The sequence below is a fragment of the Plectrocnemia conspersa genome, unplaced genomic scaffold (assembly GCF_051122295.1).
Source record: "Plectrocnemia conspersa isolate PC_06_02 unplaced genomic scaffold, ASM5112229v1 ptg000006l, whole genome shotgun sequence".
NCBI lineage: Eukaryota > Metazoa > Arthropoda > Insecta > Trichoptera > Polycentropodidae > Plectrocnemia > Plectrocnemia conspersa.
In genome coordinates, this window is record NW_028277170.1 from 9,016,827 (window position 1) to 9,073,178 (window position 56,352).

General features: G+C 29.6%; 5 protein-coding genes and 1 long non-coding RNA gene across 11 annotated transcripts; 4 read left to right on the forward strand and 2 right to left on the reverse strand.

Annotated features, from left to right (window-relative positions):
- The first annotated feature begins 1,554 nt into the window (after positions 1 to 1,554).
- LOC148234166 (uncharacterized) lies at positions 1,555 to 3,210 on the forward strand. The gene is made up of 3 exons (XM_088187385.1): positions 1,555 to 1,677; positions 2,281 to 2,455; positions 2,529 to 3,210. Exons 1-3 carry the CDS (start codon positions 1,575 to 1,577, stop codon positions 3,052 to 3,054), a joined length of 804 nt encoding a protein of 267 aa, XP_088043511.1. The 5' UTR covers positions 1,555 to 1,574; the 3' UTR covers positions 3,055 to 3,210.
- Positions 3,211 to 5,450: 2,240 nt separating this feature from the next.
- Positions 5,451 to 14,293, forward strand: LOC148234167 (sodium/potassium/calcium exchanger 5-like). The gene is made up of 10 exons (XM_088188481.1): positions 5,451 to 5,558; positions 6,799 to 6,969; positions 11,196 to 11,402; positions 11,743 to 11,879; positions 12,031 to 12,201; positions 12,273 to 12,501; positions 12,619 to 12,753; positions 13,282 to 13,497; positions 13,568 to 13,669; positions 13,730 to 14,293. Exons 2-10 carry the CDS (start codon positions 6,888 to 6,890, stop codon positions 14,056 to 14,058), a joined length of 1,608 nt encoding a protein of 535 aa, XP_088044607.1. The 5' UTR covers positions 5,451 to 5,558; positions 6,799 to 6,887; the 3' UTR covers positions 14,059 to 14,293.
- Positions 14,294 to 14,329: 36 nt separating this feature from the next.
- On the reverse strand, positions 14,330 to 31,831 carry LOC148234168 (sodium channel protein Nach-like). Its single transcript, XM_088188482.1, has 11 exons — positions 31,693 to 31,831; positions 26,376 to 26,667; positions 26,074 to 26,170; positions 25,809 to 25,918; positions 23,955 to 24,275; positions 23,753 to 23,885; positions 21,612 to 21,888; positions 18,599 to 18,652; positions 18,386 to 18,527; positions 16,680 to 16,786; positions 14,330 to 15,573 (listed from the first exon to the last, which is right to left on the reverse strand). The coding sequence occupies exons 2-11, from the start codon at positions 26,597 to 26,599 to the stop codon at positions 15,338 to 15,340; spliced, it is 1,701 nt and encodes a 566-aa protein (XP_088044608.1). The 5' UTR covers positions 26,600 to 26,667; positions 31,693 to 31,831; the 3' UTR covers positions 14,330 to 15,337.
- Positions 28,304 to 31,579, forward strand: LOC148234169 (uncharacterized). Its single transcript, XM_088188486.1, has 6 exons — positions 28,304 to 28,493; positions 29,112 to 29,279; positions 29,350 to 29,480; positions 29,643 to 29,898; positions 30,936 to 31,316; positions 31,382 to 31,579. The coding sequence occupies exons 1-6, from the start codon at positions 28,376 to 28,378 to the stop codon at positions 31,507 to 31,509; spliced, it is 1,182 nt and encodes a 393-aa protein (XP_088044612.1). The 5' UTR covers positions 28,304 to 28,375; the 3' UTR covers positions 31,510 to 31,579.
- Positions 31,832 to 32,720: 889 nt separating the features above from the next.
- Positions 32,721 to 40,561, reverse strand: Mcad (Medium-chain acyl-CoA dehydrogenase). Of its 5 annotated transcripts, XR_015810194.1 has the most exons (11): positions 40,519 to 40,561; positions 39,191 to 39,272; positions 38,957 to 39,124; positions 37,043 to 37,143; positions 36,834 to 36,914; positions 34,958 to 34,993; positions 34,781 to 34,850; positions 34,413 to 34,652; positions 34,207 to 34,347; positions 33,174 to 33,363; positions 32,721 to 33,098 (listed from the first exon to the last, which is right to left on the reverse strand). XR_015810194.1 is itself a non-coding variant. In XM_088188483.1 (9 exons), the coding sequence occupies exons 1-9, from the start codon at positions 40,534 to 40,536 to the stop codon at positions 32,866 to 32,868; spliced, it is 1,254 nt and encodes a 417-aa protein (XP_088044609.1). In that variant the 5' UTR covers positions 40,537 to 40,561; the 3' UTR covers positions 32,721 to 32,865. The 5 variants fall into 5 exon arrangements, 3 of the variants coding, with proteins under 3 accessions (XP_088044609.1, XP_088044611.1, XP_088044610.1); XR_015810193.1 differs by having other exon boundaries at positions 34,781 to 34,993; XM_088188483.1 differs by lacking the exons at positions 34,781 to 34,850; positions 34,958 to 34,993.
- A 2,692-nt stretch (positions 40,562 to 43,253) lies between these two features.
- Positions 43,254 to 44,509, forward strand: LOC148234171 (uncharacterized). 2 transcript variants are annotated; one of them, XR_015809942.1, is made up of 2 exons: positions 43,254 to 43,374; positions 44,063 to 44,509. It is a non-coding gene; the product is annotated as an uncharacterized LOC148234171 (long non-coding RNA). The 2 variants fall into 2 exon arrangements; XR_015809943.1 differs by having other exon boundaries at positions 43,272 to 43,374; positions 44,094 to 44,509.
- The last annotated feature ends 11,843 nt before the right edge of the window (positions 44,510 to 56,352 follow it).

Genomic DNA, 56,352 nt, shown 5'->3' on the forward strand with positions numbered 1-56,352 from the left:
TTGGATGCCTTTAAAAAAATTAAAAAAAAGCGAATTGCACGTTCTAAAAATTTTACAATATGATAATCATATAGTGCAAAATCAGGTGAAGAACTTCAAAATCAAGCTCCCTGATTTTTTTATGTGATACTTTCCGAGTCTGGTTTTGCATTGCATGCTGTAAAATCCGTCTTTGTTGGTCACCAAAAGCAACTCTGACTTTAATCTAGATAATTGAGCACAATTTAGGATTCCAATAATACCGGTATTGACATTTTTTTTTTAATTAATTGCTATTTGTGATATGTTTAGTGTCTTAAGTCGGCTTATCTGATAGATGGATCTGCGAATTAATAGTTGAAACATTTTCTTATAAGATATTGAATGAAGATGTAGTAACTACTGTCGTTATCGTTTTTTTGGAAAATATAATATAATATTGTATAAAGCAAGGCAAATTTTGAGTTGCCGACATGTATGTTCCGTCTGACTATTTATGATTATTTCGTTTCTTCTTCCTTACATTCAGGTACTTCTAAAAATATTTGATACGCTAATCCTTTATTGTATTATCTATGACTACCAATAAAAATCAATAAGACTAATGTGTATAAAAAGTTTTTATCCTTTTTATTTCTTTACATTAATCTATTTATTAAATTATTGAAAAATATTTTTTTAAGAATGCGGTCGCAAATCTTTCATTTTTAATAAAAAAAAATCGTCTATCATCAACTGCTTCTGGATGCTTCCTAAGTTTTTATACCAGGCTCCAGAGCATCACTAGCCAATTTATTGAATTAAATATATTCCTATATTACTCATCATTTTTTGTCAGTTACAATTATCCGTGAGAATGATTGATGATTGTGATATTTATATGATTAAGGTGTGATTTTTTTATACATTTTTATTTTAATTATTGAACATTTAATATTTATTTTAAAATATCCCAAAAATATTAATTCTTAAAAGATTTATCTCTCATATATTTATTCACTTCTACTCATGTTAAATGCTAATTAAATTTAAGTTATAAATATTATAAAATAAAAAATACGTAAATACTGCATAATATTATTCTAACACTACTTGGGAAAATCCATATTTTTACGCTATTTTAAATTTTGAGTACTATATCTTAAAAGTTTTTTATGGCATTTCCAACTTCTTTTTTAGTATAATCAGGTTTTAGTAGTGTAATTTACTTACTCAGCTAAACGCAGATTTGCCTTTAAATAATGAATTGAGATGATCTTCAGTTATTTCTCACATTAATGTATCAGCATATAATAAAGCTAGTTTATGGTTATCAAGCACAAAAGTAAAATTGTTTGAGATTTTTATAACATAATGTTTAAGAATTAAAGATTATTTTTGAAATGTATATTTAATATATGTATGTATGTAGTTAATTAGGTATTAAGAATCCTGAGAAACTATTATGTAAAATAACAATACTTTAACAACAATTTAAAGCGTTACAGAACATTTTAATTTCATTTTAATTTCAACACACATAACCTGTCGTATCCTTATTTCTAGCGCTTCGTTGTAGTTATTCATAAATGGAGAAGTACCCACCAAAACAAGTCATGGAAAATGCAGATATGTTTAATCCTGGATCGCAAGATAATCGCGATCAATATACTCGCCAAGCAGTATGGAAGGAAACTGGAAAGGAGCCACAAATACCAAGTAATTATAATATTGTTAAGATTAATGATAGTTAGGTATAAGAAAATGAGTACGGCTGAGGGAATTATGTACGGAGTAAATATGTTATTATATAAATATCTATGTTTAGTAAAAATTTGTTTGATGTAAGAATTAATATATAATAATAATAAAATTAATATATAATTAATAAAATAAATATATAATAATTCATATACATTTAAGGACTGTATGGTAAAGTTAAGATTAAGACGCAATTCACCTGCCTTTTACATATTGTTTATAGAAATATTCTTTAGATTATTTCACGCGTCAAAAATCACGACGAAAAATAAACTACAAATTCTTAAATACAAATTCATAAATATAACATTAGATTACTTTAATTTGAATTATATTTTTGAGCTCATGAGTTATTAAAGTATTAATAGGAGGGGGCAAATTTAGTTTTTGCCTGGGGCGCCAAAAAACCATCTAAACTTTTATATATGACAACAAAAACTATTACAATTTCTCTAGCAGAACTTAATCCCAATCAATACTTCTTAATACTTATATGCCGCCAAAAATCTAAAACAAGAAGAACAGTTCAATAATCACCAATGCTAAATGTTTTATTTTCAGAGAATAAAATCAAGGAGCATTGGGACAAACTTAAAAGTCGTTTTTGCAATGCAAGAAATATTTCAAAGGTTGACCAAAAAAGTGGTATGACTGGCAAAATAAAAATCCCTTTCGAAAAGCAGCATACTACAGATCGACAAAATGAATCTATTTCATTTCTTCCAGAAAGTATAAAGTAAGCATAAAAAGCTTAAAATTATGTTTCTTATAGTGTTTTCATGTTTTAATGTACGTTTTTTCTATTAAAGATTGCAGAGCAATTTGATAACTGTAATAGACCTGTCAGAAGATTCTGAAGAAAAAGAATATACAATTCTTCAGTCGAAGCGAGAATATTCAGATTTTGAAAAAAAACGAGATGCTCAAGGCAGTAAAGCTAAATATGAGGCGGCTACTGAAGATGCTGAACCTTTTGAAAATCCTTTTAAAGCCGTGAAACTTATCCAAAACAATAATAAACAAAACCAATTTGATACTCCGGCGTACCACATGATTCAAATTAGGAAGGAACATACTGCTTTAAGAAAGCGCAAATATGAAGAAATGCTTCTGCCCCCACAAACTTCTAGAGCAAGTAGTCTTGCAGAAGCTCTTGATGATGCGGACATGTTCTTTCTAAACATGTCAAGAATAATAAAGCGCTTGCCGAAAACTGATCAGGCACAAATTAAACTTGCATTGAATAATTTGGTTATTTCGGCAGAAATGAAGTATAATCAACGATCGGTTTCTGCAACTCCCACTCCACAGCACCAATTTCACAAACAAAAATAATATGTTTTTATCTCCATCAATACCAAGGAACATACAACTGATGACGTCATTTTCAGATTATTCCAGCCAAGGAAAAAATATTAAATTATTTCAGCATCGAATCAAAAACTAATTTTGAAATTATGTCTGTTCCTCAAACACAATAGCATTAAATAAATAAAATATGTCCGATTTTATTATAAATTGTTTAATTGTAGTAGTTTCTAGAAATCTGTATTGTTTATAAATGGAAATATAAATGTTAAATATATATATATATATCCTAAAAGTATTTGATTATTTACTCAATCAAACAAACAGTTAATACTTCTTCATTACTGACAAATATTTTGATTTTATACATATAAAAATAAATCATTTTCTAATTTGGTCATACGAAGACACATGTTAAACAGTTAAGATCTATTCCCAATCTAATCGTTAAAATTTGTTCAATTATTCACTTTTTGTATTCATGTCATGGCCCAATTCTCAATTTTTATTTTCTATATTTGACAGTAACAGTTTAAATTTCCTGTTCCTAATCCAAACTGTGCTAAAATTTTAATAATACAAATATTTGATGTAACAAAAACAAACAACCACCCGAATGATAATTTAAAATACTGTGGCACCTGCGATAATTAATGCTTAATCTGCGATGAAAATGTAGTACCAGATGCGCTTATATTATATAACGTAATAATTGTCTGTTTCCACCTAATGCATTTATAAATATCAGTTTAAAATACTAAACTATAATATTTCGTTCATTCAATCCATATTTCTTTAACTTTTGTACAACAACTCTAATGTAATAATATTAACAAGCAAACAATTACTATCGTTTTATTATATTTTTCACTGACATCTATGGTTTATAATAAAAAATAATAGGAAGTAAATATTTTGTGGGTTAGGTCTTAGCTAAAATTTAATTTAATAAAATAAATGTATAGTTACATATTAAAATTATATATTTTTAACTTAAAATGTAAAAAAATAAATAATGTTAATCGATGAAAATTAAGTGATAGCATTTTTATATGTAAACAAATACACGATTATGTGTCATGAATAGAACATTTTTTAGATCAAGAAGATATTTCAATTAACGTCCTTTTCGCTATTAATCTCTTATTATCTATAAATCGTTTTGAAAACAATATTCCATAAAATTCGAAGACGTGGTTAGCCACAAAAAAAATTAAAATGAATAAAATTAGAAATGAGCTTTTACGTACTACGTTCTTATGCATTTTTAATTATGTTTTTATATAATTAAATTCATATTTTAACATTTATTAAACCGAACTGGTTTCATAAATGTTAAAATAGAGCAATAAGACTAATTTTATATTTTCTTTTAAAATATTTTTTTAATGTTAATCGTATGCTAATTATAGCACAAAAATTATTAAAAAAGTTATATTACATCTAGTCAATTAAAAACATCAAATTATATGCAATAGTTTGGTTACGTGCTTTTAATACTATATCAATTTTGTTTGTTTCCATGCCACTGGTTATTATCTCGATTACTTTCTACTTTGGTTTTATACCAGTCAAGCTTCAATAATTACATAGCATTGTTTAACATCAAAGAAAGACATGTCCCAAACTAAAAAAAATTCTAATAGTAGTAACTACAAATATATACGACGCATATCTATTTATGATTAGTCTAAATTTGCAATTGGAATGTTATATATCAGCCATTATTGCAAACTTATTTGTTGTCGACATAAACGCTAACATAAAAATAATGGCTTTAGGGGAATCAAATTGAGTTCATAGTAAAATCGGAAACCCTTTATTATGGAAAACACTATTGTTGAACGAATTTTTTTTTTTGCTAATTGTAATCTGTTCATCGATTATGTTGCTAATTTGACGGTGAACTTTGTTGTCGTAGCTAAACCCTTCTAGTAGTCGTCTGTATTTGTCTCGAAGATGGTTGCTTAGACAGGAGGCAAGGAGTAAAACCGAGTTCGAAGGACACCGTTTATCGAAGATGTAATCCGAGCGTCGAAGTCAAATAAATTGAAGTATTGCGCAATAATTTTCAATCAAATTTTAATATTATTAAACACTACATGGTAAAAATATTTATTAATCAAGGTAATATATTCTTATAAATATTGCAATTTAAATTAATTAATTACAGTGACGCACAGTGCATTATCTCGTCGGTAAATTTATATAAAAATCTTTTGCGGGAAATCCTATGCGAAAATCCCACTATTACATTAGATTGTGCTGGTGTGTTAATCAGAGGTTAATCTATTATCAGTTTCGAAATAAAAAATACTTTATATGTATTGTACATATCGCTTTGCATATCTTTTAAACTGATGAACAATTCCTTATCTGTTTCTTTATAGTACAGATACAATAAAATCGTAGGGCAGTTAACTTAAGATACGTCCTACGAATGTATATTGTCAGTGACTTAAAAAAAAAGGTACCATAAACCATATAAAAAATAGTTAATACCACGAACACATAAAAATGGAGAAATGCAGGTAAACATATGCACACATACGTATATTTTTGTGAGTGATAATTAAAAGGAGATTAGCCCAAAGCCCAAAGTTTAAAAAGGGCATTTTTCTTAAAATATATTTACATTTATAATAAAAAATCATGTTATTATCAATATATTACATTAAAATAATTTAACAATTATTAATATTATTTTTGAATACGTACCAAAAAAAATCTTGTTCATGAATTAGAAAACTAATTAATTAAATGTTAAATTAACAAAAAAGTTTTTCTTAATTGCTAATTTAACTTATCAAAATATAACTCTTATTTTTAATTACAGATAAAATTTATTAATCAATTTAAATATTAAGTAGTCCTATTAAAAATATAATATTTAACTTCCCAGATATTTTTAACTTCAGTGCAATGGTAACGCTTTTTATTCACAAAAAATATACTTATAGTAAATTTTATTTTATTGTTTCTACATAAAAAAATAAAATATAGAGTCTAAAACCTAGATTTAAATATATTAAATATGTAATTTTCATCCCAATTCAAGTAAATCAACACAAAAAAAATTTGAGTATTTTTTAAAATGTTGAAAAAGATTATTTTCGCCGAAAATTTATAAAGATAATCTTATATGATAATCAATAACAAATATTTTTTTAATCAGCGTGCAATTTTGATATTACATCGAGTTATCTTATACATGTGAAAAAATATAAATTCCTGTATAAATTCTAGTACATACATATATGCAGTACATACACATGTTATCATTATATTGAAAAATATAGAATACAATTTCATATATTATGGATGTTAAAATAATGGTTATATAAATATATATATAATGATATTTTGCACTTATATATTTTTTATTAAAAAAATTAAATATATATATTAAGACAAATAGGACATATCTCCTTTTAATTCTTAGCCTAAGATGCATATACATACATACATCTGATCTAGAATCAATATCAGACATGTTATATTCAAGTAATTAATTAAACGAATGTTAATGTAAATGGTTAATATTTAAGATATATCTTAATTTGATTTAAGCCATTGTAATGAATTTATTTTATTTTGTCGGTGTTTGATATAACTTCTTGGAAATAATATATAATCAACGCTAATATATTATTTGTTTAATGTGTGATTTTATTTAATAAGCTGATTCAAGAAAACACATTTATGACATTGTTTCTAGACATCATATATACATACACATGGTAATGATACATTTATTAAATTTAATTACAGAAATAGTACATAGCAATCTACAGTACAAAAAAACAAAAATAATACAAGAGTGATATTGTTTTTAAATATTAGTGAATTTTATAAGTATAATGGCAATTTTAATAAGAAGTGTGCTACTTACAATATGCATCCTAATAAGTGCTTCAAATGGATCTATACTGAAAAATGATGGTGAATATTAAATTTATTTATTATATCGGCTTAATCTTAAGACAACCTTCCTTCTTAATAAATGTAATTTCATTGATTCCATAAAATCCAATTAACTGATTTTCATACAATTTATAGAATTAAAGAATATTTAATATTAAATCATAAAAGTATAATAAGTGACAATTTAAGACATATTTTATTTGTAAAACAAAGAAGAACTATGGGAAATTCCTACATAAAACGAATATTAAATTGAACATTTGTCTGCAAAGAATTTAATGTAAATTTTTAATAGTCGGCCGAAAACAACACTTAGATTACGTTTGTCGGAGCTTTTTTGTTCTTGTTGTTCAGTTCAGACTCGCAGAAGTCGATTGATATTCAAAGCGAGACTCATAACACAAGACAAAAGTCAATTGTAGGTAATTTTGTATAACGGTTACAATCTGCATAATTTTTAAAAGCCGCTTCTTCTTATTTTCGAAGTAAAAATCTTTTGTCAAAAAAATAGGGAAATACAAAGATTATCGTTAACAAATTTTGGGAAGCTCGAGTGTTAGTATTGACTTGGTTGTATACAGTTCAGCTACGACTTGTGTGATGTGTGTATAATATATTAACCTAGTGAAGTGAATGTACGTTAAAAAGTAACACTCCAAAATTATTATATAAAGTAGGTGATCAATGCGTTATATAATATTCTTGTTAAACGCTAAATATATTTGTCTACTAAATTCTAATAACGTATAAACAACATACGCTGCAAACAAATTATTAGCATAAAAACGCTTTTAAACCATTGCCAGTCGCTTTAAAAAAATATAGTATTAGAATGTTTTTTTTAACTGGTTAAATGATGACTAATTAAATTCTTTCAACTAATGTTTTTCTTTTAAAATTCGCAATAAAGTCTTAAACATATTATATCATATGTATTATCTATATGTTTAATGAGAAAATATTTTTAACCAAAAGCAGTATTATAGTCATTTATTTCACTAGCCAAAAATACAATTGAACTCTTGAAAATATTTTTAAAGCAATTTATTTTTTTAAAAACATAGTTATACAAATATTTACTATATGCATATACATATATTACTTGTTTATTATTAATATAAAGTCCATAATATTTTATTTTTATTTTTAATTAGATACAAAATAAAATGATATTATTCTTCAAATACACTGTATATATTATATATATATTGATAAATTGATTAATTTACAAAATTTTATATTAGTTAGATTTTATAACAAAATAGATATTGCCAATATTATTTTCAAAACAAATACTAATTTTTATAAAAACGAGAACTGTATGAAACATAAAATTATTTTTGTAGAATAGTAAATTTACTTTATTAAAATTAATCCCAAATTAATTTTATAAAAATTATTTGGTGCTTACATTTATATATGTTTAAGAAGGAAATAATAATATTTCAGCAATTTCAAAGAAAGAACAATCTTAGTATTAACTAGTGTCATGGATCAAATGGACCAAACTCCGACATTATTTTCGACAGTGTCAGTTGCACATAATATTAAAAGTGCCATTTTTTAATATGTCAAGTTAATAATTTGACATTCATTAAGGAGAGATTGCATTACTATTTAATCGTATATTTTTTAAAAGTTAAAATTATGTTTTCGCTCTGTGGTCACCATTCAGTTTTCACCACTCAACTTTTAAGTCTTGAATGTGTGAATTTAATAAATAATTATATTACTACAAAAAAATACCACAAAGTGGTACATTTTAATTTTTGTAAATTTAAATAAAGGTATAGTGACGTAGTATATTAATACAATATTATGAATTGATAATATATAAAGAGGAGTGACACTAAATAGGTTAGTGACGGTCCTGCTGGAATATTAACATGAACGTAAATTTCACCCTTTCATACATTGAATGATATTCATATCAATAATCCGCATTTATGCCGTATTTTTATTTTTAATCTACAAATTTTTAATGCAAGCTATCTTATAAATAAAAAGATACTAATCAATATTTTTTTAATTATAATTGAAATCAAATATCTCGTGTGACATTTTTTTTTACAAAATCGATCAAATCAGCTTTGATAAGAGTGACATTTTAGATTTTGCTCTGAATATGAAGAAATCAAATTAGGAACACAATCATTTTTCATTTTTTTTACTAAAGGATTTTTTTATTAAATCTTAGATTCATTGTATGATATATTTATGTATACGTACATACTTCATTTGCAATAAGTGATTACAAATTCTTTGAACTGTGTGATTACATCTGGATATTTGATACAGATATCAATCCGTTGAATATTTTATTTACAACAATGTAATTTAGTAGTCGTATCAAGGCTAATTAGAAAATACTTTCAAAAGCTTATTTAAGCAGATATATTTTTATTTATTGATGTATTACTTAAATTTTACGCATAAAAATCTCGTTCTCTTCTGGAAATCTACCTTCTTTAATTTAACAAACTGTAATATGCAGTGACATTTTTTGTATTTATTTATTAATACTAAGATAGAGGTCATTGTAAAAAAGACACAATAAGGCTAGAAGTTGCAAAATTATTTATTAAAATCAATCACAAACATTTTATGATACGAATAGTTAAGCTCTACTTTAATCAGAATTATTCTAAATTCACCGCAATTACCTATTTTTGTCTGGTTATTTTTTATTAGCTAGAAGACTTTTGACCACACTGAACCCACGTTCCACTAGATATATTGAAAAAAATGCAATCGAACAGATGTTATTTTTGGAAGATGTTGCTGTTTTTACACGTTCGCATAAATATTAATTTAATTAACAATCTATTAGTCATTATTTTTTTTACTATATAAGATTTTAATAAATTATTTAATTTACAGTACCGTCATAATAACTGGTCAAATTTACTATAACAAAATATAATATACGAGCTATTTATACAAAATTACATATTCACAATAAAAATATATAGTATATACATAAGAATGGTGTTATTTTAATTACTTTATAGAAACATATAAGTATAGATAAAAATCGAAATAAAATATAGTACATATTGTTTATTAAAACCTTTACTTTCTTATGTTGCTACTGACATTTATAACATTACAAATAATAGTAACTTAATTTTTCACATATCAGTTAAATCAAACAGTACATCAAATAAATTATATACATGAGACATAAGCCCAATGAGTGAAAGCTAGATGAACACAATTACTAAATAAGTAGTGAGTCTGAAATCAATGCCTGTAAATTAATACCATCTAATTTATTAATTATAAACTATTATTACAGCTTGCAATCAATATATGTCAATTTGCACAACATTTATCCGTGAGTTTATGATAATCCAGGAAAACCTAATCTGTCATGGTCTACCGGAATTATAAATATATAATAATCACTAATTCTGATTTTCCAGACACAATAGAAATTTGATTATACTTTATATCTATATTGAATTTCAACTCAGGTTTTTTAGGGTATTAGTTGTCGATTTAAGCCACTGGTCTATCGTTCTGACAACATATCAATTTACAATGATTAAATTAATAGGCCGTAATATGTGTAGTCCGTAAGCAGCTGGACTGATTGATGTAGATGTTACTGATTTCCAGTACTATTCTTAAAGTATTTTCCTGTAGATTTTTTTTAACCCTTGATATTTTTAAATTTTAAAGCGTAAACATGAAATGGTAATCTTTTTACAGCTATTCAAATATGATAGAGGAGGGAAAATACTGCATAAAAAACATACTTATCATATATTACAGTTACTACTCGCTGCACTGGAGCAAGATCGTATTGATTATTACAAAACCAAAAATGTTTAATATTTATTTAATTATTTTAAAAATAAAATAGAAAGAGCAGGGTCTCTACGGCATACACCGTTACTGGTACGTGTGTGCAATTTATGAAGTTAATATGACTCTAACCAGCACATTTTTTTTGAATTGTTATCGTCTGCCCAATAGTCTCGCCTGGCATATTTACATTTATGGCACTTTACGACTGTAATACACACAGACCGCCATTAAAGCATTAGATTAAACGATAATCACAGCGGATTGCCTCATGTCGTTGAGGCAATTCAAATAATTTTCAAACAACATTCATAAATAATGCTAAACGATAAAGCTGGCGCTTATCTCAAGACTATTAGGTTTACTTCGGATTTCGCCCAGGAAACAGTCTCTTTCTGAGCTGAATTTGTATTGTGTTTATATGTTCGATACAGAGCACGGAAATCTTTCGAAAACATCTTCAGACCTTAGTCAAGGTCTAAACGAGTACCCAATCAGCTCGAAACTGGCCGATACTAAAACGCAAGACTTCCAATGGTTTGTTCTACCATGGCATCACGTTAGGACCTATTTACAAAATAACTATGATGGAACAGGGTGCAATGATTCACCGGAGAATTTTCCAGACGACATCTTTACAGGTACTATGTTTGAGTTTTATTGTTTTTGTTGCTGTTATATTATGTAAAAAAACTATTGATGTGAATGATTTCAATATCATATGACTACGTGGCTATTTAAAATATTTCACTTAAACTTGATTGGCTTTTTTCTGATTCAATTATAATCTTATCTACAGAATATAAATATCGCCTATGATTTTTATGTTTAAAATTTAAAATTAATATTTGATTTCTACAGCATATTTTGAGGTGTTCCAAAAGCGATTGTTAAAAAAAATATTATACCAAATGACAAATACCCGTGCAGCAATGAAGATGATTTAATAACCATTATTAACACATTTTTTCTATTTAACAGATGAACAGTTGCGACAAGGAGCTATAATCCTTCACTTCATAGCAGTCATCTATAGCTTCAGCTTTTTGGCTGTTGTATGCAACGATTATTTCATACCAGCTGTAGAATGCATTTGTGAAGATTTGCATCTGAGCAAGGTACATATGATAGCGCTTTAAACAATGGCTTAGTGGCGATTTATTACTTTCAACAGCGTTTTTTATGTAGTTATTGTATTGTTTGTAATAGCAAGCGTTAGAAGTACTATTTTAGATTTGTATCTATTTTGGGCGTCTTGATTTGTTTCAGGACGTAGCTGCTGCCACTTTTATGGCTTCAGCCACTTCTTGCCCAGAGCTGTTCGCTAACGTCATGGGTACATTTGTCACAAAATCAGATTTGGGCATTGGCACTATCGTCGGTTCAGCTCTTTTCAACGCATTGGGAGTATCTGCCATAGGAGGGCTCGCGGCTGCAAAGGTTGTTAAAAAATACTCACATCATCACCCCAATAATATGCATATATTTATATACTTTTTATCATATCACAGCCTATTTTAATCGAGAAATGGCCAGTGAGAAGAGACAGTCTCATATACATATTTAACGTCATCATTTTGGTCATCATCGTCTGGGACGACAAGATAATGTGGTACGAATCGACAGTGCTCGTGTGCATGTACTTCTTGTACTTCTTCCTGATGTTCAATAATAACAGGATCATAGCATTATTTAAAAGATGCACCGGACGGAATAAAAAAGACCCAACGATAGATAGCGGTAAACATTAGTTATTATGTTCAACACTTTACACATAAGATAACGACAGAGATAACATCAAAACATGATGTAATTAATCTAATAAAGTATTATATGAATTATATTTTATATTACCAGGAGCTTACATTGCCAAGTTGGACTCTTTTGAACACGATTTATCAGAAAAGACGATTTCTACAATTACTCTGGGTACTGTTGAAAATGCGATGAAAGAGGATTTAGACGATCAATCTGATAGCAACATTGAAAACAGTAAGACTAATACTATGATAGTGCAAACAAAAAGCAAAGAGGCAGATTTTTTAATTTCGTCGCAAAGATTATGTGTGAAAATATATTATAAATTTATTTAAAAAACGCTTTGTCGCGCAATATGTGTAAAAACATCGCACGGCAGTTGAATGTGATGACTCAACGTGTGTGTCAGAGCGTGTGCAAATAATATACACTTACATGTATATGATTCTAGGCTCAGTGAAATTACAAATTAAACAAGATTTTTGCTACAAGTATAACTTTCTTAATATCATATGTATGATTTACATTTTTCGAAACAAACTTATTCTTTAGATATTGATATTTATATAAGTATATATTACTAAAATAGCTTTTAATTTTTTTTACAAATATAGAAAATTTTGTTATTTTAATATAAAATCTAAATCCAAGCAATAGACCAATATAATGTATCAAATAATATAGCTAAGATCAGTAGATAATTTAACATATGAATTAATCTATTTGATATTTGTGTATTTACCTAAATTTATGTTTTCACAGCGCAAAAAATCAGAAAAAGCCTCTGCCACTATCCCTTGGAAAAGACAATGATTTTGAGAATTTGGTTCATCTACACTTGGCCAATAAAACTAATTCTAACCTGCAGTATTCCTTCACCAAAGACGATACGTTTTCTGTACCCGTTGAGTTTCATTATCTGCATTGTCTGGATCGGAGTTATTTCATATTTTGTGTCATGGATGCTAACAATCATAGGTAAATTTATTTAACACCTATTATATCTAAATATATATTCTTCAATCAATGCAACATGATACATTTTCAGGAAATATGTTCGAAATTCCCGACTCTATAATGGGAATGACCTTTTTGGCGTTCGGCGGATGTCTTCCGGAAGCTTGTTCCATCTTTATATTATCTCAAAAAGGTGTGCTATACCTTAAGTATTACACTGATTCAATTTATTATATATTTTTTGTATTAATAGGTAAAGGTGATATGGGGCTTTCCAATTCTCTAGGCGCCAACTCTCTAGCCATATTGTTCTCCCTGGGCATCCCATGGTTCGCTAAAGCCATGTTTTTGAGGGCGAACGGTGAAGAAGGATTCATCGAAATCAACTCTAGCGGAATGAACTTTATAGTATTGTCCTTGATTCTAGTCATTATTTGTCTAAACATAATTTTCCAGTTCGGAAAATTCTATCTGAAGAAAAAGACCGGCGTCATTATATTTGCGTTCTACTTAGTTTTTGTAACACTATTCATACTGACCGAAGCCGGTATATTCTTCGATTTGCATTTGCCAGAATGCTAAAAAATTTAACGTACTATGTACATAACGATAATAATTATTTATAAAAATAGTTATACAAATCTCATAGCCATTTTTCGAAAAAAAGGCTTATATTATTAATTATTTAAATACATAAATAGTATTTTGCTTTTAAAATTATTATTAATACAAAAATAAAATATAAAAATACACATATTTAAAGTAGTTTTAATAAATTACTTTTATACTTTGAACTAATATGTGTACGTTGAAACTGTGATTTAATATATAGTTTTAAATAAACAACTTTATAATTAAAACGTGTTTTATTCCTTATTATGCAAAATTTACACTTTCAAATTATTATTTTTTATAAAACTAATATAACTTATCAGCTAAAAATAGTAACGAACTATAAATTACTAAATACATATTTTTTGTTGTCGAATGACGACGACCAGCAGTGGTACAACAATACGATTCTTAAAGCGTTTTACAAATACAAGTATTTATGGCATTTGAATAGTATATATGGTGTAATACAAAATTATAACTGATTTTTTGATACGGACATAATGAGCCAATAATAAAATAACATTTGCGTGGACAAACAATTGACAATAATTGTGGACGAAATATTATAACATTTTGGTGATATTCTTAAAAATAGTATATCATAGCAAATTTAATATTTCTGCACCTGCCAAGGTTCGGATTTCCCGTACAAAATCCTATTATTATAATTATAAAGAAAATATTTCATATATTATATTATTAAAGACATGCTTACAGATAAATAAACATTTATTTTATTTTAATGCTTTCATTGTCTCATTCAATGTATGTTGATTTATCTTTGTCGACAGGTTTTTAAGTACTTTACATTTTTTATATTTTGTATACAACTGCGTTTCGGAAAACTGTTATTGAATTTGAGTAATCAAATATTATTGTGTTGCTAATTGCATATGTCGTTTTTAATCGCTAATGCACACTATAAATCCATAAATATAATATAGTTTTTGATCTATAAATCAAAAATATATATTTTGTATTACAATAAGATATAAAAAACATATTTAATAGTAACTCGTAATAATCTGATTATTAAAAATAAAATTAAAAAATGCAAAGTGAATCAATGAATTACAGTAAAATTTTTAAAGTCATATATACAATATAATAATATAATAAACCGATACTAACCCTTTTACATAGTTGCTTATTTATGTGTTTTATAACAATTTCTGCAAAAATTAATACATTAATATACATACATATATAAACATTTTTATTAAAATATACGTGAAATATTATTATTCTAATAACGTATAGTGTTATTATCATTATCACTAGCTGGATTTACTTTTATGACATTGTGCTTCTTTACCCATTTACTAAACAAATCATTTTTTTCTCCATCAGGTCCTGACTCTGCATTTGCGCTTTTCCCATGCATCATGTCGAAAAAGAATCTTAACGTGAAAAAGTAGATGAGTTCAAATCCAGACACCAAACTGAATCCCACAAACAGACCCAAAAGTCCTCCAAACGACGCTGCAATTGAATTTGTAACAAACATAAATAATATTGATTTATTAACTAAATATATATAGGAATCAGTGGCATTCGATCAATACATGCGATAAATGCAGCGCATGCCTTGGAATTGTCTAACGATTCTAAATATTAAATATTTTTTTCATTTATTCATTTTTTAATTTACGTAAATATGAAACGTAATTGCTCAGAAAATTGGCTATAGACAACCGTTTCGAAGGAGCGGCTAAAGCCGACTGCAGTGCGAGCGGGCTGTATTATGAAGGTAGCAAAAAAGTATTATTAGGGCTGTTAAAGCACTGTATTGTGTTATTATTTACCTGTTAAATATTTCAGAATTACTTACTAGAAACTTATTTTATGTTTTTTAGTATCGGAAAATAACATATTAAGTCATTTCCCCGATTTATTGACAATGAGAATATTCATACAATATGATATAGTGAAAACGTTCTAGCTTTGTATGTTATCTTCAATTAAAGATGTCATAATTAATTTTGAAAGCAAAAAGAGGTTTTCTTATTTAAACGATTTTAAGAGGAACGCTTTTCACTTTGACGATTCGCCAGTTATTATTGTCTTCTAAGACATTTTCATTCGCAGCATTCTTGAATCAAGATTCGCAAGTAATTAAAAACTCAAGCTTTTCTTCAAAATACTAACGGGTGGTATTACAAACAATATAAATAAGGCATAATAGTATCATTGATTTTTGATCAGGAGAAAAGGACGTTCAAAATATAAAAGTATGGGATTGCTGCACGGATTGAAATATAATAAATCTATATAATACTTATTAAATTCCTATATTCTGTACATCCTTGGGATTTAGGAATTACATTACGACTAAGAAAGTATGTAAAGGAACATTTTAAATACGAAAATTGTTACTATTTTCTCCTACAATAGAATTATTTCGGCTATGTATACCTGTTACTTTATTGCACGTGACTAACATGCTTGCCAAACAATTTTTGCACTTTCTCGCATGCTGATTGGTTAGATTAGTGTATGTGTATTGCGGTGCTTTGATAGCTTTAAAAATAATCTGATAAAATGCCAAACGTAATTAAGTGTATTATGTATATTGAGTATATTCTCACCTAGTAAATTATGCCAGCTTAAAAATACGTCAGTGCGATAGCGGGTACCAACCAGATCGCTGAAATAGACATGCAGAAGGGCTTGGCTTGATATGTTGACTCCTTTGCTAAATAAATAAAGAATGGAACACAAATAAGTTTAAAACGAGGCATATTTACTTACACATTTACTCATTTTAGAATTAATATTATAGCATTTAACGTAATTTCCATTATCCTTCTCAGGAATATTGTCCTTCACCTAATTAAACACATTTGTCAATTTTCCAGAAAGCAAGAATAGGATAAAAGTGCTTAGCATCTGCGCATCATATGATACGTTTGCACTTAGTAAAGGTTTGACCTTCATTCATATAAGTGTGACGTAGTTAATTCTGGCTGGCAGACAATAAGCTGTCTGACAGAACGGCGTTTTCTTTATATCAAATATATTTATGTTTTATTGCGGTAACTAAAATTTACTTGACTCGCCTATCATTGTAGTCATTCGGCTCCTTAATATTTAGGCATTGCACATTGATCTATTTAATGTCAAATACGAGGAGCTTGTCCGATTCGTATTATTTAATTTAATAATTTCTGATTTATGTTTTTGTGTATTTTTTTATTTATTCATGTATTTTAATCATACAATTGTTTTGTTTTACCAAGTTGGAGTCCCCTACTCTCGTAAAAATATTTTTAATTATAAAAACGATATCTGGTAAGATGGCCTTGAACTAAAGCATGTTGTAGGCTGTGAAACTGAAGAAGATCACGATAATGATGATGATTTTTTATCTATTGAGATTCATCGAGCAAGATTTGCTACTGTTTAATCTTAAATAAAAAACTGTATTGTTCTATACTGTCGGTTGAATCATATTATTAAGTACTTGATTGATAAAATCTAACTTATCTCGTTAAGATTAACTATAATTATATAAGGAAAATGTACCATTCATAGTATGAGACCAAGCAATTTCCAATGATTTAATGGAGTCCAAGCAATTTCTAATGATTTAATGGAGTCGCAAAGGTCCTTAAAATTCGCTGAGCCATTAAATAATCTGCGAATAATTTCTTTCTCTATTTTACATATATCTGCTTTCGAAGAATAAGTAGAGGAATCATTTTTTTTGACTAGTTAAAGATTCTGGATTTTTTAAATATTTAATTAATGACATCAATGTCTGGTTTATTCGATTATATAATTTCTTTTTAATTTTCCGTTGAACCTTTTTGATATTTTCCAATTGTTTTAACAAAAATTTTAAGGCCTCTCAGGTAGTCAATAATAATCATGAGACAATGTTGTCAATAACAGTTATTGATATCGAAAAATTTAAATAGCCCTAAATCGTTTAGCAATTTGCCAATTCCTATGCGTAATTTATTTTTATAGGAGCGAGTTCTTAGATCTACACAAAATGTGAGTTTATGAATGACAAATAACTTTTAAAATAATGTATGCTTACAATTCTTGGTAACGGCAGCAGAAGCAATTGACATATCATGATTAATGTTGTACAACACAAGCGTAATAAAACATGTCAAAAGTAGATAAAAATATTAACAAAAGTAATACAATACAAAGGAATAAGTGATTGCCTACACTACGTGCTTGTTTTTTTGACAAAATATTGCAATGGATTTAAAATACATATTATCTAGTTAAATATACATATTTTATATGATATTATTATGTATGTAAAATATTTTCTTACAAAAAACTAAGAGAATTATGAGCGCTGACCCTCGTCAATGTTCCCATCGCCATTTCCATTGGATACGAATAATGTTCACAATCGGGAAGGCATTTACATGAAACGTTATTATATGCTGTTGGTTGAGACGACATGTAGAATGCTGAAAAGAGTTAAATAAAAAATAACAAATACATATAATTATAGGAGCTACAGTTAGGTAATTCAACTTACTTCTTGCTTCATTTATGCAATCTATATCATTAAAATTGCAATGCTTTCGCTTTTCTGTAATATAAATAAATAAATAAATAATTGCACAATAATTTTCGAAGAAGGCCATTATGTATAGTATGGTATATAGTACATTTTGCCAACAAAATCATATTAATTACGATCTTGAACTAACTGCAAGTAAATTAAAGACAACTTTCCCTATAAGTCATTTAAAATAGTCACTAAATAAATTTAAAAAAATATATATATTAGTTAATCTCAAAATATATGTCGTTTTTTAATTTATGTTTTAACAGTCAATTTAGCTGTTGATACCCAAGTATGTGTTTTTTTTATAGAAATAGGTTTTTATATATTTGTTTTTTTAGATCTGTTAAACGTGTTATGAAAACTAATGGATTTTTGTCAAATAAACGGCGTTTTATCGCAAAATTTTAATGGCAAACAAAATACCGACTACGATCAGTTATTGAAACTTGTTAATTTCATTGCTGTAACCTTACTAACCCCAAAACAAATTCACATGTGAAAAACAGTTCTAATGTCTAGAGTCTCCAATTACTCGAACCATCAACTACTCGAGTATCGAATATTAAAATTTTAAAATACTCGAGTACTTTCGAGTATTTACCAAATGTACCAAAATAGATATTATTAAAATTCGTGCACATATAAATAAATAAATAAAATACTTAGTATGTTAATTTTTACAATTATTTTAACTTCACGAACATACTTTTTAAAAACAAGAATGCAAAAAGTGTCTCGAATTTAATATTACTGCTAACCCTTGGTTTTATTATTCCCGTTGTGGAAAAAACCCTTTCTGTTGCTGTTGATGTTGGTCTTATTGTCATTAACGCGTTGGATAAGGCTTCTAATTTATATCTGTTCGCTTTTTATAGATATAAAATTTTTTGAACTCTCTTTTTGTGTTCTCTTCTTTCATTCCCTTCTCTGCTTTTCTCTTATTTTCTTCGACTATTGACAAAATAGCATTTTGTAATTCTTCTTGAATAGATTTTTTTTCTTAACAATATACAATATTCTACTCCTTCTGATTAATGCGAAGAATTTAAATCTATATCCTTCGAAGATGTATTTGGGTGAATCCCTTTCACTCTAGAGCTCAACGGTTCGCAAAGAACTGGCTTTACTTTAAATGCCTTTAAAACACACAATTGTTTTGATTTATATTTTAAGCTGAGGGATCAGTATAAACAATTTACAACACCTTACGCTACAACTGCATAGTCATAAAACCTAAATTTTTTTTTTGTTGATATTTCATATTGTTCATTGCCATAAATTAGATAAGTCGGGACTGTCGAACAGAAAACACAAAAGAAATTTCTCCGTCGTACCCACTAACATAGCCGACGACCGGAACTATGCAACTATGGAACTATGAAAAAATTATACCTGATAGTAACCGCTCTAACTCGGGCATAAACGCCAAATAAAAGCAAGACGTTAACCTTTACCGGACCGAGTTAAAGTTATTTTTGTTTCTGAAATATTTAAAAAAAATTTAATTTCGAGTATTAATCGAGTAATTTTCAAAATACTCGATTATCAAGTACTTGAAAAATAGACAAAAATACTCGAGTATCGAGTACTCGATTACTCGAATTGGAGACTCTTCTAATGTCTAATAAGATGCATTGAAGATAAAAACAAAGATTACAATTCCACCCCTAATTATCTAAATAAATTAATTTATAGGTGAATTATTTTTGGCACGAAATCGAAAATATTTATGTGGAAGACATGTAGTTTCAAAAAAACAGTGCAACTTGTTACATTGCGAGAAAAAATAGTTTGGAAACTGAAGTTGGATTGGCCTTTACAAGCTACTGGTTTATAACCATTATTTAGTTTATAATAGAAAGTTTAAAACATAAAATAAGACTAGTGGTAATAAAAAACATTATACTAATTTAGAAAAAATACAAAAATCTTTAACAAACTAAAATATAAATTTATATTAATAATATAAGCTTAAGAATATTTATAACTATTTAAATTAAACTAAAGTTGTAAAGCTACTAAAAAAATAATTTATGCCTATAAAGCAAGATTTGTTTTGGCATTTTCTGTTTATACTGCAATTAATTTACATCTTATGGTAGTCATCGATTTTTGAGATTAGTGGGTTAATATAATGTTCTTGAGTAATATTTTTATAGTATTTTTCGGTATGTTTATGGCAATGGTCTTATTTTGTTGGTAATAAAAATTTGCTATGATTATTTTTAAGTATGCTTTGTATTATGTGTGTCTCTTTAATTTCAATAATTTTACAATTACTAGTGTTACTTCACACTTCACATTAGTCTAAAAAACAATTTATATAGTTTTCTTTTCTTGTTAATACGCTTCTTCTAACAAATATTGGCTTTAGGTTCGCAATGGCAGCAAGCTTTTTAAACCTGAGATCCACAATACATTTAGTAAATTTAAGCTTGAACCTCAGACCTAATTTAGTTTAAGCAAGGTAGCAAGGTAAAAAATATAACTTTATTGCTTTTGAGCTGTAAAAAAAATAATTTTTAATTAATTAAAAATTAACAGTGGCAATTAAGCCTAAGAGGATTAATGTCACGTATAAGTAAGTAGAATATTCCTACACGCGTCATTAATAAGACGCGATAAACACTGCATCATCTAATTTCATCTGTTGCAAATTTGACGCACTTAATAATCAGAAAATTGAAATTTAATCTTAGCGCTTTACAATTTATCAAGATATGATTTTTAAAATGATAACAAACAAACAATTTGTATTTATTCGGGAAGTGACGTAAACAATTCTATGGAATAAAAGACAAATTAATCTAAAAAAGTTTTGGCTATAATTAAATTGCAATCTTTGATCTTATTTTTTTTAGATTAAATCTCAACGTATTAAGTCATGTTGCCACTTGGAAATATCAGTAAAAAGTTATTTCAAAATAAAATACAGGTAACTTTGAAACATCCCTCGTATTTAACGCTTTATTCCACTTACCATTATTCGGGAAGAAGAATGGCACACAATTGCAAATGCTGAACACGATTTCAGATCGGCATTCTGCCAGACAGTTGTTGTAGCTGTACGTGCTGAACGAGCTACTTTTAGCTTCATTTGAGAAAATGCATTTTCTCTTCTCCACCTGTATTGATCTGATAGCACTCGTGGCATACGTGGCTTCAGCGGTCATCTCCATGAACGTTTCAGTTTTTATTCCCACTAGTTTAGCGGAGGCATTCTCGTCGGCATAGTCATATCCGTCGTGAATGTACACCTAAAATTGTAGTCTATAATGTAATGCTTCCTCTACACTCTCTAGAAGTTACCGAACCAAAGGTCTACCGAATACGGTCGAGGTCGCCGAGACATTAGAGCGGGCAGACCCGAGCTCGACCGAAGTAGCCCCGAATTAACACATTATATTTTCCGTCCTTGCCCAACCATGGCCTACTTCCAGAGAGTGTGGAGGAAGCATTATGTTGTAAATTTGAAATGTCTTTTCATCATACATAAAAGATTAAATCGTTTCAGGGTGAAGTTCAATCAACGAAAAAATATAACATGGAAACTAAGTAGGTAGTAGAATAAATTAAATTGACACACGGTTCAGAATCTTAGACAATAATGGAATTATCTAGATCAGGGCTTAACATTAAGCGAGTCGGGGGCCACATTGAGATTAAAAAAAATCCTCGGAGTGCACTAGTAATTTTTAATGCAATAAGTACCTACAATATTAAGTTATACAAATAAAAAACTTCTATAACAAATATTATATGACATAAATAAAAAAACTTGAAAATAACTAAAACGTTTTTAATTGAAATTAAAGAATAGTAAATATACACGAATAGTAAAGATACACTAATACTACACTACACTTAAAAAAAACAAGAAAAATATAAAATATATAGAAATCTTAAATTTGGTTTTAATGAGACCTCTGTAGTAGTTTGGTTTCGTTCATTAAAGTAGACATATATATTTTGAAATTTGTGGTTGCCAATCTCAATAAATTTTATAAGATTTTTTCTGTCTGAAAATGTGTTTTTCTGTTTGAAAATGTGCTACCGAACATTAAGTATCTTTGATAATTCTCTGCTGATTATAACTACAAAAAAATCTTCTTCCTTTTCACTCATTTCGAGGTAAAAGATATCAGCTTGCAAATCGCACAATTCCAACTGAAGATCAGATCGAACATTCATAATGCTGACAATCAAAGTTTTGGCAAACAGTAATAATTTCATAATTCTTTTTGAAATCTTAAAATCGGCTGTCAAAATCCGCACTTATTGAAACTAAAATAATCAATTAAAAATGATGTCAAATATATCAACAATTAAAATACATCTCACAATATTGTTTTCGTCATATATATATAGTACTCGATAAATAAGTACTAAATATGAAAATACAAAATTAAAAAAATACTATATAATAAATCTAAAGATCTTGAATAGAAACGTAAGCTAACGTCCAAATTACTGGAAATTAATAATAAATAAGATAACGCAACATTATGTTAGTTTACGATTTGCATATAGACACTTTGATTTAACAATTGCTCAATAAAAACAATTTAAATTGTAATTAAAAGCGATATGATTAAGATTATCTTACTTAACAATAAACGGTAAAGTACTTAAACCACTCACATCATTCAAGTATGCTTCTAGGAAAACCTATTGCTTATGTTGATTTAATATATCAACTATTTTTTAGCAATATTTATATTTACTCATAATTAACTAGGTATTCTGAAAATAATTCTAGTTGACCTTGTGTTTCAGTAACTTATATTTTAAAAATTGAATTTTGATAGGAAGTTATCGGGAATTTAAATATTTGATACCGTCGACCAACTAAACTATATTTGTGTTGTTTTGTGCAAATTTAATATGTTCTTTTTTTGTATAGACAATAATAAATATTGCTCTCGGATTACATAAAACAAAATTACAAAGGTTGATTAGTAACATTCGAAGTGGTCAAAAACAAAGCTTAGTTTAATATAATCATCAAAACATTTTTAGAAAACGTTTCTTTGTGCCAATAACACTTTCAAGAAAGATAGTTGTTGACAACACTTTTCAAGATGTAGAACTATTTATAAATAAAAATAATTATACACTTACCCGAACACCTGCTGTTCCAAAAGTAGAAGAATAAAATTTTTCAGGAACAGTTTTGATTAGCACCGAAAGTGCCGTTTGATATCCACAAGCGGCTATCCTCCTAGGTTGTTTTCCATTCAAAAATGCAATATTTCTAAAAATGTAAGTCGTTACCATAAAACTGTTAAATTTAATTATTAGAACGCTAATTCAACTTATTCACTTTGGAAAATTTGACTTGATTGCCGCGTGATAGTTGAAAGAACAGCAAAGTCCTTCGATAGAGTTGACTTTTTGAAATAAGCTTTCACAGCGAATAGTCGAACCTTTCCAAGAGCACCTCTCCAATATTTCTTTACACGATGGAGTCATTCGTTCAAACAAGTATTTCATCGTTATATTGTTGTAGTCGAGAATCGATTGTAACTTTCTCAGTTCATTTTTCTCGGGGTCCTTAAGTAGTATGTTTCCCAAAAGACCTGGCATGTACCTCAACTGTCCGTATATGCCATCTTGTGTCTGATTTAAGATTGGCGGAATGATTCTGTAAATTAGGATGGACACATTCGATACATGCATTTTTCTAAAATATAAAGGGTGAGGCACGAATGTAGCTAAGCAGACTAAAATGAACATCTTTCATATTTTGTATTGATATTATTGACTGTTATTGCAACTATTTGTAAGGGCTAAACAAATTAAATTTAATTTTTTTATCAACAGTAAAGGAATTCGGCCTAACCGATGTTTATAAACGAAAAGGGCGACTTTCCGTTAGCATATAAAAATGCTAATTTGTAAAGTAGTTTTTGTGTTACCCAGAGTCCTGAAAAATATTATTAATTTGTTCTGATAATTGCTTTGAACATCGTTGAATTTCTCAGAAATAAAAATAACAATAACACAAATAAAACATAAGCTAAAATTTAAAATCTCGTAGTAGTAACAATACATTCATAAAAGAGAAAATTATAGTTTTTTACGCGTTCTTTACTAATTAAACACTCAAAATGCCTTGCATTAATAATCTTGTCATTTTCGTCAATGTTAACAAACATAAAAGCAATAGCATTGATACTTTTAATTATATAGGCACTAAGTGCCATAAATGTATAAATGCAACTAGGCCATAAAATAAAATCATAAAAAGCACTAATTAAATTCTGAATTAATATGTTCAACCATTGCAATCTTGCTGCTGTAGTTTTACAAAAGTAAAATTTACGCACTCATATGTATTATATTTATTTTAAGCTTAATTTATTATCATATAAAAACAAATATATAATTATAAAAAAATATTACAAGTCTATGACATAGAGTGTAAGTATTCAATTAATGCGTAAACAAGCGGGGGAAAAATAAAAAAGTATTTTAGTAATATTTTCGGAGTTCATCGTAACAAAAAAAAATACGTAATTTTACATTCAACATATTTTATTTTGTCTTTAATTGTTCATAATTGTGCAATACTAAAATAAAAATAATAAAATTAGCAACATTCGCAAATCATCTCTTTATGTATATACAAATCTAAATTTTATATTAAATTTAGTAGTACATAAAATGATATTTATTAGAAATGTATAATGATATAAAGTTGGTTGAACACTCAGCTGTTGCTCCTTAATCGATTATTACTACCGGAATTTTATCATTTATCATAATCGCATATTGACTGCTAGATAACAAATAACATTTTAATACACACATACACGAATTCTTTCATGCTTAAACAAACCAATTAAATGAATTATTACATTTTCCTAGTATGTACATAAAGAAATTATAAAGATTAGATTAGACGTAATTCGCTTATCATCGATAATATAAAAAATAGATATTCTTCCCCAATGTCAGTATATTATTTTATTAAATAATTAGGCAACAAATATGTTAAATAAAAAATACATATTATTTAATAAATAATAAATAGTTAATTAATAAGCTGCAAGTGCTTAGTGCAGAATTTATACTTTAACAATAATGTAAAGACATCTATGAGAACTCAATATAATTATTAACACAATGTGTAAATATTTTATAGTAATGAATATAACAACAGAATTGTACTTACAGAGATTTTACAAACGATTTCGCATCTTTTATTGAAACTTTATTAAGACTGCAAATCGTGACAGCCGGGAAAGGAATTTTCCATATTGCATAATGAGTACTTTCTATAACCTAAATATAAATATTTAATTTTTATTAAATTTAGCTTCATTTTATTTATACATTAATAAATTTATATTATATAATAGTGCAAGAAAACAATGAAATTTTGCAAACAACTATCACTTTATAAAAAAAAATGTTATTAATATGTATAAAATACATACCGTAATTGTTGGATTTTGAGAATTCCATTGCCACGCAATTATTACAAGAACTATGGCAGCAATCAGGCATGCAAAAACTATGATGCCCCAAAAAACTCTAAATAATAAAATTATATTTTTTATATGACTTACATATATTATATACAAGCTTTATTTTTTTAATCAAAAAAATAAAAATAACTGTTTCATTGAAAATTCAGCATGATGGAATTTACGAATTTTGTTTAGGTTAAATCGAAAGTCATTGTTTAGTTTAGTTTACCTCTTTTAGTCAATGTAATTTAGACATATATTGAATATACCTCTCAAGCATCGGAGTGTTTTCCATAGCAATATATTTATATCCATGCAGTCCAGTCGTTTTGAAAAATTCCATTATATGCCTGGTCAAGTAAGGAATCTTAAACTTTCCCTTGGTCTTCTTATTTTTGGTCAATTTTACAGGATCCTTCAAAGGAGTGGTGTTCCTCTGCGACAGCTTCAGAACGATTGGCTCTCCTTTTTGACCGAACTCGTCATAAATCATTGTTTATGTATTTTTATAAAAATTTTATATTGTTAGAAACTGATGCGCCATCGATGTCAGTTTGTATTCTGGAATAAAACCATAGCAGCATGTCGTGATTGATATGAATCTGATGTATTAGTGTGGAAATATTTAAAGCATATTCCATTTCCGTTTCACATTTATTATTCATACGGTTAATGCTGAATGTCACGAGTGTCACACTACATCACTAGTGCCTTTGCGCTAATAAATATTTTATATACATATCTATAGGCAGGGGAGTTGTAAAAATAGCTATAAATTACTTTTAAATATTTATTGTTAATTGGCACAGTTACTCAAGTATATATTATTTAATTATATTTAATTTTAACATAATATAAACAAATTGAAACATCCTCTTTTTCAGATTGATAATTTATTAATGCTGTCATTCGTTTAATACACATTATTAAAGTTGCTTCCTACCCTTGTAACTAAGCATAAGTTCTCAAAGTTGTATACTTTTATTGTTTGCCTTTTTCTCGTATCTCGAATGAAAAATGCTTTGACATCTCCTTCGTATTCGCACCGCAGTAAAATTTATATTTATTACCACATAACTTAATTTAAGTAATTATCAAGGTACCTAAAACAATAAGCTTTTTAAATGAGTATTACTTTCACCAATCAATGTAAAAATCGATACAATTTCTTAATTTAAAATTTGATGATAGCTACCAGTGCAAATGCAGCGAATAAATTGTTACATTATTGATGTGCAATGGAGCACAGCTGGTTGCTAAATTGTCAGATTTATTAATTGTATCACCCTTCCATTAAACAATTAGGCCACTCAATAAGGATTACATTATATGGAAAAATGCTTACAGGCGTGATAATCCTAATCTAAACCCCGGGAACGAAGCCAGTTTCGGCATGTGATATTCAAAGTCCAAAATATAAATGATGCTCCTTTGTTAAAATGGAACACCAACCTGAGTGAACACATGCATTCTGGATTGTCATCTAAACGGCCGTTCCTAATCTGTTCTATCTGTTCTAAAACTCATCACCCTTTTGTAATTGGCCGTTCTACCGAATGGAACGGAACACAACATCTCCTATAGAGGAGACCATACGTATAAATACGCGAGCAACCAACGATTACATTCTCAGACACTCCCTCAGAGACTTCATTTGACACTTCTACTAACATTCACACTTGAACATCCTCTTTGGAGTTCAAAGCATCAATTTCAACTACGGACACACCCACGGAAAACGTTAAGTATAACTATCATATACAAACTGACATCTGTTGCGAACTTTTTCTCTCTACAGAGTGACTTAGATTTTAAATCTAAATACCTTTAAGTAGCGTTGGGACACAATTCGCTGATTTCTCGCAGATAGTTGCACCATAGAACCATAAAGGAAATATAATCACTCCATCCCATTCTCCCGATATCTCACTACCTTCCACCAATAGAAATGATATATAATATATTCTCAAAAGAAAAAACTATGAAAAATAAATATAAGCTCTATTTTCTCAGTTTAACGACGCACATTATTAAATCAATTATCACATTTGCAAAAGTAAACACTAAATAGCCTCTTCATGAAGTCTAATGGTAAACATTGCGGTAAAAACGATTAACTTATTCGTTCGAATTCTCGCGTGCATCACATAGCACACATAGATATTTATTTTCAAGTGCGACATCATTATCCGTTATTTTTCACACGGCAGAGAATCAATAAAAGTAGCCGCTCGTCCGAAATACGGCGTATTTTTTTTCATTGGTCGCAATGAAATCTTCATGTGTTGGAAAAACGCTGACTGTCCTGCTGCTGTCGATATTAATGCACTTCACCGATTCGCAGACATCAATAATTGATGGAGGAAACAGCACAAGGACTCCCAAATGTGAGTTATATATTTTCACTTATGGGGTGAAAATCAAATTTCATTGATATATGTATATTATAAACAACAATGGTTCCAATTTGGTACACCCTAATATATTAGTCTCTCTTTTCAATAAATATAATTTATTTTAACTATTTGTTTATTTTTCAGTTATTACCAAATTATCTTAAAACTATACTCTATAATCTAGCTAATATTACATGTATGAATGTATATCAGTCGACGGTTTCAAAATCTCTCTTGAATTATTTACACGCTTGGTCGAAGTGAATGTAGTTTTTTGCTCCCCCACTCTCGTAATTAGATTTTTATTTACTTTTTCCTTATTATTACAATATTTTGTTAGCCGTCAGAACATGTGGAGATTTGGCAGCACTACACCTTCCATATTCCGCTTACTGTTCTTATCAATGCAATACAATTGAACGACCGTTGGGGATGTTAATCCCTTAGAATCACCTGTCCGGGTGGTTGTCACAAAATTAGTTTAAAAATTGTTCAAATATCCTTATCCTGTTCTGAGTTATTAAAGGCTAACATATTTGAAAGCTTATAAGACTCAAGCATAGATATTATAGTACATCTATTTTTAAAACATAATTATGTTATTTTCAGTTTTTCCATTTTCTTTCTTTCCACTGCAAACCATCATAAGATTCTTAAATACAGAATGCGGTTCAAGTGCAGCTTTCAAAGGAACTTGCTTCACACGGAGAGAATGTTCTGATCTAAGTGGTCTATCAACTATTCGATGTGCCTCCAAAAGAGGTGTATGTTGCATTAGTGAGTACCTTCTTATTTGAGATTTTGGTATTATGGCACAAATATTTTTTTTATATTGTAAATGAATCAGTTCACAGAACATGCGGTGGAACTTCGAATGTGAACAACACTTACTTTAACAATCCAGGTTATCCAGCTGCTTATGGAGGAGGTCCGGCGTGCACTATAATTGTCAATAGGTGTAATGCAGACATTTGTCAGGTGAATTTAATAACAAAATATATATACATTTAGCACAGCGAACCCATTTGTATAAAATAATCACATGTGCGAAGTTTATTTCACCTACTGTGTAATATAATACTCTCGCATACTAATCTGAATGAAATGTGTGTTTTAAATAATGAATTTAAAAAAAAATAGCTTCGTCTGGACTTTTTGGACTTCTCTCTATTCCAACCGGATGCAACGGGAAACTGCGTAACGGACTTCATTACTATAACTGGTGGGTCATCTTCAGTTCCGAGAATATGCGGGGAGAACAGTGGCCAACATGTATATATAAACTTTAATGGAAATGCTCCTATTACAATTACAATCGGTGCAAACGCAGCCTCCAGTTTTTTCAGAAGATGGAACATCAGACTGATACAATTGGCTTGCAACTGTCCAACAATAGGTATTTTGACTTATTAGTTGAGCTCAGAACTCCCTTGTGGAACTAGTGAAAAGTAGGCTAAATGAGATGTAAAATGATAAGGAAATACGAATCTTTCTTTAGCTCCAATGTGTATAGATGTCGCATACTTCTTTACTTCCCATAAAATAACTAACAAACTCACAATATACTATACAATCACAATTACTTATTTTCGAGATTGCTTAATAAATCTACTGAAATGATCTGTTTCTGTGTATTGCCTACAACTATCGGCAAAAATCTAAGCAATCTTTTAACTCCCTAAGTTCTAGATTTCCAATATTAAATTTAGTTTACTTTTGCAATAAGCTACAGGAAGTTTAATACGTAACCCAGAGAAGAAGTTGTGAAACTCAAAAACCGGACACAACTTACCAAAACCGGAGAGGTGACAACCCTAGTCAGTTACCTCTTATACTTTTTGGAGTCGGTGACAAAGTCCCTCAACACAAAAATCTAATTCAACATCGTCTACACTACCAAAACTAGAATTTTTCTTCGGTATTTCTAAGTTTAAAAAAAATACTTATGATCTATTTCTAATTTTTGTGTTTATGGAATAAAAACTGAATAAGATATATATATGATAAATACATGTATGAAAAAGTTCTTTAAATATTTAAAATCCCTACACATATAAATTAATGTTTCCATTCTTACTCTATAATAGTCTTACAGAAAACAGTTTTAAATGCTAAGCTCTTGTCCATTTTTAAACATACTGGGTCTACACCAACTTGTGATACGACCTTGTCTTTAATAAATAGACTTAAATTGTAGATGACAAATTTAGTCCAAATCAATCATCAAAATCAGTTACAAAATCATCGTTGGTCAGTATCATTAATAGTTTAATTAAAGCGAAAGTGAAACCTATGACTATTGATAAAGATTACTATAAAACATTAATTTCTATGAGAGTATTGCAGCGTTACATAGCCACTATCATCTTAAATCTACTTCTTTTAAATTCATCTTGTATTGATGGAAAATTTAATCTACTCCCCATTTTTCAGCTCCAAGTGGATGTATGACGTATTATAGCGGAGCGTCAGGCACAGTGAAAAGCTTTAATTATGGAACGTCTCCAAATCAAGCACCGGTAGATCCACAAAATGCAGTTGGAACTAGAGAAATGGCCAATTTAAACTATGGAGTCTGTATTAGAGTAGAAGCAGGATACTGCAGAATCAGGTGGTACACTCCTTCAGACGATAGATACTCTTTCACGGTATCCGATCTTGCCGATGATGTCACTACAGTGGGAACTCCTCAAGGCTCGCTCAGAGGCGATGTTTGTACGACAGATTTCGTGGTGATTCCAAATCCGACTGACGAGCAAATGAATCCCTTAAACGTAGATAGGTTTTGCGGAACAGGATTCATTCCAATATTAAGTTAGTATATTACTACAAAATTAATTAATAAAAATCATAATATACGTATACATGTTGTTTTTCAGCTTCTGTAAAACCATTTGTAATGAATGTTATAACTAATGCGAATGAAGGCACAATACCAGGAATGATGGATAGTGCCAACAGAGGTTTTAAATTAAATTACGCTCAAGAACCATGCGGTTTGTTCTAGATCTAGAAACTGGGATATATGAATATTGTAAATATGTAAAAAGATAATGCGTAATAAAATTATATTTTAATAAGACACAAGTTATGTTTTTAATCAAATTTCCCATCAACGAAAAAATAATGAATACATATGATATATCAGACATTTTCTTATTTATATAATAGAAGGTTAACTTACACTAACCTGCGTTTCACTGCCGACAATGAAAGTTTTGCCTTCAGTGGCAATCAGCTGAGAGCGAATTTCTGAGACTGTCAGTCGTCTATTACGTTTGCTAGTAACTATGATGTATTGATCCCGTTGTTTAGACGTTACTCTGGGTTCTGGTTTCCACTTTGAAGTGTATCGCGTAGTATACTCTTAGATTTAATATTTTTAATTGTCTATTGTACTGCTGTCTTTGTCTTTTCTTGTTGTATTTTATTTTCTTTTTAAAGAGTGATAAATGCAGCCCTATTTTGAAGTGTTAAACAGGTTTTTTTCCCCATGTTTGATCAAGAAATCAAAATTCTAAATGAATTCACAAAATACATTATAACAAATCAACGGTAGGCACGAAACTAAGGGCTGATTTACACACTGCCAGTTGCTGGCATGCAGCGACTGGCATTCGAGCCCACTGACGCCTTACTGTTTACACAGTGCCAGCAACTGAAAGAATTATTGTTGCGAAAAAGCGCCACTCACCTTGCGCCAGTACGGTAGTGTAGTGGAAGGGGGAGCTGGCGTGCCAGTAAAACAAAAATATTTGTTGTGCTGGCGTGCCAGCGGCACATTGGCTTCTTCAGTGACTGGCGTTAAGCGTTTACATGGTGCTAGTCGCTGGCATCCAGTAACTGGCAACCTCGACTGGCACCGTGTAAATCAGCCTTAAATAAAAACAAGAAATGTGTATTTTTAAATATCAATTGAAAAAAATGAAAAGGATCAGTCAAATGCATTCGGTGAATCGCTAGCTGTTATATTAGACTTGTTGTCACGCTTGTCCCTTTTACAACTGTTCACTCGAAATAAAAAAAATACATACATTTCTCACATGCACTCTTTGAAACAAAGACAATATACAAGTAAAATTAGTTTAATTTAAATAATTAGTTTGTTCCGTAAATCTTGTGTTAATAAATATGATCTATTTATGATTACATATGTTCATATAAGTACTTCTTGTAAAAGGTATTGAAAGTCAACTGAAGAATAAATAAAATTCATTATTTAATATCAAACCTGTATTAATAAAAATATGGATTATAGACACCTCACACCATTTAATAAGTATTTATAGAATGTGGAAGACAAACTTTGAACTTCAGTATTGCAATATGAATGAACACATATCATAAAAAAATTGAATAACTATTATGCTTTTTGTTTAGCCATATCCATGATCTCCCTAGAGATGATCATTCTTTGAATTTGAGAGGTTCCCTCATAGATTTGATAAATTTTAGCATCACGCATCAACTTCTCGACTGGATATTCAGAATTGAAGCCGTTTCCGCCGAAGATCTGGACGGCGTCTGAGGCAATCTTGTTTGCGATGTCAGAAGCGTAGCATTTGGCGATTGAAGCTGCGAAGGTATTCCTGCGACCTGAAAAGGAATCAAATGAGATAATTACAACAAGTTAGCAAAATAAAATGTAGTATTATAGATATTGATACATACCATTATCAACTTCCCATGCCGAACGTTGCCACGCAAGACGAGCAGTCTCAACACCGATTGCCATATCAGCCAACATGAATGCTACTGCCTGGTGAGCAATAATTGGAACGCCGAAAGTTTTACGTTCCATCGCATATTTTGTTGCTTCATCCAAACAACGTTGAGCTAAACCAGTAGCACCGGACGCGACCTATTGAACGAAAGGTAATAAATTTTATTAAGTTTAGTTTATATAGTGTGTATGTGTGTGATTACTTAATTATTCTATCACTCAAATAAGTACAAAAGTGTACTTATATTTAATAAATATAATCTATCAGTAATGATAGGCAAAATGTAGTAAAAAAAAGCTGTCTGTAATCATCAAAGGGTAGATAAATAACCTTTTTCGATTGTATATTTTAAAATTGGTAAAACTTGGTATTTATTCATATTTGGTTTGCTTATTTTTATTTTGAATTGGGACATGTGTGAGTGTTTTACTTTCAATAAAAATACTACAATCTTTTAAAATTACGCACTGCACTGTTACAGAGCTGTCATCCGTGTAATAAACATGGGAAGTTGTGTAGATAGGAGTAACCACCTGTCATAAACCGTGTAATAAACATAGGAATTTATGTGGCAAGGCGTTTCGATATTCTTGCTCTCAATGACCTTTTTCAAGTCAGTTTGAAATTGATCAGTGTTTTAAGATGCATGAGCAAAGAACAAAATAATTTTATTTTTTTAACCTTAAAAATCTTTATAAGTAAAACCATTTATTATTGATAATTGTTCAAGACCATTAATACTGGTTTGCAGACTATATGACGAAATATTACCGTCGCAAAAATTTAAGACTATAAAGATAAATAGAAAATAAAGAATAAATAAAATAAATCATCTGGTATTTTTAAATCTAAATTTTGTTTTAAGTTTTTTCGAAGAAAGAAAATATTGCAAAATTCTGTTGAGACACCAAACTGAAAAAGTTGAGCACCTTTGATTTACATAATTGATTAAAATAATGCAATAAACAAAAATTACGAACAGGTGGTCTCGTTTTGTCAAAAGCTCCCATGGCAATTTTGAATCCGGCCCCTTCGCCGATCAGGACATTTTCTTTAGGCACACGAACATCTTCAAATGTAATTCCACGAGTGTCTGATGCACGTTGACCCATGTTCAATTCCTAAAATGGTATATTTAAGTCAATTTTAACACATCACCTTTCATCACATAAAAAAACAAGCATACTTTTCTGCCGGGGATGACTCCGGGAGTATCTCGCTCCACAATGAAACCGGTGAACGATTTGCTGGCTGGCGTTTTTGGGTCTGACGATGTGCGAGCCAGAACAAAGTACCAATTGGCAACTCCTCCGTTTGTGATCCACATTTTTTGCCCGTTGAGTATATATTCGTCGCCTTTCTTTTCAGCACGTGTCTTTACACCGTTCACGTCAGAACCAGCTCCAGGTTCAGTAACACAGTACGCCTATAAAACACAATAGACAATAAGCAAACTATAAAATAGCAAGATTCGATCTTCTGACAGTCCCATTTGATCAAAGTGATTTAAGAACATTGTTATATAAGATTCATAAGATTTTCGACTCAACCCACCTTTTAGATTATATCACAGACAGGCCAAGCACCCGTGTCAAAATCCTATTATTTTTTTATGTTTAAAAACCTTTATAAAAAACATAGAAAATGACAAGAGATAATATAATCGCAAGGCTAATACATGTATATAATGTTAACGCAAAATATGCAATATTTTCTAGAAAAAAAGCTCACCATATGTAAATATGTGATCCTTTAATATCTAGTAATCTGTAATACAAAATAACCAAAATGTTAATTATACTACCCAAAAAATAAAGAATATTAGATAGATAATTTTATCATAGTTAAATGAGACTAGTATGAACCTAGCTATTTTAATGTATTACATTTTTTTCCTATAAAGATTGAATAACTTGATTTATAATGTACCGATTTTATTGTTATTATACATTTCTACTATATTATGTATGTTATTTTTGTTACAGTCAACTTAACCATTAATTTTTTTTAAATATATTAGATTGTAAAAAAATAAAGACAGACTTGAAATCAGAAAATGATTATATACAAGGGGCGGTTGGTAATTAGTCGGCCTAGGCAAGAGATACCGCCACCAGTATCACCACAATGGTGTAACTCATAAACACTAGTCTTCAAATGTCTACTTGTTAATTCTCAGCCTGCTGCATCATTTAGTTTGTGTTTTAACAGTCATTGAAAACGAACAACTTTCACAAAAATGAATAAAATCTAATATCGTGCAGTGATCAGATACTTGTTTTTGAAAAAGAAAACGAACGATGAGTGACTAAGCGCAAGATAGCTGAGGCCCTGAGTATTTCCACCGAACGGGTTTTCAACATTTTGAATAAATATTTAGGAATGTGAAAGCTCTCCGCCAGATGGGTGCTGAATGTGCTCTTTGTCGACAACAAACACGATCGTCTGGCCATTTCGAAGGAGTGTTTGGTCATGTTCGTCCGGAACTCATTTTATTTGGAGGGCATCAAAAAATTGGAGAATCGTTGAAAGAAATGTATAGAGCAAAGAGATGTTGAGAAATAAAACTAGTTTTAACGAAAAAAGTTGTGTTTTCTTGCCTAGGCCAACTAATAATCAACCGCCCCTCGTATATGTAGCGATTCAAACACACCAGTCGAGACATGCCATACGCGCATCGAAATCCCGCAAACTATGCCCATGAAAGAGGTTGCATTCTTAGTATCACCTCCAACGTGCGAGGTGGGTACACAGTTTACACGCATAATGGTGTATATTAAGCGTTACAAAATCGAACTACACATCGACACTTGAACTACCACTTCTTCACTACATGGACCTATTCGACCACAGCTCCTGTTGAGCAATCACCTTCAGAACATTCGCTCAAAAACAAGTACTAAAGACTTCTGGAAGGACCTACCAACACAAATAAAGACCTATCGAAGCGACTATTATTCATATTATATATAAACATTATGTCAACAAAAAACTATTAAAGTGTAATCTGAACAAAACTTTGCTTGCTTTACATACAAACTATAAAAATAATAAAAGCCAAAACAGCTATACTGACTAACAAAAAATGAATTACAAAAATATCTATGTCTATGAGTATATCTAATAAATGAGATGTTCTAACTATGTAAAGACATAAATCTTTGTATACAATGTACGATGGTGAGTCAAATGAAAACCTTAAAATTATGATAAAAACTCAAAATACTACTTTATAATCCTGTAAATTGGCAGCAGTGTTACATATAATTTGAGAAATTTACCAGCACAATAGACCATTGGTATAGTCGATGACTACTACCTGAAAGACCTGGGATAAATCCCATATGAACCATTGTGTTTTTAAATTTCCATTGTGTCTAGGGAGATCGGAATTAGTGATTATATAATTACAATTTTAATTGATCATAGCAGTTAGGTTTTTATATCAGAGAACCCAAAATATCTAAATAAATTAAAATATATAAAATTTTAGATATTAATTAAAATCTTTGTACAATTTATATAACATTTTCATTAAAAATAAATTAAAATTGATCAAAATGTCGACCGTCAGAAATCATTTTATATATTATACATATTAACATACCGCAACTAAAGGTTCATCAAGTAAACGCCCAAGATACTTCTTTTGTTGTTCCTTATTGCCGGCAATAATAATGGGAGTTTGCTGGAAAAATAAGCGACAATGTTAAAGTACTCGACTCAAATTTATATATTACAAAACTTTAATGTTACGAAGCGTAAATAATGAGCAATGAGGATTAATTTAATGGTCAACAACATCGGCATACTCACTCCTAATCCGCTGGCCTCTATAGCGGTCATAATGCCACTACAACCGTATGAAAGTTCTTCAGCAATCATGCATCCATCCATTACACCCAAACTCAGTCCACCTGAAATATGTAAGGAGAAGCGGACACGTGATAAGTGTTTAGCAAAGCGTGAGATGAAGTGAACGAGCAATTGATTGATAAATTTAGACTTTAAAATAATGAGACTTACACCCAGACCGGTGCTGGATATTGCGTTAGAAATACCAGTACAGCCATATGCTAGTTCCTCTTTCAATAGACATCCTTCCATAGTGTTCATATTTAATCCACCTAATAATATTATTATATTTTTGACATTTAACAGTGGATAATCCGTGGTGTTGCTTAACTAATACTCAATAAATCTTTCGTCTACAGTACAAAACTCAGCTTTAACCAACATAAATTGTATATCTCATTTGGTTCACCATTGCCAAATTTTAAAACAAATCCAATTTTTATTGCACATCCACATAAATTATCTACATTTTAGTATACATACTCTTAGGTTTTATCAAGAGTAAATAATCTAATCATAGATAGTAAATTTAACTGAAAATTATCATGATAAATAACACTCAAGACACATCGAATTTTTATTTATCAAAATGTGTGATTGTAAACATTTTTGTAAAACAGACTGTATCCATTAGCACGTAGGTATAGTCCATCCAAAAAGTCAACGCTCATCATCGTTGTGTTGGAAATATGGGTGCGTGTAACCATGCATGCATACATATACAGTTTTCTGCGGATTTGCTTAAACCAATACGAGAACGTTACCAATACAAAATCATGGCTGTTTTAACCATACGTTGGAAATTGAATTAAAAATTATAATGTGTTATAATTTTATTATAAATTATTGTCACATTGTGTAATTTTGTACTATTTCGTAATCAATAAAACAATTCCTGTAATATTCTATTGGTACTTTTATTGAATATTATATTAAGCGAATATTCAACCTGCAGTCATTCCAAAATTGCTATCATGTTTTTGAGTTAAATATGTATAAAAATAAACAAAATGAGTAAGAAAGTGATATTTTACATTTTCCTCAGCAAATTAAACTAAAAAAGGAAAAATTAATTGAACGTGTAATTTCACATGGTCACCCTATTATATTTCTCACCAATACTGTGTCGATAAACGTCCGCATCTTAGATCCAGTGTATTTACTGTGTCCGTGCCAAACATATTGTATAGTGATTATAAGAAACGAGTGACCATTTGAATAAATTGAAAGAACTTTTAAATAACTTTGTAATTTCTTGTATTGCATAATTATGAAATACTGCAGTATTAAATAGATATTTTCCTTATATGTAACGTATTTATTTAGCTCTTTTGTTAAAGATATCACTAATATAATATGAACTAAACATGGGTCAAAAAATCAACATCCTCCTCTCAGTATACTTTGTGCCTCTTTTGAATCCCTTTCTTATTACTTAAATCCCGTCACCATATATCAACCTTCTTAGGCACATTCGTCAATCCCTAACTTATCTTTAAGGTCTTCTAGAGGTTTTACCGGTAATATTTGGACCTGAAATGATTTTGACCTGCTTAAATTTATCAACCGCTCCCAACCTTATTTTAAACACAAATTGATTTTTTATTTTTTGGTATAGGATTCAGTTTGACATTTACTTATTTTACCATTGCATATACAAAAAAACAATTATAATAAAACTTAATTTCAAATTTGACTTTAAAACGTTAACTAATAAAAGTTATGATTATTTAAAAGGATAAGTTTATGTTCGTAATTATCGTAAATAAGTTCTGCAATAATTCACAGTATACAATGTATTAATTTTTGGTTATGAGAGTTTTAACAGAACATATTATCTTTGAAATTGATGACACTATAAGTTGAATAACGCACCACAGTGAGCAGGAATGTGACTATTCATGATGCCAAGCTCCCACGCTTTTTTGATGATGTCCCATGGGTATTGTCCGGTTCTGTCGTATTCGGCCGCCTTCGGAATGATCTCCTCCCTGGCGAACTTCCTCGCCAAATCTTGCAGGGCTTTCTGCTCATCATTGTATTCTGAAGATTTCGACATAAAATATCAGATATAACATGCACATCAAACATATTAAAGGGGAAACTTACCGAAACAGAATCCGCCTGTAGTGGTAGATTCCGATCTCGCACAGTAGGCCCTCAAAGACGAGCGGGTGAACAAACGGGTAGCCTGATAAAGAGATATAATTCAATAAAATACAATTATACAAAGTTTAATCAAAAAGAAAAAGTTTATACAAGTAAATTATATTATTAAAGTTTTAAATAATATTACATGATTAAATCAAATTGGCTCTTTAAACTGGAATCGTGAAAAAGTCCGTGGCAGTCAACGTGTTAAAGCAAATATCAAGGATTTAAAATGTAGAGAGAATAGTGAACCGTGTCTATCCTTGTTAACCATTTGATCTTTGAAATGTTATACAAGGAAAAAACTCAAAGGTCTTTTTAAAACACCCTATCTTTTTGGGTTTTCACATAAGAAATTATAAATAATATGGTCAGTACCAAAGAAAAATACAGCTTCTTTTCAAGATTCTGATAAATCTACTCTAATAAATTTATATTATGATTTCCACATCCATAGTATGTACAGTTGCTAAATGGAAATTGAAGCCCGGAGCAACTGCCCCTTTTCAGATAGTCGCTGTGTATATAAAAACATTTTATAGGTTTACTTTAAGCAGAAAAAATAACAATTTAACTAGCGGTTTTAATGGTATTTTATTGAATTACTGATTCAATCACATCAAGTTGAAATGTGTATTAACAGTTTAATAAAAAAAATTGATTAATTAATAAAAAAAATAATCTTTGACAATAATTTGTTATCAAGAGAGAGATAAAAGTTGACTTTTGGCCGTAAGAAAGCAGACAATATAACTAGCGGTTTTATTGGCATACAATTCATAGATGAGGATTCTGTCCCACAATCGCCACTTGACTGAATTTATCATAGCTCTGTCAAGACCAACGTTATACATACTGCATTAGACTTTTACCATATTTGTAATGTAATTTTGATTTAAAACATTCAATCGGTGGCTATACCATATTTGAAAATATTTTGTACATTTTATTTTTCCGATAATAGTCCACCATTTTGATTTGTATTTATTTTTTATCATATTTACAATTTGACCATGTGGATTGAAACAAAAATTACGTGGACTTTTGACCTTGTTAATTACACTTAATGCGAGATATTTTCGTTGTTTGCAAATCGGTCAATGGCATTAATACAATAACACATGTATTAATGATAATTATAAAAGCCTAGTTATTTATAAACATGTAGTGTCACGTTGGGTTGTCAAAAATATAACACTCGAGAAAAGAATCGATACAAAATCGTAAAATGGCGGATTAGATGTTATGAAATAATGTGCGTTTGTTGATAATCTCGTTAATAGTACCTGAGACAGCGACGCCATTCTGCCCAGTATCTAGCGACAAACTGACGGTCGACGCACTGAGTTTTTGGGCGAGCAAAGCGACCAGCGGTAAAGAACCTTTTTCTGACGCGTTCTATATTATGATTTGATAAAATAATTATATTTTCACCTTATCACGGATTAAAAAATTAATATAATCCTAGTAAAACATTTTGAAAATATAGGTTTATGTTACCTGCCTCAAAAAGCACTTATTCTTCTCATTAAATATTTAATGGCTATCTTTCCAATTGGTGACATCTCATATAAATTAAAAATAGCAAATATAATCCGAATAAAAATACTTTATTTAAAAATCTATCGCTTTGCGAATTTTTTTTCTTGCCTTTGTCAAGTTCTTGCGTGACTTATTCTAAAAAAGTTACATATAGAGATTGCAACAATACCTGAATTTTAAATTTTAGAATTACTGGTATTGACATTATTATTATAACTAATTGCCCGAAAAAATAATCCGAGTACCGCTCGCATGATTTATCATGTTTATTAATGAGCAAAACCAAAGCATTTGAATAGCCCGGCAAGTATTGTTTCAATATACTATTTAATATTTTAAATACAAATTATTTTAATTAAAACACGAAATATATTACTTGTTATTTTTTCAGTTACGACTATTCGAAAGAACCTTTAGAGAAAAAAGTGCATAGAGAATTGTAAATATATTTGTTCAAAATAGGACCTTTAAAAAAAACATATTTATATGACTGATGATTGTGATATTTTTGTGATTAAAATGTGATTTACTTATATTATTTTATTTTTAATTATTACATGTAAAAATATATTTTGGCTCCGGTGCCTGCGTGTAAAACGCCTGATAGCATAATCTACTTTATATAATTAGCAGATAGTCCAAAGTTCAGAACAATATTGTGTTGTGACGAACGTTGGACTGATAATAACGCGAGAAAGTCCAGTTTGCCCACATTCTTAGCAAATGTATATATTTTGCAAGCATCATTTTCTTGCTTATTAGGTAATGTTTATTAAATACAGTATGACCAAATTTCTAAAACTCGAAAGTAGTACACTAAATTTAATACACAAAAACCGGTGTAAGTAGAATTGATATATTTTTCAAAAACGAATAAAAACAAAAAGGAAATATTAACTCTTGAAAAAAGGTAATCTATTTTTTATACTCATTATATATAATATATGTATGCCGATCCGACTAATGTTTTAAAAATTAATAAAAAGAGCATACGAATAAAAATATATTATAAATGTAATGGTCCGATTCTGGTAGCCGCAACAAGATAAATAATAAAATGACCTAAATGCATTCAGGACAAGTATTGGTTCTTATCTTTAATTACTCAAATATTAATATTTTTGTATATACATCGATACAGAGAATAAATAATTTATGCATATTGAGAGACGTTTTATTACAAGAATATTATTCCTTATGTTTTTATTACAAGAATTTAAAAAAAATATATTTTACCTTTTAAGAGTGTTTATAATATATGAAAACTACTACCCGGCAATGCTACGCTATTGCTATATTTGAATATATGTATGTATTTGGTTTAAAATAAATACAATTGAAGCTCGATATTTATTTTTGTTCTTTATTTTTGCCTAGGGTCCCGCATTCACCAAAGCCGACCTTGCTGCTTAGATATATTGTTTAGTTTGGAAAAAATATTGTATTATGTACCATGTTATTGTGGCATTAAACCAAATAATACAGACGAAGGTCTATGAATTCAGGTCACATCAATAAAACATATATGTATGTATTATTGCATAGCAATATACGCATTTATGTGCTCGTTTTAAACCTGTGATTGGCAACTTTTCTGTTATCAGTCCAAAATTTATAAATACATTTCCTTTAAGATCCTAGGTATGAAAAGACAATTAACATAAAAAGCAAATTATGAACAAAAAATCTTCATTGTATTTTATATCATATTTGTTTCGCATGAAAATTATTATTTTTAAATTATCTACAATACATGAAAATTACAATGAAAATATTTTAACTTTTTTTAACACATTGCAATTAAAATATATGTTCCCCTCTTATATCTGTGTATTTTGCACTCAGTAATCAAAATATTATTATTATACAATCTACTGATAATTTTTATCTGTCTATAAAATAACTATATTTTTATTTATTGAACTTTGTGCTTAGATACAATTGATTACAAAAGATCGAGGTTACCATATGTAGTGGTAAAAAATGATATATTATTGTAAATATTATATAACATGCTACGAGTCTCAGAGCCATCTGGAAGTATATTTATGTACATGCATGTCATGGTTACAAAAATTAAAGTTAAGATTATAAAAATAATATAATTTATTTTTATATTTGCTATTTAATTTTACTTTTTTTTATAGTACATTTAAATTAAATAAAGTAGTTGAGTTAAACTACTATAAACATTTCAACAAGTTTCCGTTGAACGAGGCACAACCGACCGATATTCTTCCGTCGAGACCCACAAAAAAAATGCTGCTGGCCTTCGCCGCCGTCACGTCAGTGTTATCAGAGTGCCACCAAGTTTTAACTATAATAAAATAAATGGATATATAAATAAGCTCCCACAATATAGTCATTACTTAAAAAATATATGATTCTTAAATAGCGATAAACGAACAATTTATATTCTAAACTAAAAATATTATTCTTGTTGAATAATTTAATATATAGAAACATATAAATGTAATGGCCGTGAAACCGATTGCTTGAGACTAAAAAAACACAAATTTGACTGACGTATCTACTAGCTGTCAACGCAAACAAGCAGATTAATTCTCCTTGGATGCAATGTGCTAAACAAAATATATGTGGTAAATATGCAGTAAACGTACAGTTAAACCATCATTATGTTAATACATCATATTGAACATGTATATGTCAGTGGTGTAGTTCTAAAAAATAAGTTTTTAGCTGATCAATGAGATTTCAGTTTATGTGAACTCGTAGACGACTACACTGGTTATTTTGTTTGTTACGTTGTTGTCGGGTTGTTATTGGGTTGTTCAGGTTCTAATTGGGTTCACAACAAGAAGTATTGTATCTTATAGATCCCAACACACAAGAGACGGCATCTGCCGCCCAAAACTTAGACGTGTTAAATAAAGCCTGGAATATATCTTATATAACCTAGAGAATGACATATTGTAAATATACAGGTGGGCAAAAATAAAATTCACATTTGGATGAATTTTTGGGTCCATACTTCGTTTCATGTAACAGTCACTTTAAGGCATATCTCGTATTTAGGTATTTCATTCTCGTATTAACAGTATTTTATTGGTCAGCTTGCGCCGAGCAAAGTTGTCATGTATGTTCCAACTACTTCATTGGTATTCCGACACTCGCAGCACATGGACGTCTTCAAATTGTTATCGCTATACATATGTAAATGATAACGATTGATAAATTATTGATTTTGATAGCTTATAACTTTCACTATTTCAATATAAAAAAATTATAGTAACATTTATAATTTCTCTAAATTTGTTTAAAATATAGAAAGGAGTAATATCTGCATCTTGTACTTTAGAGAAAATTGGTGGGGCGCCTATACTCAAAGTTGTCATCTCTTTTTCACTTATGAATAATGAAGAAATGGATAGACCTCAAAGTGATTCTGTTAATAGAAACGGAGTATAGAACTGCACGAATTTGATCAGTGTATTTATATTAATTTAAGGGTGTATTTTGTCAGTGTAATTATTTTATGTTCTTATTATGTATTCATGTTTTTACTTGTGAAGTTAGCTAAATGTAAATTAATTCGTTTTTATATTGATGATAATTCAGTTAAAATGATGCTTTACAATTAAATAAGCTTTTATTAATAATTTTTTATTTGACTATATGTTTTCTTATTGATTGAAAAAATATGTGTCTATTAGAAATTATAAATGCCAATTTCCTGATTTCCCTGCTTACACTTAAATAAAGCTTAAATAAAAATATTTTAATTATGTTTTACTTACCTGCATATATTCCTTTAAAGCCATGGATATTGCAGCACAAACTTCAGGTATAAATTGTGATGTAATATATTTTCCAACTCGATGAATTGATTCTAATGATATGGAATCGCTGACAACTAAGTATCTTAATGTTATTTCCAGTTTTGTTCTTGCCAAAATAGCATTTCGCATGTGTGTATTATATATTATTTTTGTATGACAGCTTCAATTTTGGATAGTAACTTATTGAAATTTTGCAGAAGCATGCGTAAATGGGCTTTATACCCATTTATGTCTTCCTCACGCATTTCCGTTAATAAACAAGTGCTTGCTCCAAGTTGTTAATTCCATTAATCCACCTCCGAACTCGTATCGTGCTTTTTCTCACGTCTCAATAATTTTCCTAATGCAATGCGTCGCAAGCAACAGGGTAGTGTTATTGACTTCATTTCGTTGATAAATGTTAATATTTAATCGAAGATTTGTTTGCTCACGAGCAGAATTTTCAACTTCGTATGGCATAACCTCATTCATGTTGAACGAAAAGTTGCCTGAAATGAGCGCGTTCCTGCTTCGAATGACAATTCTAACTGATCGAGTGGGGCCGACAGTATCGCAAATGTGAACCCGATGCGATAATGCATGTGTATCCCAGCCTATAGTCCGCGATCATGTTCACATTCCATTTTTGTTGCGATAGCATTTTCATTATGTTTATGTCCTGATGAAATCTTTCACCTTGCTCTTTGCTTCTACACCCAAATTTTCAGGAAAGTAGCCCAGATGTGAATAGAGGATATGTACTAAACTCATGTTACAGCCCAAGATCTTGAATTTTTTAACATATCTTCAACAATATACTTGTAGTTTGGCTCTTTTTTATTTTCAAAAAAGCTGGTTACAAGTTTAAATGCTTTTCATGCCTTTTTTTATTTATTTTTTATTTCTGTTTCGAAATTTTCATCCTTCATAAGTTTTCTGATGTCAGGTTCATCAGAAATGTATTCCTTCAACTTTGCCTCTGAAAACTAGAGAATCGGTCACAGAGCTGCTTTAAAGATTCTACTTCTTTTGGCAAGGCTTTGACAAATTGCTTCATCAGACTCAGCTTAATGTGAAATGGTGTAAGTAGAACTTTTTTCGGATCAAAAGGGTATTCTCTCAAAAAGTTTGTTAAGAATCAACTCAAAATTTTCGTAGCATTCTTTCAAATCAACTGAATGTCCTACAGGCAGAGATACATACTTATTACCGGTGTGTAAGATTATTGCTTTCAGACTTTTTTATGAATCTCCAATCGTCAGGTTTGTATTCAATGTTGAAAGCTACAATGAGTCCAGGAACATCTTTGCAAAAAACAGGATCACCTTCTTGAGAAAAAATGGCAAACTCTTTTTCTCTACTTCAAAACCAATAAAAGGACGTTGCAAGTCCCAACATTATTTTTTCCTTCAATCTGGAACCTAAAAGTCCAGCAGATTCCTTAGGAAGATCTAAGTCTCTAAATCATTTAACTTAGGTTGGATGTAAAGTTTTGGATCATTACTGCCAGGATCATATGAATCACTACTATCGTCATCGCTGTATGTTTTGGGCTATGTTTCGATATCGTCCAAAATATTTTCTAGTGTATCTGTAGTGGAAGGAACAGGTATTTCAGGTCCATGTGGGACAGGTCGTATTGTTGAAGGAATGTTAAGATAATAAATCTACTTTTTGTTATTCAGATTAAAAACTTGCACATTACTAGAGCAAAAGTAACAGTCATCACTATAATTTTTTGTCTCTCTTTAAATCATTGCTATACAAAAGCGAAAAGAGTGCTTTTTACCATGAAACATATACCTTAGTTCTTCCACACAAATTGAACAAACTTTATGGGGCTCAAGACTTGACCTGATTTCCCACTTCATGCCAAAATAAGCAAAGTACTACACTTTTCCCACAAAACTTGAAATGTTTCTTTGTTGGGTTTTACAGTATAATTGCCACAAATATAGCAAAAACAATCCAGTGAGCTAACACATTGTAGTTTAAAAAAACAAAACTCTTAAGTGACACTAACTAAAAAGTAGTTTCACAAAGCTTGGAGTACTATGACACGTGTACTGCACATTCTAGATACATACTGTAGGTGGACGAAGAGACTGGAGAGACAGACGGAAGAGGAAATGTGTGGAGGATGGGGAAACAAACGGGCGCCAACAGACTAGTGAACTGGTTTTCGCTAGTTCTATTGTTGTAATTATGCTAGTTTGAAATAGTTTGGGGGCAAATGCTTTTTATTATGATTTTTTTTCTTTTTTTATTATTAACACACATAAAATAATTATTTAATATACCATAAATATGTATGTACTGTACATGAAAACTGATTCACTGTATTTTTCATTATTTTTCCAGTAATTGGTACGTAAAAAATTATATAAATCACTATTTACATTCAAGACAACAATTTTAAATGCCATACAATTTGTGTAGTTTCCTTCTAGATTTTGCAATCAGTCATATCTGCGTTATGTATAATCCAGTTGTCTCCGAAGATTGGATTGAACTCTGGATTTCAGACATCGTAGCTGATTTAGTGTAGATGGGAAGTGATTCGATGCTAGCTGTAGCTCCGCTTGGTGCAAGTTTGTATAAACACTCGCTTGTTGTAATTGGAAAGTATCTGGTGAAGAAAGATTTGTGCCATGTATGTTGTTATATACACTTAGTCAAGATGGGGCGCGTTATTTTTCTTTGTCCATTCTCGTCACATGCTTCAAATTGTGACGATTTGAAGACGGAATTAGTTTTGTTATCTTTCCAATAGGAAAGTTTGCTTTGATGTAATCTTCAGACTACTGTCTGGTCCAGAGCTCCTTTTTTGTAAGAATAGTAGATTGCAAATTGTGCAACCGTTTGTTCTTGCCTCTCAGAACTCATGCCCAGCTGTCATCATTCGACTATCGGTATCGCTCTCTTGCACTTATACCCAGCTGCATTACTCGATGGTGTATCTGTACTAATCGATGCAGACAAAGTGTGTCGTTAATTTCTATTATTTGAATGATTTATTTAATAGTATACCGCTATAACCACATTGGTGTGCAGTCTGCCTACTGACTACATACTATAAGTTATATCGCTGTGCATAATATTTTACATGTCAAGTTATGTTGTATATCACTTGACAATATAATATTAGTCCACCATCTACTAACAAATCATAATATTTTTACTATTCATAGGCATTTACTTTCATAGATTTAATAGAATAAATTCAAAGAAAATCATGAGGTTGATGAAAATTATAAAGGTTTTTTCCCAATCCGGCCAAGTCCCATCAACTGATGTGAACGAACATGCACAGCCAAACTATAGATTGTAAACGGTTTATTGCAAAGTGGATTCTTCACCGATGGTGTCGCCGACGCCAGAATAAAAAGCAAAGATTATGTTGGGTGTACCCTATTGTTCAAAAAATATTCATTGTGGGGAGATTCATTTTACATGTTTGGAGAGTTACTAGAACATGAGAAGAAATTCAATTATTTTCGCATATCTATTTTTTTTCACGAGTTGCATGACAAACTGGAGGACATTCTACACCGCCAGGACACTAATAAGGGATTGTATTCAACCTATGCATATGTTAGAAGTAGCAATAAGGTAAGTGAAACACGATTTTATTTTATACTTTGAGAAATATAGATACAATTTAACAATGTAACATTAGTAACGAGAACTTGGTATAAGTATACAAAGAGAAAATGCAGTAAAATGAAAATATTAAGAATCGTTACCATAATCAATTGACGATGCTGACAATGAATTGGATAATATGTTCTCAGGAGACAAACATTATCCCCCAAACGATGCATAGTACTGGCTTGTAAAACTCTGTTGCAATTCTGTAGAAAGTTGCTTATGCCCTGGCTGCCTCTGTGAAGCATAATATTGGCTACCAGTTGCTGTCTGCAGTTGCGATGCTGACTGAGTTAAACTTTTGATTAGTTCCTGACTGGTTCATTGATGTATAATATGGACTATCATTTACTGTCTTCAGTTGGAACGTTGTCTGAGTAAACTGTCTATATTAGTCCTTGGTGACCTAGCTTTGCAGATGACTAGTGTATATTTGTTCCCTGGCGGCATATGCACGATAGTGTTTCTTGATTGTTTTTGATTTTTCATTTCGGAAATTAGTTCAAGGATGGCAATTTGTTATTGAAGAATGTCATCATCGTCATCGAAAGAACTCAAAGAGGGAATGATGCCTTTGAAGAACGATATACATATGTCTGGGGACCACACGGAGCCATGTTTGTAAAGGACTCTTGTTTTATTCTCTTTCACGTGTCCCTTTTTTTAATTGCTTAATTGTATTTAATCGAATAAGCACCTCATGAGGTGATATACGCGCTTTATTTGTTATACTCTAAAGAGATCCCGAGTAAGCAGAGCGCGACTCGGCCTGTCTATTCCACATTTCCTCTCTAGCCCATCTTCCATCTCCAATATAGTGATGCTGGGGGACTATCAATATTAGTCGTGACCAGGAACATGTATTTTTTTTTTTTCTATTTATATATATTTATTTTAGTCAAAACTTGGCGGCACTCTGGTAACGAAGTCCACCAAAAGAATGTGTAGGGCCAGCGTACTATTGAGCTGGTTGCGGCAGTTATAGGCGATTCAGTTATCAGCAGAGGACGCGATCGTGATTCTCGAAGACGTTCTAGAACTAAAAACTAGAATTCCTCGGGAATTAATTAATTAATTAATAATTTAAATAATCAACCACCATGCGGTAGATTTAATAAATTCTTAATGACATGCAAATTTCTGCTAGAACTCAGAATCGTATATCAACGTTCATAAAAGAATAGCGTTGGGATACAGGAACAGATAATAACCAAATATTCTCGTATATAGGTATCTTAAGAATATTTTCTGAATTTTGTCAATTAAGGGACAGAATTTGATTATTCGGGGATTCCAAATTATAGACCTCGATTCAAGAGTCGAAGTGTCATAGAGGACGCGATTAACTGACGAATCATCAAAGTAAAAAGCGTTTCTCATAATAAAGTCGAGAGAATTTAAAGATTTTTTATAAATATCGCTTACGCGTAGAGAGACCTCCACTTGCTCTCAAAAGTAATTCAAAAATCTTTAGTAGACGTTTCTCTAGCCAAAATGTTATCAAGATCGTAGTAATCTAATGGTGAATGAAATCGAAAAAATTATGTGGCACTTTCCGATATTAAAGGGCAGACAGTTGACTGAAGTACACCTCCATAGAGAATCTAAATCACTGTCGAGCGAAAAGTCCGCAACAAATCGAATACATATTAACAATTTATATCGTTCCTTCCATTGGACTCTAAGAACTACCGAAGGGGTAAAATATTCTTTCGACAATCAACCGTCATGATTACGAACTGTCTGCGATCGCTCGAATAACTCGAGATCAATCGTATTAGATCAATGGAGTAACCGAGGATTTTTTACTAATAACTGATGACAAACCTTGTCGAAGACCTTCTCAATATTCGTAAATATGACGTTTAGTTGTAGAGATTTTGTCACTGTTTTGACGAAAGACAGGAGTTGGTAACACGAAGTGTTGTAATTTATATTGAATATACAAACTATATTATAAAAGTAATATGTACTATATATAATCTCATTTAAACACGTTTGTTGATATTTGTGAGAAAATATAATTGATATATTTGTATTTATAATATTTTGCATTCAATATCTAAAAATAATCTTAAAAATAGAGTGTTCGAGGATGAAAAACCACTTTATTAATAAATTATGAAAAGTTAACGTATTTATAATACTTTTACATACATATGTATACTATTATAATTTATTTTAAAGACAAAAATTTGGATCCTTATTTAAACGATTTCGACATATATTCTACACCCAAGGAACATCTTTATGTCTTCCTTTGTAAATGCTAGCTATCACCGATCTTAAGGTGACTCTATTATTCTCTTGCACTGTGATGTCTTCCGTCGATTCAGGTTCAACGTCTGAAATAATATTTATTAATTAAATAAAATATATTATATAAAAAGGTTTGTAGTTAATTATGGTTGATTTAAAACGTTTTTAAATGTTATTAAATATAATAAACATAACTCATTTAGCAAACTGATAATATAACATTGTCATACTTGATATTGGTTCAACCTCAGCATTTTCTTGTCTTCTTATAGACATTTCTTCATTTTCTTTTCCGATTTGCTCTACTAACTCTGAAGTTTCAAAATCTAATTGTTTTAGCAATGCTCTATTTATGTATTCAGGATTGTGCTTTTCTTCAACTTGAAACTAAAACCAAAATATTTGCATAATATATATTACAACATTGCATATTCGAAATAAGATATTTGTTTTACCTTAGTTTTGATATTTATGCTTGTTCGATCAGGAAAAATTGTAGTCATCATTTCAAAATTCGTTCCAAATCTTTGGAGGCCTTTGTAAAATTCGAGTGTTTCATTGGTAGACCAGCTATTAGATTGAGTTGCTTGATGGGAAATTATACTAGTTAAAGGTTCTGATATGTTTTCATTCACTAGTGGAAGTTCAAGGTGATTTTTTGATGGGTCTGTCATTCCAATAACCTATAAAATATGTTTATTGTTACTATATATAAGTAGATTTTTTTGTTTATTTCTGATGATTTAAAAAAATGTTTACCAAGGATTGTTCATCGATGACTATTTCTCCATTTGATGCCAGCTTCACTTGCAGAGCACAAGTGGCGGGGTTTTCGATGGATTTTTTTGTAGTTATCAAGCTATGGTCATCAACTGTAGTTTTTTGATTTCGTTCGAGGCTTAAACTAGGAACAGGCGTTGCGTAAACATTATCGGTTTGGCAATTGTTTGTTTCTTGCAGCAAATTTTCGTTGTCATGATTAACGATAGATTCATTTGGCATTGGTCCGTTTTCCTGAAAAAATGTACGTAATATGTTTGTATATAGTATATATGTATACACATTTATATATTTATATAATATAAAAAATAAAAAAATTAATTTACTTATTACCAGCGGTGTAGAAAATAATGATGTTGTGGTAGTTTTCGTTCCGATTTTTGACTCAGGTGGAATTAATTCTGTATCTGATGTAGTATTTTGCTTTCTTTTTACTGGTTTCATAATCGGGGTCTTAATCCTAGACCTCCTAGTCGACATTTTCTTGTTATTTTTTTCCGACTAACAATAAATGTCACTCACGATATTTTGAGGTTAGAATATTTTTTAACGAAAATTCACACGATATTAATTATTTTAACTTGCTTAATTACAAAAACACACGTTTTACATTTAAAATTAATATGTTATATGTAGTATTAAAACATGATTAAATAAGCACAAAAAGATTCGAGAGCGCGGGCTGAATGCGTAGGCGCTTGAGTAATGGTTAAGCACGTAGGCTTAATGCGCATGCGCGAAAGTTGGCGGCATCGTTGCGTAGTTCAAACATCGTGGCGTCAGATATAAAGGACTAAAGCCCCACTGACTCAGTTTCATATGTAATTTGTTTCTATATTATGTATGGGGACATGCGAGAGCTGGTATATCCAAATTTTATAAAAATACGTATGAAAAACGCTTTAAATCTGAATCTTAAAAACAAAACAGTGAACTTTCTGCGACATCACTGTGCTTTTAACGCAACTGTCACTCGCGATCGATTTGATCGCGGGTTATAATCTGGTCGATCGCGAATAAGGATTGCAATACCGATATAGGGACAAAAATATCCCTTTGATACTACTGGTATTACAAAATGAAATACCGGTAGTACCGAAAATAATTTTTTTTTTTGAAATCTGTAATTCTTATTTTTTTAAATCTATACATACATTAGAACTACGAAAACGATGGTGCCCATATTGCTTGAAAGCAGAAGCGAAAATAAAATCACTCATTGTAGAGGATTAATTTAAGTTGTTTTATCGAGTTAGTATATTAAAGTGGAATATTATTACCATTTTTAGTACCAGAAGACCTAAATATTAGCTCACCCTACCTATGCAAATGTCCCACAAATTTCAGCGCAATTTTTTAAAATTGAACAAAACGTGTTCGATATGTTTATACGATAAACGTAATTTGTATATGTAACAGAAAAATGACTTAGCATTCTTAATCGATTGAAGTGACTTGGCGTTCTTAATTGATTTTACGGGAAACTAAGTGTGCTAAAATACAAGGTAAAAATAATACTGCTGATGATTTGATTAGTAGTATTTATGCATTCAAAAACCAGGTTTAGTAATGATTCAAGATCTTAAGGATAAACGTTTTGATAGATTCTCAAACTTCAGGGTCCATTTACAAAAATATATTCGATACATATTCATATTCAATACCGAAAAAAAAATACAAACTTTTTATTAAATAAATTTCACAGAATCAAATTAATAATCAAAATAAGCAAAAGTTTTTATAAAACCATTTGTAGTGTTTTTATATTGGGTTTCAATGTGCTAAATATTACGAGAATAATCGTGACTATTTTTTTTATGTAGAAAGTCGATCTCGACAATATACAAGTTGGCTACTCCTAATTTATATTATACCCAAGAGCAGCGGAGATAGTTTACTTTCAAGGGCTAGAGTAAAATCAAGATTTAAGTATTCTATATCATAATGCCTAACAAAGTTTCCTTCTTATTTTTGATTTCTGTCGCATATATCAAAATATTTGTCTCGTCTTCAATATTTCAATTATCAAATCATCATAAACCCTTAACATAATTCTTAAATCATAAAGGTTTTTGCTATTTACTAGCAGACGAAAAAAGTGTATTTAAAAAGGCCTTTATGGTTTTAAAAATGTAACATTAACATTTAATGATGCTGCATAAACAAGACTAAACTATGCGAACAATATAGAAAAAATCTCACAAAACTGCTTTTCTTTTTAATTAATTACTAGAAAAATATTACTTCCCTTGTCCTAGACATAAAACTTTTCGCAAATATTTTCGTGTTTTATTAACTTTTGGTGATATTTCTTAAGTTTTTTCGTCGTATTTATAAAATCTATAAAGCTTTCATTCACCATATACTTTCCATTATAAAATTTAAATATCTTATAATTTTTGCTAATCGACGTTTATATGAAATGTCTGATGTTTTAATAAAAATAAAACCTTCATATTTTGACTGCAGAATTAATTTTAATATTGTACGTCGTAATTTTGAATCAAATTAATTCACAAATTTATTATGAATTTGGTGATAGATTGTAATTTTAATGTTTATTATGAGATTCTAGCATATTTTTGCCAAATTAAAATACATTTCAGTAAAAATTAAAATACATCTTAGTACAGACCAAATCAATAGGTTTATGAGTTTAGAACGGAGGATCTTCTAAAACAGTGCTTTTTAAGTAAATTATATCTGGCGACTTGAAAAATCTGAGATTAAGCGAGCGATCATAACCCCATATACTTGCATATAGGGATTCCAATCCCGGGCCAAAATTTTGATCCCGGGATTTCGGTATTGCAATTAGTCGATCCCGGGATCCCGGGACCAGTCCCGGGATAATTTTCATGTTATTTTATTGATAAAAATAATTTAAAATGAATAATACAATATATTTTTACATCTGTTTTTTATAACGTACAATGTATAAAGTACGTATAAGTTTAGTCTTGGGCTTTAAATAGAAAATAATATAATAAAAATAAAAAAGGAAAGGTCTTATATATTTATTTGAGAAGAAAAAAATGAACTTTTGACAATGTATGTACATATGTACATTCATAGACACAATTAATTGAAAACATTATTTTGAATAAAACTCACGAAGTAAAATCAAAGCATCAAGTGTTTTATCATTTAGCCTTGATCTGATTTTGGTTCCTAAGCAGCCTGCTGCTGAAAAAGAACGTTCAGACTCACAGCCTCAAAGATTCACAGATGACACGTGCAACTCGCGCAAGTTTGTACACGAAATATAACGATGTTGTCAATAATAATTCGATTGTGCTTGATAAATCGATCAATCCGAAAAATTCGGGATTATGTTTTATAATCCCGGGACTCATCGGGTATTGAAAATCGTTCGGGATCCCGGGATCCCGGGATCCGGGATCCCGGGATTGGAATCCCTACTTGCATATATATAAAATCACAAAAGCACCTCTCAATAGTATGATGGAATAAATATAATATAATATAATATATTGAATACAATCAATTTTAATATAATTTTATCTGTGAAATTATTAATATTTTTGTGTGCCCTTAAAATCAGTCGTAGGCGTTTCCTTGTACCATTTCTAAATAAATAAAGCAACAAAATCGTGCTATAATAACTGTTTTTGCTTTTGTATTTATGTTATATTTTTAATTGGACTCTCGATTTTTATTGTTATATTTTACAATTAGCTATTATCTAATATAAATAATCAAACTTAGTGTATGATGAAACAAAACTGTCTACAGGCCTAGCTAATAAATTAAAAAAAAAACATGTTTGCGCCTTGTGTTGCTATGGTGATGGCTTAATTTATTTGACACGAGTGTAACTATAGAAACCTGATGTATAAACACCGTAGAGTCTTGTGTTGCAAAGAACGTAGCTAGTTTAAAATGTATGTCTCATTCAGTTTAAAGTTAATATTAATAAGTTATATTTTAAGATGTGTCACTATATAAATTAATAAATCAATATTTCCTTCAATTTATTATATTTTTTAACAGTAAAACGTATCATTGCAAAAATATCTTATATGAAAATGTATCAATACCTTGTTTAGCTATTGTACCATTTCTTTCATTTACATATTATACAAACGAGTAAACTTTGGAATTGATAGCACTAAGTGATAATACATATAATGATTTGTTATACATTTTAATTTGACGTTATGCTTAGTCATGCCACTTTTGATATTTTCTATATATGTGCATATATTATTTATATGTATGATATTTATTATTATATTAATATATATTAACATTATATCTTATGATATATTATTTATATGTATGATATTAATTATTATATCTACAAGATTACAACAACATCTTAACTAAATATAACTTATTCAACACGTATTTTATCTTTCCTATTCGTAAATTTTCTTAAATGATAGTTTACATACTATTATTTATTGCATTATATTTATCAAAATATTATATGCATTATATTTATCAAAGGGATATTTTATTCTTTTTATAATTTTATATTTATTTTAATTTTTGAAATAGTTCTGCTTAAACATTATTGGCTTAAAATAATATGGTTGATATTGTTATACGTTTGGTATATAAACTTAATATGTTTCATCCTTGATATTATATATTCCAACTTGATATATACATTTTTTTCTTAATATATAAAATGTAATACCTGAATTATTATAAATAATTTCACCTAAATATTTAAATCTATTCACATACGAATTTATAGCTTATGAAAACTTCACTGAAGTTTTCGTTAAATGTATTAACTACATATACTATTATAATATTTATATTATCAGTCACACAATATAGTAATATGTCATCCACAAATAGCATCCTTATAATATTTATTAATAAAATACATGAAATACAATATTTATTAATGAAATACATAAAATACAATATTAAACGTTTTTTATAAAAGGCGATCAAACTTTAGTTTCCGAACTTAAAAAAAAACACACAAATTTGAGGATATCAAATTATTTTTTAATAATCGAACATTTGACGAATATTATTAATTATGAAAAATATTATCAAATAAATGGCCACCTCTGCAGCCTTTTCAGCAGCTGATCCGTTTGATATAATTTTCGATGACTTTTTCGTAGA

What these genes read in the sequence shown, in the direction of transcription:
- LOC148234166 (XM_088187385.1), top strand. Translation starts at nt 1,575, where the DNA reads ATGGAAAATGCAGATATGTTTAATCCTGGATCGCAAGATAATCGCGAT. An exon ending in AAAGGAGCCACAAATACCAA is followed by an intron (nt 1,678 to 2,280) that starts GTAATTATAATA and finishes TTTTATTTTCAG; the next exon opens with AGAATAAAATCAAGGAGCAT. An exon ending in TTTCTTCCAGAAAGTATAAA is followed by an intron (nt 2,456 to 2,528) that starts GTAAGCATAAAA and finishes TTTCTATTAAAG; the next exon opens with ATTGCAGAGCAATTTGATAA.
- LOC148234169 (XM_088188486.1), top strand. Translation starts at nt 28,376, where the DNA reads ATGAAATCTTCATGTGTTGGAAAAACGCTGACTGTCCTGCTGCTGTCG. An exon ending in AAGAGGTGTATGTTGCATTA is followed by an intron (nt 29,280 to 29,349) that starts GTGAGTACCTTC and finishes TAAATGAATCAG; the next exon opens with TTCACAGAACATGCGGTGGA. An exon ending in GTAATGCAGACATTTGTCAG is followed by an intron (nt 29,481 to 29,642) that starts GTGAATTTAATA and finishes AAAAAAAAATAG; the next exon opens with CTTCGTCTGGACTTTTTGGA.
- LOC148234168 (XM_088188482.1), bottom strand. Translation starts at nt 26,599, where the DNA reads ATGATTTATGACGAGTTCGGTCAAAAAGGAGAGCCAATCGTTCTGAAG. An exon ending in ATTCTTCTTCCCGAATAATG is followed by an intron (nt 18,653 to 21,611) that starts GTAAGTGGAATA and finishes TTTATATTACAG; the next exon opens with AAAAGCGAAAGCATTGCAAT. An exon ending in TTGCATAAATGAAGCAAGAA is followed by an intron (nt 18,528 to 18,598) that starts GTAAGTTGAATT and finishes AACTCTTTTCAG; the next exon opens with CATTCTACATGTCGTCTCAA.
- Mcad (XM_088188483.1), bottom strand. An exon ending in TCACATTCCTGCTCACTGTG is followed by an intron (nt 37,144 to 38,956) that starts GTGCGTTATTCA and finishes TACATATTTCAG; the next exon opens with GTGGACTGAGTTTGGGTGTA. An exon ending in TAGAGGCCAGCGGATTAGGA is followed by an intron (nt 36,915 to 37,042) that starts GTGAGTATGCCG and finishes TTATTTTTCCAG; the next exon opens with CAAACTCCCATTATTATTGC.
- LOC148234167 (XM_088188481.1), top strand. Translation starts at nt 6,888, where the DNA reads ATGGCAATTTTAATAAGAAGTGTGCTACTTACAATATGCATCCTAATA. An exon ending in TCCAGACGACATCTTTACAG is followed by an intron (nt 11,403 to 11,742) that starts GTACTATGTTTG and finishes TCTATTTAACAG; the next exon opens with ATGAACAGTTGCGACAAGGA. An exon ending in CTTTATATTATCTCAAAAAG is followed by an intron (nt 13,670 to 13,729) that starts GTGTGCTATACC and finishes TTGTATTAATAG; the next exon opens with GTAAAGGTGATATGGGGCTT.